Source organism: Lactuca virosa, chromosome 2 (genome assembly GCF_052849685.1).
Source record: "Lactuca virosa cultivar CGN04683 chromosome 2, Lactuca_virosa_CGN04683_v6, whole genome shotgun sequence".
NCBI lineage: Eukaryota > Viridiplantae > Streptophyta > Magnoliopsida > Asterales > Asteraceae > Lactuca > Lactuca virosa.
This window is the reverse complement of record NC_136427.1, coordinates 96,188,071-96,260,159: the sequence shown is the minus strand read 5'-3', so window position 1 is coordinate 96,260,159 and position 72,089 is coordinate 96,188,071. Positions and strand designations below refer to the sequence as shown.

Below are 72,089 nucleotides of genomic sequence, written 5' to 3'. Positions count from 1 at the left end.
CTGGTCTATTCCACGACCCGGGAGCAGCATGAGGAGCATCTGAGGGAGGTATTGGAGACTCTGAGGAGGGAGAGGTTGTATGCAAAGTTTTCCAAGTGTGATTTCTGTTTGCGTGAGGTGCAGTTTCTGGGGCACCTTATCAACCTGAACGGTATTCTGGTCGATCCTGACAAGGTTGAGGCAGTGATGAGGTGGGAAGTTCCGAGGTCTGCATCTGATTTGGAGTTTCCTGGGATTGACACGCTACTATCAGAGATTCATTTGGGATTTCTCCAAGATAGTGGTTCCGTTGGACCGGTTGACGAAGAAAATTGCCACTTTTTGTTGGGGGTCTGAGTAGCAGGTAACTTTTGAGACTCTGAGATAGAGATTGTGTGAGGCGCCGACTCTGACCCTTCCAGAGGGTGTTGAGGATTTTGTGGTGTATTGTGATGCATCAATCACAGGTTTGGGCGCGGTATTGACGCAGTGGGGTCATGTGATCGCTTACAGTTCGAGGAAACTGAAGCCTCATGAGGCGAATTATCCCACACATGATTTGGAGCTAGGAGCGGTGGTTTTCGCCCTCAAGATTTGGCGACATTAACTTTATGGGGTCCGTTGTACTATTTACACGGATCACAAGAGTCTGAGGTATCTAATGGATCAGCCGAATCTGAACATGAGGCAACGTACCTAGTGGGTTCTCATCACCCGGGGAAGGCTAACATAGTTGTTGATGTTCTCAGCCTCAAGACGATTATTACACCAATCACGGATTTGTGTTTGAGGAAGACAGTGATTACCCCACTCTTAAAGCAGATTCGAAAGGCTCAGGTTAAGGCTATGAAGGAAGAGCGCCGGAAGAGTGAGCGCCTAGTGGGTTAGGTGGCTTCCTTTGATTTTGATAGCCGAGGCTTATTGACCATTCATTGTTGGGTGTAGTTTCCATACTGGGGTAGTGCACATCAGGTTTTGACGGAGGAGGCGCACAAGTCGAGATTCTCTATTCATCTTGGGGGGACGAAAATGTATAAAGATCTCCAGATTCATTACTGGTGGCCCTGCATGAAGCAGGATGTGGCTTGGTACGTGGAGAAGTGCTTGACTTGTAAGAAAGTCAAGGTCGAGCATCAGTGACCTCTCGACAAGATGCAGCCGTTGGATATTCCCATGTGGAAAGGTGTCATCCGATTCAGGAAGTCAAGGTCGAGCATCAGATAAGCATCAGTCGGATCTAGAGTTTCAGGTCGGGGATATGGTACTCCTGAAGGTGTCACATTGAAAAGGTGTCATCTGATTCAGGAAGCGGGGCAAGCTAGGCCCCGGGTATATTGGTCCTTTTAGATTTTTAGCCCAGGTGGGTAGGGTTGTGTATCGCTTGGATTTTCCCGAGGAGCTCAGTCAGATCCACAACCCTTTTCATGTCTCTCAGTTGCGGAAATGTTTGGTTGATGATTCCACAATGGTTCATTTATAGGATATTCATGTTGTATTAGGTGTCTAAGCCAATAACTATAATTGGTATATACTTGAATTGATAGTAACACAATCCTTTTGGGTTGCCCTCATAACTAGAAACTAGATAGGATGACTTTTGGAGAGAGGTTGAATTTATTATTTGATTAATAAATTGAAATAAATGATTTATTAATGTAGCATGGAAATAATATATTAATTAGAAATCATATTATTTAATTTATAATTAATCAGAAATTAATTGAATTAATTAAAAGTGCAAGAGATGTTTGGCAATTTATTGATAGTTGAGGAAAGAGGCTCTGGAACCTCCCTAGAAAGATTTGGACGAAAACTTCTAGGAAGGCCCTAGAATTTTCGTCCAAGGGCTCTTGGATAAGGATTCTTGGGCTGCTTTGTCCTTAAGCTAAGGAATTAGGGTTTCCTCCTAAAATTCTAGCTTTGGCTCTAAGCTACCTCACTATATAAGGAGCCTTACCCCTTCTCTTTTTCGCCCACATGTAACCCTAGAAGAGCAACCAAAATTTCAAGCTCCCTCCTCCTATCTCCTCTCTAATCCTCTTGCTTAGTTTGGGTGTGATCTACTAGAGGCGTGACATTTGTGACGCTTGCTCTCAAAGTTCAAGAAGACTTGAATTTTTATTGTTATCACTACATAACAATCAAACGGTATGTTTACTAGCCCTAGTTATGATTTTCAAAAATATTATAGATCTCCTAGGGTTTTCCAGTTGATGTTCAAAAGTTGTATGTTCAATTAAAGAAAACATAGATCCAAGAATTAGGGTTGCATGCACACATAGGATTTTTTGTTTGTTATGCTCAAAACCCATCAGTGGTATCAGATCCTTGGATTGTTTTCTCTTTAATTTGATTGCAATTTTTTGAATTTGATCTATTAGGGTTTATGGCAATTAAACCCTTTGGGCTTACGGTTTTTCGAAATTAGGGTTTCTTAACCTTTGGTTTCGAAAATTTGGAAAAGAGTTTTAACCCTTTCCCTTGTCCTATAAGTTTCGAAAATTAGGGTTTCCAAACCCTCTAGATTTTCGAAATCTGGCAAAGATTGAAATCCATGCCTTCCTCCCTAAGATTTGCCATTTTTGAAAATTAGGGTTTTTGGTAGGATTCTTATTTTTGGTAATTATCTCCTTATTTGATTAACTGAATAATTATTAAATTTGAAGAATCCCTCCCATGATTTTTGAAATTTAGGGGGTGGATTAGGTTAAATTATCTTGATTAATTTAATTGGCTAATCCATATCTGATTTAATAAATTAATTAAATGTTTAATTAAGATAAGTTATTAAATCATATGGTTTAATTTTAAATTTTATTAAAAGTTTTAATTTTCAAAATTTAATAATTAAACCTAGTATTTTGAAAAGTTTAAAATACATCCTTATGGATCTTATTATTAATTTAATTAAATGATTAATTAAAAGATAATCAATAAATTCATAAGATGGTTTAAATTTAATTAAATTAAAAGTTTAATTTATTAAAAGATTAAACCCTTGGAATTTTAAAATGTTTTAAAATACACCTTATACTATATGTAAAATTAAATGCTTAATATTTACTCTATGTATAAGACAAGCCAGTCGAACCGCTAGTATGCCTCATTCATGAAGCCGATCTATAAGGTGAGTTTAAGGAAGCAGACTATAAAATGACCACCATTGGGTATCCATTCTTATCCACCGCTCCCTTGATTGGTGGAGGGTCGTTAGTCGAACGGGTTTGATAGGGCATAACCTCATTAAAAGTATAATAATAAAAAGTAACAAAACTATTTTCTAAAATCCCACTCTTAGTTACTTTAGGAAAAATGTGAATTTGATGCTAATCCATGAAATTGCACATTACACTTTATAAGTCGTTAGTGGAACGTGTGTGGCTAAACGGCACACTAATATGGGACTAATAAAGGGTGGTAATGTGTCTCGTAAATTATCATTAATTAGTGGAGCGCGTGTGGCTAACCGGCATATTAAAATGGGATGATAAACGACATCGAGAGTACCAAGCTAATTTGCATGGTTATTCACATCTCGTTTGTGATCCTCGGCATCCCAGTCACAAACGTGAGAGCATAATTGAGATTAAACATGCCATTAATTAGATTCAATGAATCTCAAATGATCTAGGAGTTTCATGAGATTGAAATTGGTAAATGCTTTACCTACCTAAAACAGATTCGAATTTGATTACGACATCCCTCTTCAAAGTTCGAATCGAAAATATGGATCCTAGCCTTAATTTAAATTTATGGATTAATAATTAAGGATTAAAATCAACTAACTTGAATTCTCTTTTCTCCTATTATAGATGTCGAGTTCAGACAACAATGGTCCCCCTCCTCCTCCTCCTCCAGTGAATCTCCCCAAGTCATGTTTCCTTCAAGCTGAAAAATACAAAGTCACTCAAGCCCTATTGGCATGCAAACATCAAGATGGAAAGTATGTGTGTGTGCATGTTCTGAATATGAAATCATACATTGACAGATTGGGAATGTTTGCTATCATTTTCCCAAGGGAGCTAGCCATTGACTTGGTTCTACTTTTGCTTCCTGAGTCATATAGTCATTTCATTAAAGACTACTATATGACTAACCACGACATGACCCTAATTGATCTGACACATATGTTGATTGTTGCTGAAGCAGAAATGCTTAAGAGAACAAGTGAAGAAAAAGTGTTTGAAGGATCTGTCTCCAAAATTTCCATGGACATTGACAGCAACAATGGTGGTCCAAAAAAGGTTTCTCTTCCCAAAGGAAAGAGATCAGCCAAGGTCAAACCGTTTGACCATATGGAAAAGAGGAAGGCTACTTTTGAGATAGTACTATGTGCTAATCCTAAAAGATCCACATGTTTCTATTGCCAATTGGAGGGGCATTGGTTGCGAAGCTGTCCTGACTACCTGAAAGATCTTAGAGATGGTAAAGTCAATTCGTACGACTCCACTTCAGGTACATCCATTATCTAACTCCATTATTTTAATAAGTTCCTATACGTACATTCTTAATACATGATGTGATGATAACATCTGGTGTTTTGCAGGATCTAAGAGAAAGAAGGAAGCTTGAGAAGATTGAGTTGAATATGATCGTGAGAGATGGATTTCGGTCGCATGGTTCGATGATCATATTTTGGAAGCTACTCGTACGAGTTATCATAATTTAATAGATTGCTTAGGAGATGTTTAGAAACATAATTTTCATATTTTTTCATTGTAAGGACAAAATTTTTCAGCTTATTATCAATAAAAGTAAATTTTTTTTATCTAGTTTACTTTACATTTCCTTCCAATGATATTTATGAAAGTGTTGGTTACATTTCTATTATTAGCAATATTAATCGTGGATTTGATTCTTTTTATATCGTTGTGGTATTGTCATAATTAACCAAGTGAAAAGGAATTCTCATCGCCCAAGTTTCAATTGGATAGAAACTTGGAATCATACAATTCGAATAGTGTGATGTATGAGAATCTTGATCGTTGGAAGATTATGACTAATTCATTGATCACATGTTTACGTGAGTCAAGTGAAGGACTAATGGATCTAGTACACATTGATGTGGACTATTCAGATCTGCCACAAAGGATGATAACTTTATTCGTCATGATTTACTGATGTTTCAGTAAGCATGGTTATGTTTATAAGATTAAACATAATTCTGATACTTTGAAAAGGTTTCAAAGAATGGCAGAACGAATAAGAGAATCTGTTAGGCAGAAAGATAAAGGTTTCTCCAATCTGAAGGGAAAGGAGAATAATTTAGTATCGTGTTTTGTGACCATCTTAATGGAACTATGTCATAATTGATCCTCAAAGAACATCTTAGTGTGACTTTTTTACTAAGAAGAGGAATCGGATATGATAAAATGGTTCAATCATGAGATGAGTCATACTTCGTATCCAATTAAAATTTTCGAGTCGTAATCTAGTAACTACAAATCGTATCTTGAAGCTTGTTTCGTACTAATTAGGTTTATAACACCACATGAAATGTGGAGTAATAATGTTTTATTACTCTAGCACATTTAGAATTAGAGGTTATGATGTTTTGGTTAAAACAAAGGATGAACTAAGGCCAATTCCATGAAGTGTTTCTTGTCAAGAATCTGACAACCCGAAATTTTTTTGTTTTGAAAGCCCAGTCAATCAACTCAAATGAGTGTCAAACTCATTGGTAAATGAGTTCTAGCCTAGTTAAAGGTCATTCTAAGGAGTTTAAGCCTAAGTACACTTAAGGAATTAGTGTTAGAATGTACCTGCTAGAGACACTGTCCAAGAAATCAAACCTTAACCTCATCAAAATGAGTTCACGGCCACAATGCCAATGAGTTTACGGCCGTAAACTCATGTGGCCGTAAACTCAAGGGTATATATATGGCCCTTGGTCATTTCTAGCCATTCTTTCACATTCCACCTCAAGAACACCCCATTTCTCTCTCAAGTATCATCGGATTTTCATCCTTGATCTTCAAAAATCGTAAGTGTTCTTCCTCTAGTTTGTTGTTAATCCTTCTTAACTAGCTTCATCCTCATGATTCATCCATGGAAATCATGTTTTCTTAGATCTTCAAGTTTCACCAAGAACACCAAGAACACACACTAGTGTTCTTGGCCAAAATCAACCATTTCAAGCTTCTAGATCATAAGTACTCTTCCCTATACTTCATATCTAGTTAGAACTCATGCTTAGAGACTTGAAAACATCACAAACACAAGGACAAAAGGAGTTTACGGCCAAGCCATCTCCCAAGGCCGTAAACCCCTTTAAGGGTGCCATTTTAGCCATAGACCCTCCTAGATGCAAAGCTAGTGACCCAGAACCTTTCCTTGATGATTGTAGGACCATAAACCACACTCACTTCATAATGTCCATGAGTTTACGGCCGTAAGCTCCTTGCTTGGCCGTAAACTCATCAAAAGCCTCAATAGAGGTGGTCTTTCTCATACATGTGTAGAGCAAAAGTCCCTAAAGCTTCCCTAGCTTTCAAACCAACATTTGGGCATGTTTGACCATGCGTTTACGGCCGTAAACTCCCTTGGGTCGTAAACCCATGGTAGTAAACTCATGTTAGTGCCATTTCACCTCCTTTGATGAATCACATGTGATTCCAACACTTGGTCAAAGTGTTTCCTAGTCCCGGAAGGTGTTTCCTTTCATATAGTTGCTTATAAACACTATATTCATGCCAATATATGTCATTTACGACTTATTGTGTCTCAGGACTTCATTCGTGGAACTTCTCATCCTTACACACATACCCGTTTGAATCACCCACATCAGGTGAGTTCATACCCCATAATAAATCTTTTAACTGTTTTAAATGCTTTGAAGGGGGGGAATACAAGTTGAACACAATGATAATTGTGTAATTGTTTGTTATAAACATCTTTCAAAATGTTGCTTATGTCTTTTATAAGTGATCAAAACATTTCAAAAACTCTTTTAAAGTTATGTTACTTTATGGTTAATCAAACTCCGTTTTTAAAGGTATCAACATAACTTCGTAGAAAATGAGTCTTTTCAACAACAGTACAAGTAAATTACTAGTAAACTATAAGGGGTATAGTTTAGGGGTTCAGTTCATGCTAGATACAAGAGTAGATACCATTATGAGAAACAAACAATACCATACAGAGAGAATACTATTATGAGAACCAAACAATACCATACAGAGAGAATACTATTATGAGAAACAAACAATACCATACAGAACAAACAAACTAGGTTGCTATAGCATGGGAACATACAGAATCTAATTATACCAATGAAGCACTAACTCATTGTTTTAAACAAAAGGTGATAGTTATATTGGGTATACATGATCATATAATTGAATGTGAATTACACGGCTTGCAAGAATTTGCAGAGGTCGCGTTTGGTTCCCTTAATCTCTAGACAGGGAGAGCGTTTAGTAGGGGTACTAGCCTTCACATTATGACCATAATAAAACAAACATGTTTTTAGGTCATCAGTACATCCGCATGTCATTATAAACGACAACTGTGTACTTACATTTCCCATTACTTTCATAAAGTGACAGTACCACTTGAAGGTCAAATACAAACTATTTTCGAGTTAAGATAGTTATAAACTAGGGAAAACTTACATTTTTACAAACGACAAACAGAACAGTCGAGTCTAGCACATAACAGTAGATGCCTTGGTAGAAGGCTACGTTTAATAGAAAGGACCATAATTCTAACCTTATGATTCCTTAATGTATACATCAAAGGATATATATATACCAATAGGATCCGACAGGTAATAGGATGTGTGCTCTCCGCTTCATTTCTTGTTCCTTGTTTGGTTGTGGGCTTGGAACGAATTCATCCAATCTATTTTCTATTCGATTTTATATATATATGCTTAGTATACATTAAGACATCATAAGGGTACCAGGTATGGGTCAAGTCATAAGACACAGAGTCAATGCACAGTTTTCTAGTACAAAACATACTTTCCAAATCAGAACTTTTGGTATACAAAACTAGAAACTTAACCAGTAAAGGGTTTAATCCATTTTATTAAACCAGTAAAACTTAAAGGACCTTAGGTGATTAACTCTATAATACCTTAGTTTATACACCTTGGTTATATATAATTAATACCCAATAGGTAGTTGGATGTGTGCTTTCCGCCTTACTTCCTGTTCCTTGTTTGGTGGTGGGCTTAGGGCAGATTCACCCAATTAACTTTCTATCCGATATTAGATTATATATATCCAGTATAAACTAAGTTATTATAAAAGTAATCACTGTGGTCATCATTTTATTATAATAAATAAGGGTTTTCTTAAAGGATCTTTTCATCAAATATAAAGGAACCATTACAACTAACTCCATGAGTAACAAGTGAATACACTAGAGCTATATACAACAATGATCTAACAACCAATGGGATGTGTGCTATCCGCCTTAATTCACGTTCCTTGTTTGGTTGTGGGATTGGGGCAGATGCGCACAATCGATTGTTTGTTTACTCTGAGTTTTATATAACTTGTATCCATTTAGTACTCATAGAAAGGGTTGTAGAGTCATTTTTACTTATCATTCATTAAAGTAGGAAATATAGGATTTTCTAGAGGAACAGGCGAACTTTTCTAAACAGAACTTACAACTTACTACATCTTTCCAATACATTTTACAATAATATTTTACAACTTACTCACATCACTAAATTCATATGAACTCACCAGCTTAATTGCTGATCAACTCTTTCAAATAACTTGTATTCTCAAGAGACTAATAGACAGGTACTCGCGCTGGGAATTCAGAAGATGGAGCATAATAGCTTCAAGTCTTGTTTTGTTATTTGTTTATGAATTCTATGTTTTGTGAACACACACATTGTAAACACTTTCTTTCTAATGAAATGGTTGTTCATTACTTGCTAACTATAATGCATATCTTGTGATACTAAACATGACGTCCTCCACCCCCGAACGTTTCCGCCGTTTCAGTTTTGGGGTGTGACAGATTGGTATCAGAGCATTGTTTATAGTGAACTAAGTATATCAACCGATAAAAGATATACAACTATAAATACAATGGGGCTTAAGTGCTCTGGATAATGATATATTTTAAAAGTATAACGATAAGTTATAAAAAAAATATACCTACTTGCTTATACATGTACATACTAGAACAAGTATCACGAGGAGAACAGAACTAAAGTATTTAAAGGTTGAACAGTGTCGTCAACCTGAACAGTTATGTAATCATAGCTAGGATCAATATAGCCTGATCAACTATATTCATTCGAGATGTGACCGACATGTGGTTGGGAATTATGTGGTGTTGCAACAGTCTTAAAACTTACCTGAACACCAATCAAGAGAATACTAGAACAAGTACATTAGAGTTAGAATACTATAGGAGTATTCTATGATACGATAACGCGATAACAAGTTTAAAACATACCAAGTACATTACATTAAAATACTATAGGAGTATTTTAGGCACTATACAAATAACTTATGTGATAACTTAAAAGACCCTTGCGGATAGGTCTATAATTTTACAATGTATACTCCCAAGGTTATATATAATTGAGAATCTATAGACTTAGAATTCGCGATCTACGCTCCACTACCTGTTCCTTGTTTGGTTGTGGTTTTGGAGTAGGATCACTTATTCGAAGGTCTATTTAATCTTAAGTTATATACAACTTGTATACATTGTGCAATTATAGGAGGACTCTATAAGGATCTGTCACACCCCGCTAAAGCGGAAACACGAGGCGTGGCAGTATAAAGGGTTTCATAGCAAAAGTTAAAAGACAACACCAACCATAGTATTAAAAATCATTCATTTTACAATGGGTTTGAACAACTTTTAAAAAAATTACAATGTAAATTGAAATACAACACATGCGAATGCTCCTAAAAGTGAAGTGTCCCTAAGTGCCACTTACTCGATGATTCCTGAAAAAGCATGTAAAACGAGCGTCAACTATAAAAATAGTTGGTGAGTACTCACAGATAAACAAAATAATATTGGTTCCATGAATTGAAATCAAAGTTTTGATAAAAGTTTCCAATAATAAAAGTATATTGTTAAAATGAGTAAATAAGTTTGTAAAAACAAAGTTCTTTGTCATCATGAGAGATAAAGTATGTTGCCCAAATAAGAGTAAACAAGTTTCAAACGAGTAATAGTTGGTGAGTACTCACAGATAAACAAAATAACATTCATATTCTCATGGAAGATAAAGTTCGTTACTCAAACGAGTAAACAAGTTTCATTGCTAAAATGAGCAATCAATTTCGTTGCTACAAGGAGCAAACAATTTCATTGCTAAAACATGTATATAAGTTTTCAGTAATAAAAGTTCGTTGTTGTAATGAGAAACAAAGTTCATTGCTATAATTAATAACAAGTTTATTGCTATAACGAGAAACGAGTTTGTATGTGTATGAGCAAACAATGAGTCTCAACCAAACCTATGACTGAAGCCCTATCAAGATCTATGCTTATCGTTCCATAGATGAATATGGTATCATGCACTCCAGCAATAGGGCGAGTGAGGAGTTGTCAATTCCTAATAGCGCTATCCATAATGACCATTGGCTCAAAGAGTTAATGGTTAGAGATAAGGGAAGGGCCTTAGTACGATAAGTTCTCATGTTCTGTGTTGCATAGACATACATAGAGAGACATAGCAATAAAATAGCAATCATGTTTGATACAAATCAATTTAAATACAACATTCAAATAATAGTTTTTCGGGACATGCTTTTCCACCCCAAAACATAAAAACTGAAAATAGGGGAGTGCGTGAATACTCACAATATGCAAAATATAGTTATCAAGTTTATACGAGTCAACTAAATATAATGAACATAAATAGTTTAGGACATGCTTTTCCACCCCAAAACATAAAAACCGAAAATAGGGGAGTCGTGAATACTCACAATGCATTTAGATGATGCAAATGGTGCCTTGAACTACGTTCCACGTGTACCACTACCGATTCCTACAATAATGGTATTCGCTAGTGAGTCTCTAATCGAAATCTAACACTAGTATACTTACTACTACAATAGAATTATGCCAATAATGTGTCAAAATTTAATATTGATAAGTTACAAACATTTTTTGCTGTGGAAATTAAGTTTCAAAGAATCAATTGTTATATAACAATTTAAGTGGAAAATTTCCATTATTGAAATGTTAATATTTAACATTTTAGAGGTGTTCCAATTATTAAATATTCAAAACTAAATCAATTTAGTTCTAAACTTTCCCAAACTTTGCATTTAAGTTTTAATTGAAGTCAAAGACCTTAAGATAAATTTTCTTGAATTTTTGATTTGTCTGACTATTTTTCACGATTTTAGTTTCTTGAATAACCATAAAATCATGAAAAATCCTAAACAGTTAATAAAAATTACCAAACTTCAGATTTTGGTTCTAAATGTACTAAAAGACGTCTGGATAAATTTTCATGGATTATGAATATGTATAACCATTTTTCACATATTTAATTCTCTAAATAGATACAAATTCATGAAAAATAGAAATCAGTTATGAAAATACCCCAAACTTTTTATAACAATGTCATTACACATACTTAAGCTGGGAAAAATATAAAAAGGGGTTTCTAAACTGTTTAACCCAATTTTATGATTTTTATGCATTTATTCTAATAAAAATGGGGATAAATAGAAAAAAGTTTCCAAAATTGCCCAAAATTTTTGTAACACTTTTATTATACATGTAGAAGTTGTGAAAAATATAAAATATATTTTTCAATTAGTCTTTCTATTTTTCTTTGTTTTATCCTCTTAAATAATCATTAATTGGAGAATAATTATTAAACAGTTAAAGTAAATTACCAAAATTTTTGTACACTTCATTTACAGAGTAAATAATCTGGGAAAAATACCAAATGTGGTTTTTATATACTGAAATCCGATTTTGTGTATTTAAGTGTATTTAATCTTAGAAAATAGGAGAAAATAGTATACAGAAGAGAAAAATCATCAAAATTTTTATGTAGCCTCCTAATGTACTACAAAGTGTTCTGGTAAATTTTCATGGATTTTGGGTGAGCAGAACTAGTTTTCCTGTTTTTAGTCCATAATATACACAAAAATCGGGGAAAATAGGAATACATTATGACAAATTCTGAAAAGATTTTTCTAAGTCTTCCACAGAGAGTATAAGCTGCGAAAATTATTATATAACCTTTTCAAATTATCTAAAGCGGTTTTATGATTTATTGGGGCTAAACAAAAAGAAAATTCAAAACCATATTAAACAGTAACAAAAATCGATGAAACTTAATGAGCGATCATTATTTAGCATAGGGGTCATCCACGAATTTAACTAGGATTTATAGACCCCAGAAAGTATTTTATATGATTTATTGCCCTATTTTCTTGCATTAATTATAGTAATTCGAGATAAATGAATTATCTTCTGGAAATTTACAGAGCATCTTATTTTGTTGATGGGAATCTGGGAAAAATCGGATTTGGTCAGAAAAGGAGTTTTAGATATTTATTTGGAAATAAATCCTTCATGAACATATTTGAAAGCTTTTAACAACATACTTTGATCATCAAGCATCTAAGCTTGAAGATCATCACATGCATATTGGTTTGAAGACCATTCATGAGTTTGAAATGTTCAAAAATCGTTTTTGATAGAAAACTTTGGATGCATGTGGTGTTTTTCACCCAAAACTTGTAGAAAAGGTGCATTATGTTGATTTTGACTTAGGTTTTGGTCCTTGGATTTCACCATTTACAACATGCATGTTGTTTTTGAGTGAAATCCTACCACCATCATCATCAAAACCGTGAGTTTGAGCAAGTGTTCATGATTTTACCATAGAATGGAGTAGAAGAAGGAGAAAGTGTAAGAAAGACCTTCAAAACTAGAGAGAAAAGTGAAGGAAAGTAAAGGATTTTCGTGTCTACCTTTAAGAATAACATCAAATGATGAAGATTTTGTGCTTGAGAAGTGTTCTTGGCTGTATAATTTTCATGAGTTTAGAGAGAGATTTGAGAGAAATGAGTGGAGTGGGTGTTGGAGTGTGAGAGAGAGTGAAGAGGGGAAGATGGAGTGTGAGGGTGAAGTGAATGATTAAAATTTTGGGAAGAGGGTGCCTAGGAAAGAGGGGGGACGAATTTTGATGAGGAGAGAGGTACCCTCACTCTTCCATTTTTATAAAATTCTAATTATTTTATAAAAACACCAAATTTTTATAAAATATGCACCTTAATATAGTTTTTACTCATAAAATATTGATTTTTGACTTATAAATTAAGGGTAAATGTTAGTGACTTAAATTTTTATTTCCTTGAATTTAATTATTTTAAGATAATATTATAAGGTTCATGATTATTTTTATAGAATTTTTAAGGTTAAAGTTTATAAATGTGAGTTTTTAGGGCATTTAGGGTTTTTGAGAGTTTGTAAATCTTTGGATATCAAAATTACTTGAATTTTGAGACTTCAAACTATTTTAGAGTTTCATAACTCTTATTCAAATTAGAAATATTGTTTGTAATTTATTTTTAGCGGTTTATTGGCATTCTATGTAGTGATTCCGAGATTCAAACGAAATTGAGGAATCAAGTATACTAGTCCTACTCTTCAACTTTGACTTAAGTTTCTATGAGACTTTGACCTAATTTCTACTTCTAGGTCAAGTGCATAATGTGTGTATATGATTCATGAAAAGGTGTTCGAGTCAAAGAGTGACCTAAATACGGATATTCACTACAGTTAAGTAGTTGTAGAATTCACATACCAATGTGAAATCCAAGCACATAATCCATTGTTTCTAATTGTTTCCAAGTTTCTAGTAGGTTATAACTTAGCTTCTAGTTACTAAGTCTAGTATGTGTAGTGCCTATATATGCAACTAAGTCTAGTCAAATCTAGAACTGACTCGAATTTTGACGGTTGTCACAGGATCACCCCATAAAGTTACCTTAAATCTCTTAGATTCTTTAGTCACTTCCATTCTCGCACGACAAGCCCAGATAGATGTAACCATTTCCTCATAGTAGACAACAGAAGAGTCCAGGAGGAACAAGAACAAGTTCATGAGAAGTTTTCAAGGACGGATCAACCGAAGTAACCAAAACGTCTTACACGTCACACTAATAAATAATAATCTTGTTAACTTAATGAGCGAGTGGAAACACTGTTCACATTATATGTTAAGATTATTTTCTTACATGCAGCTGGTAACAGTTATTCAGGCAACAGGTATTCATTCGAGGATAACCATTCCAAAATTTATAAAGTTTATTCGGTATAGACTCTTTTATGAATTGTTTCTAGAACCCTGTGGAAGTCAGGACCCGATACACCCAGAACTAGGATAACCTTGTCTTTTCAGCTTTCGGCTTGTGTCCATTGCTTTAGACTTATTTCGTCTCATCTTTGTATTCTTTTAGCAAAGATGCCTCCTCACAGATCAAACAGATGCTATAATATTCACTTGTTCTGATTTTTCCATATACCTTGGGTATTGAGAGGGAAAAGGACTAGAACTTGGTGTGACTAAAGTTGTTAAACAACTATCAAGAACAGTCTGGGGTTTACCTGAAGATTGATTGCTTATGGATATTTTGAAGTATAGTATTAATTTGGATGGACCATATTAACATAACTCTAAGTGGAGGTGACTACTGTTCAGAATTGATGGTCATATGGGAATATGGAAATGTTACCATAATGGGAGATGATTATTAGAATCTACATGTGAGTTAGAAACTTTAATGCAAGGAAGGTGTTCAAGGGGTGTATCTTGAATTTGAAACTTCATTACCATGTAATTGTTTTTACTAACAAAGTTTCAATGAAACATTTTGTAATATCATCGGCAAAGTCTCTGTGACTTTGAGGCCTTGACATCACAAAATGACATTGCATAGAAAGTTGGAATTCTAACACATTCAAGTAGTGACAAGAATTTGGATTTGTGAAATAAGCATCATTGAAATAGTGTCCAATCGATCTGTTCACAAAGGAAGGACCATAGAAAGACATAGTATGCATGTTTATAACATGGCATGACTGATGTTTAATTCAAGTGCTTAGTTGATTACTCGAAACATTATACAACGAATAAAGTCTAATTAATATGGTGATTAAATAATAAGAGTTTTATTTATATTCAATAGCTTTGAGACCATAGTTGGTTAAGTTATATTGTGTTTCACTTTGCATGTTTTACTTCCCGAATAATTGGATTAATCGAAACTCCACAGTCGATCATACTTTTGGAAGTAAGTAGCGAATGAAGACTGTCAAGAATTGAATAGTAGAGTGTCTATAAAGATTAGACATATCAATGGTTTTGCTACAATGTTCATGAGTACTTGGAAAATGGGGATTTTGAGTATTGGATAAACTCACGCTCAGAGAATTACTTCATGGATTATATAACGAGTAATTTTGAGATGATATTATCTTATATTCTTAAAACAGAGATATATGAGTTGTTGTTTACAAGTCAGTTGTGCATTGATAATGTGTAAACGCATCAGTAACTTGATGTTATAAAACATATTGTTGTGCGTGATTTGATGAGTGAATAGTGCAAGCATATAATTCGAAGTTTATATGTTCATTTTTCCCTAACGAGAAAAGCGATATATGTGGGCCCCTCGATGATTTGATGTCGACATCTAAAGAGCTTGGCCAAGCCTAGACTGAATTGATGTGTTCAATTGGTAGTCTAAATCGATCGTCATAAATCTAAAACCGGGAAACAAAACTTGGACAATGAGATTGATTATAATCCATGTCTCATGTCCGTACGATATCTTGTAGAATGGAGGAATATTTGATCACTTATCTTAGGATACGTAACTGACTGGGCCAGAGTTCGTCGGCGACTTTAAGAGCTACAATTTGCTAATCAGTTTTTGAAGTAATACTGGCAACTATAGTTATTAGACTTATCCAAGTGGGATAATGTTGGATTAGGTATCTAAGCCCATAACTATAATTGGTATATACTTGAATTCATAGTAGCATAGTCCTTTTGGGTTGCCCACATAACTAGCAACTAGATAGGATGACTTTTGGAAAGAGGTTGAATTTATTATTTGATTAATAAATTGAAATAAATGATTTATTAATGTATTATGGAAATAATATATTAATTAGAAATCATATTATTTAATGAATAATTAATCAGGAATTAGTTGGAATTAATTGAATTAATTAAAAGTGCAGGCGCTGTTTGGCAATTTATTGATAGTTGAGGAAAGAAGCTCTAGAACCTCCCTAGAAAGGGTTGGACGAAAACTTCTAGGAAGTCCCTAGAATTTTCTTCCAAGGGCTCTTGGATAGGGATTCTTGGGATGCTTGGTCCTTAAGCTAAGGAATTAGGGTTTCATGTTAAAACCCTAGCTTTGGCTCTAAGCTACCTCACTATATAAGGAGCCTTACCCCCTTCTCTTTTTTGACCACATGTAACCCTAGAAGAGCAATAGATAATTTCAAGTTCCCTCTTCCTCTCTCCTCACTCATCCTCTTGCTTAGTTTGGGTGTGATCTACTAGAGGCGTGATATTTATGACGCTTGCTCTCAAGGTTCAACAAAGACTTGGATTTTTATTGTTACTACTACATAACAATCAAAAGGTATGTTTACTAGCCTAGTTATGATTTTCAAAAATATTATACATCTCCTAGGGTTTTCCATTTGATGTTCAAAAGTTTTATGTTCAATTAAAGAAAACAAAGATCCAAGAATTAGGGTTGCATGCACACATAGGATTTTTTGTTTGTTATGCTCAAAACCCATCAATTCTAGTAGATGAGCGCCTAAATTATATAGAGAGATCGGTGACGATCCTTGACCGTAAGACGAAGACCTTGAGGAACAAGGTGGTGGGTTTAGTGAAGGTGCAGTGGCTGCACCGAAATGGTTCAGAGTGGACGTAGGAGCCTGAGGGGGTGATGAGGGAGCATTATCCTGAGTTATTTGTGGCAGTGGACTTCGAGGACGAAGTCTGATTCTAGTGGGGGAGAATTGTAACATACGGATCTTGGAGGTACTTAATTTCTTGAATTTTTAACCTTTTGGAAGAGGGTCACGACGTGAGATATGGTAGTCACGTCGTGAGTGACCATTGACTTGTTGACCCGCGTTTTTGAATCTCACGACGTGAGGTATGAAGCCTCATGACGTGAGAACGACCTGATGATCCAAAACCCTAATGTTCAAGTATTTAATGGAATGAGTGTAACAACCCAAAAATCAAGGGAAAATTTTCATTTTTAATATAGCCAAAACATTGATACCATTTATTTCTAACATTCCAAAACATCGTTAAGTAAAACATTTATCAGAGTTCATCCCAAAATCATTTATTGCGGAAATCATAGGTGTGTGCACTACGATCAATCTGAGCCCTTCTATTCCAAATCGATGATACCTGAAACAAAAACTATAAACCGTAAGCACAAAGCTTAGTGAATTCCCCAGAGCATACCCTACATAATCTACATAACCGCATAAACCATATCAATCACATAGGCCATAACAATCATATAAGGGAGCCATGGAAACCCTCCAAGGTCTTATACACATAAATCATATCAACTACACAAGCCATGTATATAAACATATAAGGAAGCCTTGGAAACCATCCAAGGTCTTACACCAAGTGCCACGGGAAACCCCCACGTGGTCTTTACTAGCCGCCACTGGAACCCCCACGTGGTCTTGGCTAATTGTTGCGGGAAGCTCCACACGGTCTACACTAATCATGGAAATATCATACGAGCTAAACAAGTAAACATACTAGGAAGCCATGGAAACCCTCCAAGGACTTATTCCAAATGCCATAGGAACCTCCTCTTGGTCTTAATATACTGCCACGGGAACCCCCCGAGGACTTCCATACAAATGTCCTAAGGACATATCACATAACCAACTATCAATCCATATAACATTAAATGGGTCGGCCTTGGTGCCTTAGACCCATTGGTATGGTGAGAAGACTCACCTCGAATGCAGACGCTTCCCGAATGAAATCCTTAGCTGCTGTCCTGTCCACTTCCTGGAGCTACCAATATCAGTTATCACTCAATTAGCAATTGATTTCCAATCCATACATATCCCTTCATACCCGGGGTGAAAAGATCATTTTACCCCTAACCTATCCTTGTCCAATACTTTGGCCCAGACTATAATCTGAAAGGCCCAAAGGCCAATTAATCAACCAATGGCCCAATTTTCCAAATTGGGTCCAACCTCTCTAATGGACCTTATCCTAAAGCCCAATAATTTCCTTAGTCCATAAACATGTTCCCAATTAACCAACGAAGGCCCACAACAACCTAGTCAAAGACATGGCCCAAACCAAGGCCCATAATGCGAAGTCTGTTTCCGTATTGGGCCACAAGTCCCATTAGACCCAACTATCGCAAATATTGGCCCAAAAGTACAATTAGGCCCAACTACCAGCAAATCCAGACCCAAAACCATTAGGGCCCAAATGTCCGAAGTCCGCTAAGGGCCAAGTCTTCCTAAGAGCGTAAGCCCAACGTACCTCTTCTGTACGCTTAGCGTACTGGACAAAAGGGATGTACGCGCAGCGTACTACATTGTACGCCCAGCGTACAAACAACTTTTGCACAAAATCTATTAAGTGCTTAATACTTGAAGACTTTATGTCCCAAACTTAGATCTGAGCTCACTAAGACGTCCTAGGGCATAAAGTTGGCAACTTTATGCCCTTGAATGTTATATGGGACTTTAAAACTTCATTCTTCACATTAGGACTTCATTTAAAGCTTCAAACTCATGCATGGAATCAAGATACTCTTCAAGCTAGCACCTTTATGCATCTAACATGCTCACAAGGCTCAGATCTAACCATTTCAGCCTCTGGAGTTGCTCAACTCTCAAAGACGGTCCAAAACCAACTAAAGGGGACAATATAGAAAACCCTAGCTAGATCTAACGAATAAGATGGCAAGATCAAAGCTTTATACCTCCAGAAGCTCTTCAAGGTGAACTAGATGCAGATTCTTGAAGCCCAATGTCATTTCAAGCTTGCTTAGCACATCCTTCTTCTTGAATGAACTCTAAAATGGCCACAATACATTCTCTAAGCTCAAAAACACTCTCACAAGGTATCTCTGGTGAAAAGGGATGAAATGAGGCTCTAGAGGCGGATTAAGGTTTAGTCCTAAAGACTTAAGGATGTTTAAATAGGTGACAAGTCCGGATTTTAGGGTTTTCATTCTGACCCTCGTACGCTCAGCGTACCTTCTCATACGCCCCACGTACGAGGATGCGAACCCCGATCCAATCCTCGCATATATGCTATGTGTTCCTCCAGCTACGCCTCGCGTAGTTCTTTCTCTTCGGTACACCCTCCGTACCATCTTGGTACTCCCCGCGAACTAGGGCTTTTCCCAAAACCCTAATTCTTCCGAAGGCTATAACTTACTCGATACAACTCTGATCCCAACCATTCACATATCCCTAGAAAGGTATCGAGACGCTCAACACTATTATCAATTCTTTCCTGCCATAAAATGTCCCGAACCAAAATCCACTTCCCATAAGACTTGAACTGAAAAATTACCGAAATACCCTTTGATCCAAAATCTCAAACTAAATAGCCGAGCAATCCAAGGCACATTATCCAACTCCAACTATGTCCGAAACCCGACCCCTCAGGTATCCGTAGCATGATAGCACTTAATCCTTGATCACCAATTCAAAATGGGGACAATTTGAAACAGGGTGTTACAATGAGAGGTCTATGGTTGCCCATCCTCAGCCTCCCTCACTCTCTATGTAAGGTCCTAGAAACAGGATCTTAACTAGTGATCAAGCAATCTAACAATCAAACAAGATGAGAATTGAGTAGAAGAAGGATGAATCAAAGCTTGCACACGTTTGTATTAAGAAAACGTCTGGTACAACTCTGACTGGCTGTAAACTCTATCGATCAACAACCACTAACAGACACAGACTAGACCTTTATATAGGAAAGAAGACTTGACCGTAAACTCGACAAGGCCGTAAACAAGTTTACGGTCGTAAACATACCCTTTGTCGTAAACATACCAAAACACTTCTATTGCAATACAAAATGACCTATACATCCAAAGCCTAGACCAAACCATAACTTGGACCCTTCAATCTCCCCCTTGGTTTGGGGCTAGCTGTGACTCAGTCTCTTTCAATTATCAGCACGTCGGACCGTCCCATTGCCCCTTGCCACATCTCCTTTTCAATGATCTCAGCAACCATTGATGTGTACTCTTTAGCAGCAGGCTCGAAAATGTCTTCAGCTACCTTGATCTGATGTAGGGCCAATTGATGAATATCCCACTTCCCAAATTGAAGTAGGTCTTGTTTGTCATATAGGCGAAAGCAGCCATCCTTGAACTTGATGACAGCAGACGCGGTAGTTTCATCAAAGACACAATAATGCATGTTTGCGAGAGATCCATCACTGAAGGTTTGCAGAACAGGAACTTGTCTAAATTGATTTTTTGGCGGCCACATGACAGTCTGAAAGTGCTCATTTGTCTTGGTATCCAACACTTTAGGGAAGCATTTGATGAAAGACTCAGCAGACTTCATACTGGGAAATCCCTTCTTTACTTGATCTTCCAAGAATAACTTGAAGTGATTTGCCTTTGGATCATTTGATGGATTGGAAAAAGGAGCACTGGACAGTTCAGAAAGATCAACTCTTGTCCATGAATTGAAATCGTGGAAGTCTTTGTAGTACTCAATATTTTTGCTTTTGCGTTTCACGATCCATATGTTCAGCCTATCATGATAGCCCCATGATACAATTCCCGTTCTATCACCGTACTTGTGACCAAATTTTTTATGTTGAAGATCAGTGACGGTGATTCGTGGTTGATCTCCAGGGGAATTTTAATCTGATGTCTTCTTGAAGAGAAGTTTCCTTTTCTTGTCAGAAGCAGCTAACTTGGCACGTTTGAGTTCAGTAATGCTTGGCGCCTGAGCTGGTTCTTTTTCAAAGCGATCGACAATTCGATTTCTTCTTTGAGTGGGCAGGTCAACAGGGGGTTCTTGAACTTGTTGAGAAGAAGACTGGCCAGCATTGAGATGTTGAATAGATGAACTGAACTTGTCGCCAAGTTCCTCTGTCAGCTTCTCCTTCAAATCAAAGTAACAAGCCGTCAACTTACCCATGTGAGTTTGCAGATCAGAAATTTGCTGAGATTTCAGAGTTTTATCCGCTTCAAGATCTGCAACCTGAATTTTAAGTTGGGCCTTTTTAGCTTCGAGATGAGCCACCCGAATATCAAGCTCAATGTTCTTCTGATTAAGCACGCTGATTTCTTTTTGAAGTCCAATTATGGTGGGAGCATCCTCTTTTGAGTGGCCTTCCTCAATAAAAATTCCCTTAGCTTGGGAGGAAGTCACTGAGCTTTGTTCATTGGCCAAATGTAGAGTGAGCCTCTCAGAGACAACATCGTGATAGGGCCTAAGAGGAGTGGATCCCGAAGGAACAGACGAACCACCAGCTTCATAAAAGGTTCTCGGTCCTTCATGGGATGTAGTAGGTGAAGCAGCAATAGAAGTAGTTATTGGTGGAGTCGACAGGCCTTGAGATAGTTCTGGCACATAGACACCTGGTCTAGGATCAATTCTTCTCCTCTTCAATGAAGGAGAGGATATATGAGCTGTCAGAGGTTCACTCACTGTTGGCTCAATAATAGGAGGAACATTCTCAGAGGGAGGAATCTCTGGAAATGTCTTCATAGAAGTTGAAGGTTCAGCCAGTTGTTTTGGAGAAGGAGGCGTAGTTTCAAGAACGTCTTCTGACTCCCTTATCTCCGTTGCTGGATGAGCAACATCATAGATATTGTCAAAGAAAGAGTCAAGATCCTCATTTGACAGGAAGTTTGCATTGCCTCCAAGATTCACAGAAATATCATCCTTGTCAAAGCCCGAAAGGTCCAAATCCTCAAAGGAATCAGCATCATCTCCATCGTTCTCTATCGCGTCCTCAGAAGTACCCATGTTGAAAACACTCTCAACATGTACAGAGTGAAGGTCATGCTCTTCAGCTACAATGGCAGCAGGTGTAGCTTCATTATCTTCGTGATCGGAAACCGGAATGACGTCGTCTTCAGAAAAAACATCATCTTCAGAGCTCACACAATCAGATGAAACATGGGACTCAGAAGCCTCACGTGAGTCGGTAAACAAGCCAAACTTCACTAAGGGGAATTTTTTTTTTAATTCTCCCCCTAAATTTGTGCATAGAGGAAAACTATGAACAAATTTAACAAAAACAAAAAAACAATTGGTATCAAAGCTAGTCTAGTGTCAAAATATCTTTCAATCACAGTTTCAGTCAAAGGAGTTCAGTTTCATTGTTTTTAAAGACAACGTTTGGTGTTTTCGTGACATAAGGGGATTAGATCTGCTTGCAATTCAAGTTTTCATCAAGTTCTGGGTGTTTACGGTCAACAGTTTATGACCGTAAACAATCAATCTTCATTGACCGTAAACAGTCAATCTTCATTGACCGTAAATCCCTCTTAGACCGTAAACACAATCCGACCGTAAATCCCTCTTCAACTGTGAACTCAACCGTGAACCTTCAACCGTAAACTCAAACGGGAACTTCCAGCCGTAAACTCCAAGCTGTGAACGTTGACCGTAAACTCGTGTTTACGGCCATAATTGTTTGACCTCAAACTATTTCTTTTGGCATTTTAGTCAATTTTTCCAAGTCATTTTCAAGTAAAAAAAATAAATAAATAAATGGATTCTCAAGGTCAAGTACTTCATCATGAATTGGATTCCATCATGGGAACAACCACTTGCATTCCCCGACTGTTATCTGCAGAAGGGTTCCCAGAATTGAAATACAGAATCGAAAAATACATCAAAATGAAAGATTTCAAGGTTTGGAGAAGCATCCTAAAAGGACCAATCAGAATAACTACGAATCTTCCAGTTGGACAAGTAATTGACAAACCATACGCTGATTACACCGAGGAGGATTTCGAAAAAGTTGAAGAACAAGAAAGAGCACTGGCTACCTTAACTATGGCTCTATCTCCCGATATTGCGCAAGGCTTCAGAGAATACACTTCAGCCAAAGCACTGTGGGAAGCTTTGATAGAGGTTTACGAGGGAAATGAAGATATGAAGGAAAGTCGTCAGGATATGTTAAGGCAAAAGCTCAACATTTTCAATTATGTCGTTGGAGAAACACTGGAAGCTCAGTTGCAGCGATTTACTGCACTTACTACTGAGATGAGTACAGCTGGGATTTACTTGACTAAGTCAGAGATAAACAAGAAATTGCTGAATTCACTTCCAAAGTCGTGGGGCATGAATGTGGCTGTTATCAAAAAGACAAAAAATCTAAATCGTCTTAGTCTTGCTGAAACAATGGCAATCATTAAAGCATGTGATCTTGATGACAAGCAACGAGAGATGAACCATGTGAATTCCTACTCAATTGCGAATCTTGGAATTTCCTCAAATAATGCTTTTTCATCTTATATCTCTTCATCAAGTCAAGCTTTTGCTGTTCAACAGCCTCAAAATCAAACATTTATCACTCCATCAGTCACACCATATGTTGCTCCAGCATCTTTTTCTCATCAACAAAGTCAACCTTTCGTTGCTCCTCAAGTTGTTTCCTCTTCAAGTGCACCAGCTATGGCTCAAGCTCCCCATTCCAAAGAATCTGATGAAAATTTAGCTCTTGCTACTGGACTCGTCAATTGCTACAATGCTTTTGTAGCTGGAGAGCTCCCACCTCAACTCTCATTTGCTGACCTGGATCAAATTCATCCAGAGGATGTGGAGGAAATGGACATCACTTGGCAAATTGCTATGGCTGTTTTCAGGGCTAAGCAATTTGCTAAGAAAACAGGAAAGAACAACTGGGGAATGAATGCGGATAAGAAAGTAGGGTTTAACAAGGGAAAGTTGCGCTGCTACAACTGCCACGAGTCGGGTCATTTTGCTCGTGAGTGTCCCAAACGAGATAGAAGAGTAAACAGTGATCGAAAGATGGGTTCAGTGGGAAACGGTCGCGAAAATGCTACCGTCAACAGTGAGACTGCTAACTTAGCAGTGGTTGCTCAGTCCTTTGACTGGGAGGACCAGATTCAGGCACTGAATATTTCAGGGCCTGAAAATGCTCACTTGGCTCAAATCAATGATATTCCTGTGGAAGAAGCTGAAATTGATCCTGAAGAAGAAATGATGGAATTGCAGTTTGCTTTCATGGTATCCTCCATTTCAGAATCTGAAAAGAATGAGGTAAGTCAGTCCTGTCGTTCTAAAACTTGCATTGATAAAGTTAACAATCTTCTTGAGCATATAGAATTATTACGGAGAGAGAATGAGGACTTGAGATATGAAGTGTATCAACTTAGAAAAGGACAGAAACCCCTGAAGGCTTAATTAGAAACAAAAATTAAGGACTTTAGAAAACTTCAGGAAGAGTATAGCATTAAGAGTACTCATTATAGATACGTAACCGAACAACTCGCTGAGGTAACTGCTGAGCTTGACACATTGAAAAACAAATTTGAAAATGCAAATTTTACTTTTAGAAAATTTGATGTGTCAAGTGAAGTAGTTGCATCAATGATAGAAACCAATTTGAAATTCAAAGAGAATCAGTCAAAGGGTTTGGGATATGACAAAGTGCCTCCTCCTTATAATCATAATTATCAGTTTAAGCCATTGTCTAAAGAAGAGATCGACAGGGAACCATTTCTTAAATATAGATTTGTGTCAGGAGGTATTATTAATGTTGAAAATACTAATGTTTCTACTTCCCATGCAGATCAATCTTTAAGTCAATCAAAGCAAGCAGCTGAAGAGAGTGTGTCTGATAATAAAATTGTGTCAAAGTCTGAAGACTTAAATTTTTTCGATTTCTTAAATATAGATTTGTGTCAGGAGGTATTATTAATGTTGAAAATACTAATGTTTCTACTTCCCATGCAGATCAATCTTTAAGTCAATCAAAGCAAGCAGCTGAAGAGAGTGTGTCTGATAATAAAATTGTGTCAAAGTCTGAAGACTTAAATTTTTTCGATATATTTGATGATATATTTGATAATTCTGATATGGTTGTGCCAGAAAGTGTTGAGCTGAACGATTCTAATGCTTCTACTTCTTGTGCAGGTAAAGTAACGGAAGATGAGAACAAGGAGAAAATTGTTGAACAAACCAATGTCTCCTTGAACTCTGAATCTGTTGCTTTGAACTCAGTTGCTTCTGATCAACCTGTTGTTGAGAAGTACATGCCACCAAATCAAGTTAAACAGAATGCCTGCTGCAACTGTGCGTGTGGGAAAAGCAAGAGACAAGGCAAGGACACGCGACCAGGGACAGGAAGAAACAATTTCCCAGTGAAGAAAAAGACATGTTTTCACTGTGGAACACCTGGACACATTGCCAGAAACTGTCCAAATCGCGCATACGTTCCCTACTATGCACAAGGCTGGCAGAACGCGCCAAGAGGGAGATTTTCCAAAAGAAACCCCTCAAGGTCACGTTCAGACAATGGTGACTGTAACGCGTAGAAGGCCAAGAATCAAAATCCCAAAGTCAAGAAGGGTATGCCGGCCAGGAAGCCAAATCCAAGAGATGCTCAAATGAAACCAAGATCAGTTAGCTCAAAGTCATCTTGAAGATTGGCTTCAAGTTCAAAATCAAGTGCCGAGGCACCCATCGGATCGAAAAAGAAATGGGTTAAACCCAACTACAAATGGGTACCAAAGGTTCACTCTCCCAAATCTTCTAATGATTCTAATATTTCTACATCTTCTGTTTGCGATAAGCAGGATATGTCTTGGGAGAGAGTACCGTGTGTTAATGATAAAGGTCAACCCAGTTTCAAAATGGACTGGGTTCCATAGACCAACTGATCTCGCTCTGTATCGGAGTAGCTACGGAGGCATATCATCAGACTTCGTTTTGTTGATAGTGGCTGCTCCTGGCACATGATAGGAGGCATCTCTCAACTATACAACACTCAGAACATTGTTTGAGAGTATGTGTCCTTTGCGGGAAAGGAAGAAAGGAAGGGATCACTCATGGGGTCAATGCTTAATGACATGAAGAATTTTCGGATCTGTTCTGAGATTATGCGTGCTGTTCTCAGACCTTCTGGATGCAAATTCAATCGGTGACTTACGGTTTGAGTTTTCTTCTCGATTCTCTTGAGTTTATCTTACACTACTTCATTTCAAAGACATTTTTCCTTAATTTTATTATATGTCTTTCTTTAGTAGATTGTTTTGGGAAGTGATATGAAGTATAGTGCTAAAGGGCAATTTATGTTGCGTGTAATGCACTTAAGCCGAATTGTCTAGACTCTGTATTCAATGTTCTGGTAGGTACAAAGGATTCAAATGGACTAGACATTGATTGACCATGAAAGGACTAGACAATATAGACTTAGATAGTTTCATTTGGACTGACCATACGACGCTCGGGTAGATTGAGCAGTGAGATAAACACGGGAACCCACGAGATAAACTAAATCAATATGCATCTAGAACTGTGGCTTAACTCTTCCTTGATGTACGGACTTATGTCCTTAATTCTGGTTCTGATAGGGCGACTGGGGGGTTCTGATAAAGTTGGTCTGTAGGAAATTATTTTCTTGCTTTCTATCTGACAGTCATATGTTGCTTCCACTGCGTGATTGGAAGAGATCCGACCTGGAATGCAACATATGCAACTCTCTTTCTACGCACCTCTCTATTTATACAATTCTTTCTGTCTGTTAGCCATATGTTTTCTCCTCTACGTGATTGAAATATATCCGACCTGGAACACAGCATATGCAACATTCTACCTCTTAATCCCTCTATCTATGTTAGTCATATGTTGTTCCCTCTGTGTGATTGGAAGACATCCGACCTGGGATACAACATATGCACTTCTATATCTGACTTCTTTCTTAATGATTGAATACTCACCTAAAGTAAGGAGTTCTTTGGAAGTTCTTGATTACCGGGGTATATCAGGAAGTGGGAAACACGTTCTAGTACATCTAAAATTGAACCATTTAATAGGTTGTCTGTAGATCTTGCTGCTTAATTTAAGTGGACAACAATATCCTTGGTCGTCGTCAGCTAAATGTCCATTTAGGAATATATATCACAATGACTTGTCACCTATAATCTGTCCAAATTGTCAACATCCTTTGTGTTTAAGTGGACCACAATACCAGTGATTGATCAGATCTAGACATGCAGGCATGTGCTGATAAACGATATTGGATTGTTTGACAACTTTGATCCCAAATATTTTATTGTTTTTGTTAAATTTGTTCATAGTTTTCCTCTATGCACAAATTTAGGGGGAGAATTAAAAAAATTCAAAAATCAAACAAAAATCAGAAAATTCAAAAATCAAACAAAAATCAGAAAATTAAAAATCCAAAAATAGTGTTATTTCTATTTTTATTTTTTTTGTTTAGAAAAATCAAAAAAATCCAAAAATATTTTTGTTTCCGTTTAGTGTGCTAAATTTTGTTTTAGTTTTGTTTTGTCTTAAAAGTGAATTCAGATGTAGATGAAACTCATGGAGTCTGTATCGAAAATTTCTGAGCCAAGACTTCATCTGTGAGTGTCGAAGAATTTTCATTCAAAGAAGCAAGAAATGAAGATTATTCTTTCAACATTCAATCCTTCAACCCCAGAAGCAAGGTCAAGCTGTTTTTGAAGATTATGTGACAGATTGCATTGAAGCCTCCTCAATCAGTTTGCTGCTATCTATGAACCTGCTGAAGTGATCCAGAAGATTAGATTTCTCTGATATTCTCTCTGAAGATTCTCAAGCTGAAAGCGCTATCTTTCAAGAATCTTTTCAAGAAGCCTCCTCACCTGACGAGCGATCAACATCAAATTTTGAAGAAAAGACAAATTTCTCAAGATGAAGTCATTCATTGAAGATTCATCAAGTTCATCTTGAAGCTGTGAAGAAATCGAAGATTAATGTTGAAGTCAAGCTCTCGATGAAGATTGACAAGAAACGCCAGCTACTTTTTAGGGGGAGCTTGTTGGGTCAATTAGAAAAGAAAGCTATAAACCAAGGGGGAGATTGTTGGGTCTAAAATTATGGTTTATACTTTGCTTTTCTAGGCAATTGTATTTTTCTGTAATGTTTTAAGAGTTTACGGTTGTGTTTACGGTCGTGAACAGGTTTACGGCCGTGAACCTGTTCACGACCCATGTCTCATATATATGGTGAGGAGTGCATGTGGGTATAAGGTGGAGAGGAGCTTAAGTGTGTGTATTCTAAGGTGTGAGAGAATATAGAGAGAAGAGCTAGTGTGTGAACTATGTGTATGGAGCATCATTCTATTCATTGAATACATCATAGATTCATCAAAATTAACAAGGGTCCAAGTTATGGTTTGGGCTAGGCTTTGGATGTATAGGTCATTTTGTATTGCAATAGAAGTGTTTTGGTATGTTTACGACCAAGAGTACGTTTACGACCGTAAACAGGTTTACGGCCATAAACCTGTTTACGGCCTTGACGAGTTTACGGTTAAGTCTTCTTTCCTATATAAAGGTCTAGTCTGTGTCTGTTAGTGGTTGTTGATCGATAGAGTTTACAGCCAGTCAGAGTTGTACCAGACGTTTTCTTAATACAAATGTGTGCAAGCTTTGATACATCCTTCTTCTACTCAATTCTCATCTTGTTTGATTGTTAGATTGCTTGATCACTAGTTAAGATCCTGTTTCTAGGACCTTACAATTGGTATCAGAGTTTGGTTTGTATCAGTCTATTTTGTCAGATTTGGAGCTTATTTGATCTTATTTTTGAAGGATTCCTGCGTTTTTGGATAGATCTTGGCAAAATAAGGGGGGTTTGTTCTTTGTGTTTTTCATAAAAACGAGTTTTTGATCGAGTTTTGGAGCAAAAATGGTGAAAACATCGTTTTTTCGCGATCTGAAGGAGTGTTTACGGTCGTCGGAGTTTACAGCCGAAGTATCCGGTCGCCGGAGTTTGCGGCTCGGAACGTCTGCGGCTCGGCTCGGTGGACGGCTTGGTGGCTTACCTGCAGCGTTCATTTAAAAAAGAAGAAGGATTTTGTGGCTGCAAGGAATCGAACTCGAGAACTCTAACTTTTCAAACACGCGCCTTACCAGTTGAACTACCAAGCACCTTGCTTCAAACCTTTCGATTTTAATTTAAAACCACTCCCTTTCGAACCTACTTTCACATTTTTAACACTTTTAACCCCAAAATTTAATTTCTTTTAATTTTAAAATCTATTTTCTTCCAAAAATTTTAGCTTTAATTTTTTAAATTTCTAAATTGACTGTTGACCTCAAATTTTGACTTTGACTTTTAAAGTTTGACATTTGACTTTAAACTTTGACTTTCTCGTTTAACCTTCAAATTTTCAAATTTAGCTTTTCGGTTTGACTTTTAAGTTTGACTTTTTAAAATTTGACTTTTAAGGTTGACTTTTGAGTTTTTAGTCAAAGGGCATATTAAAAAAAAATTGATGAATCTATGATGTATTCAATGAATAGAATGATCTCCTTACACATAGTTCACACACTAGCTCTTCTCTTTATATTCTCTCACACCTTAGAATACACACACTTAAGCTCCTCTCCACCTTATACCCACATGCACTCCTCACCATATATATATGAGACATGGGCCGTGAACAGGTTCACGGCCGTACACCTGTTCACGGCCGTAAACACAGCCGTAAACTCTTAAAACATTACAGAAAAATTGTGACATCCCCTAATTTCTCGGCCAGAAAAGACCGATTTAATTTATGCTTTTTAAAATAAAATCAAAGAAATATATTCAAAAGATGTTGCGGAATTGGTCCCCAAACAACATATGATAAAAGTTTATCAAAACCCTTCTTTAAAAAGGTATATATTTCCCATATATATATCAAAACTCGGGATGTCATGTTCCGATACAGATCAAAAGCATAAACAAGACATTATAAGCCTTTCAACATTTATTTACAACTACTGGCCTATAATCAAAAATCTCTCATCGTCCTCCGACTATGCTTGGGGTCAACATTTATTTACAACTACTGGACTTTAACTTTTACATTATTATTTTTAACAGACCGGGACAGGAAATCCGTTAAAAATTCATAACTTCTTCATCCGACGTCCGTTTTCGTCAGACTTTTTACCGTTGTGCTACTATTTACGAGACCTTCGATTCTTGTTTAGGTTGTGTCGGCTAAAAATCACTCAATCTAAAATTCGAGTTTTTAGCTGTCTACTGCTAAGCTGAAACTTCGAAAAATCATAACTTCGCCATACGAAGTCAGATTTGGGTGTTCTTTTTATACCTACTCTCGGTTTAACGAACACTACGAGTTTCGTTTAGATCACTGAGGCTAAAAAGTAGTTTATCAAAAACTCACTTTTTACGACATTCGGCACCGTGCCGGTTTATCATGAAACTTCGACAGGTCATAACTTCTTCGTTATAACTCGGATTTCGGCATTCTTTATATATCCGTAATCCTTGTCACGCCCACTATAAGTTTCTTAATAGATATCGGCTTTATCTAAAATTTAATTTTTGACGCTCATTTTTATTCTTATTTAATTAACTCCTAGTAATTAAGCATAAAACACATAGAATTCACATAATTCCTTTTTCATTTCTTCAAAATGAGTTACAAAGGTTAACCTAGACTATCACCTTAATATTAATGCCTATGCTAGAAACACGAGTGTTACAATTCTCTCCCCCTTAGGATGATTCCGTCCCCGGAATCACACATCACCAAACAACTGCGGGTAGCGACTCATCATGTCACTCTCCGTTTCCCAGGTGAGATTTGGTCCATTCGTATGTTTCCAGCGCACAAGCACTAAATCAACCATCTTGCGTCGCAACTTCATAGTCTTATGGTCAACTATTGCCTCAGGTTCTTCAATCAACCTTTTGTTTTCATCCACCTTTAACTCAGAAATCGGAATTATGTCGGGCACATCTCCCGTGAATTTCCTCAAATAACACACATGAAATGTGTTATGAATACCCTCCAGTTCTTCCGGTAATTCTAGCTTGTAAGCTTGATTCCCGATCCTCTGAAAAACTTTAAATGGTCCAATAAACCTTGGACTCAACTTTCCCTTTTTTCCAAATCTTATAAGTCCCTTCCACGGCGAGACTTTAAGTAAAATCGAATCTCCAACTTCGAAGGATATCGGTTGTCTTTTCTTGTCAGCATAGCTCTTTTGTCGATCTTGAGCAGCTAACATCCTCTCCCTTATCACTTTCAACTTTTCAGCAGTTTGATGGACTATTTCAGGTCCCATAAACTGCTTTTCCCCAGCTTCCAGCCAACATGATGGCGTTCGACACTTTTCCCCATACAAAGCGTGATAAGGTGCCATCTTAATGCTTGAGTGGAAACTATTATTATAGGAAAATTCTACTAGAGGTAAGTGTTCATCCCAGTTACCTTGGAATTCTAGGGTACATGCTCTCAGCATATCCTCCAATGTTTGAATCGTTCGTTCGCTCTGACCATCGGTTTGTAGATGGTAAGCTGTACTCAAACACAACTTGGTACCCAATTCCTCTTGTAGACTCCTCCAAAACCTTGAGGTAAAGCGGCTGTCACGATCGGATACAATTGTTAACGGAACACCGTGTAGCCTCACAATTTCCTTCACATAAGAATTCGCAAGTTTATCCATTGACCATTTCTCGTTAGCGGATATGAAATGCGCACTCTTAGTGAAGCGATCAACGACCACCCAAATCATGTCGTGACCGTTCCTTGTTCTGGGCAGTTTAGTCATAAAATCCATGGTAATGTCCTCCCATTTACCCATGGGTACTGGTAAAGGTTCTAAACTCCCATACGGTTTCTGATGTTGTGCCTTAACCCTAGCACAAGTTACACACTCAGCCATATACTTAGCAACATCGAGCTTCATCGTCGGCCACCAGTAATAGGGTTTTAGGTCCCTATACATTTTCGTACTGCCGGGATGAATCGAGTACATGGTTTTGTGAGCTTCTTCCATCAGAAGACCTCTTACTCCTCCCATCTTAGGTACCCAAATCCTATCTTTGAATACCTTCAATCCTTGACCATTTGTATCAAACACCAACGTTTTACCCAAACGTTCCTCCTTCCGGTCATTTTTCTCCAAAGCTTCCTCCTGAGCTTTCTTTATACTTTCCACAATTGTATAGACAACTTCAATCTTCAGCGCTCTTGGCCTTCTCTTTTCAAGATTTACCTTCCGACTGAGAGCATCAGCAACAACATTTGCTTTATCAGGATGGTAAAGTATCTCACAGTCGTAGTCCTTGAGTAGTTCCAGCCAGCGCCGCTGCCTCATGTTCAATTCCTTCTGATTAAAGAGATATTGAAGACTCTTATGATCAGTGAAAAGTTTACACTTAGTACCATAAAGATAATGCCTCCATATCTTTAAGGCGAATACTACCGCTGCCAACTCCAGATCATGAGTTGGGTAGTTCTTTTCATGCTCTTTCAACTGCCTCGATGCATACGCTATCACTTTATCCCTTTGGGTCAGAACACATCCTAACCCAACTCCAGAGGCATCACTATAGACTGCAAAGTCATCAGCTCCTTCAGGTAACGAAAGAATCGGTGCTTCACACAAACTCTTCTTTAACTTCTCAAAGGCTTCCTTATGCTTCTCATTCCAAGCATAAGTAGCTCCTTTGTGGGTCAAAGCTGTTAATGGAGTAGCGATCGAAGAAAAGCCTTGGATAAATCGGCGATAATATCCGGCTAATCCTAAAAAGCTTCGAATCTCCGTGGGACTTTTTGGTTGTTCCCACTTCATCACAGCTTCAATCTTTTCTGGGTCAACCATTATCCCTTCTTGGTTAACCACATGACCCAAAAATTGGACTTCTTGAATCCAAAATTCACATTTGGAGAACTTTGCGTACAGCTTCTCCTTTTTCAGAACTTCTAGCACTTCACGCAGATGCTTCTCATGCTCCTGCTTGCTTTTCGAATAGATCAAGATATCGTCTATGAATACTATCACGGATTTATCAAGGTATGGTTTACAAACCCTGTTCATTAAATCCATGAAAGCTGCTGGGGCATTGGTTAATCCGAACGACATAACCAAAAATTCATAGTGTCCATATCTTGTTCTGAACGCGGTCTTCTCGATATCCTGCTCCCTCACCTTTAGTTGATGGTACCCCGACCTAAGATCGATCTTCGAAAAATAGCTCGATCCTTGCAACTGATCGAACAAGTCATCGATCCTCGGCAACGGGTACTTGTTCTTTATCGTCGCTTTATTCAGCTCTCTGTAATCGATGCACATTCTCATGCTCCCGTCTTTCTTCTTTACAAATAATACAGGGGCTCCCCAGGGTGATGAACTAGGTCGAATGAAACCTTTGTCCAATAACTCCTGAAGTTGTGTCATAAGTTCTTTCATTTCGGTTGGCGCTAATCGATAAGGTGCTTTGGCTATTGGCGTCGTTCCTGGTAACAAGTCGATATGGAATTCTACTTGTCGATCAGGGGGCAATCCGGGAAGATCTTCGGGAAAGACTTCCGGATAATCACACACCACTGGAATATTCTGCACCTCCTTCTTTTCCTTCTGAGCATCGATCACGAATGCTAGATATGATGTACACCCCTTGGCCAAACACTTTCTGGCTTTCATTAAGGAAATGATTCCAGAATTTACTCTGCGTTTGTCTCCATACACCATAAACGACTCTTTCCCTGGCGGGTTTACTTTAACTATCTTCTTCCTACACATTATTTCGGCATCATTGGCACTAAGCCAATCCATTCCTAAAACTACGTCGAATCCATTTAACTCGATAGGCAATAATTCCTCGTGGAACTTATTCCCATCCAAGTCAATGATGATGTTTTTCATACGATGGCTAACAGGTACAAACTTGCCACTAGCAATTTCGACTAATAAAGCATTAACTAGTCTATCAACAGGCAAAGCTAGTTTTCTACCAATTCATGCGATATAAAGGAGTAATTTGCTCCAGAATCAAACAAAATTTGGGCAGGTGATTCGTTTACGAGAAAGGTACCTGAAGCGACATCGACTTCTTCTTTCGCAGCTTCGAGTGTCATCTGAAAGGCTCTCGCCTTTGGCTTTGGTGGCAGATTGGGTTTCGCTGCGTCCTTCTTCTTCGGGCAATCCCTCAAAATATGCCCTTCTTCATGGCACCCATGACAGACGTTATTAGTGAAGGTGCAATTATTGGCATAATGCCCTGGCTTTCCACACTTGTAACAAGTGATTTCCACGCTGCACTTCCCAGCATGTTTCTTCTTGCACCTGTCACACCATTTGGCTGCGGCTCCTCCTCCGAATTTTCTCGAACCAGACTTCGAGAATTTGTTCTTTTTATTGGAACCTGACGTTCCTTCAAACTTTCTCTTTTCGCCAACTTCAACCTTGCTGGCGGCTCTCCCCTTGATCATATCTTTAACAGACTTGGCAGCCCAGATAGCTGCCTCCAAAGTAAGTGCCTGACGTACTGGCACCGCATACTCCCATGGAAGTCCCTTTGCGTACCTATCAATTTTCGCCAGCTCATCTGGGACAATACGCAAAGCAAACTCCATTTTGTCTGTGAAGTTATTCGTATACTCGTCAACGGTCATACTCTCCTTCTTCAACATTAGAAATTGGTTTTCTAACTCAAGTACGTTTTGGGCCGAGCAGAACTTGCGCTTAAAGTGCACCAAGAACTCTGCCCAAGTCATTTGCAATGGCTCATTAGGGCTTAGGGTTTTCCCCAATGTGTTCCACCAACGAGCAGCACTACCCCTGAACTGACGTACTGCAAAGGTAGTTTGTAACTTGCCTTGGCAATCACAAGTCATGAAAGCCAACTCCATTTCCGAGATCTAGTCCATAACTCCGACAGGATCTTCTTTTCCAGTGAAGGTCGATGGCTTGCAAGTCATAAAGTCCTTATACTTGCACCCATTTCTCTCCATTCTACCCTCGTGGTTATTCCTCCCAACCACAAGCGGTTCACTATGACCAACCGATCTGCTGTTGTTCCCTTCTTCAGATCGATCGTCATTTAGTTCACGTTGTTCAACAGGAACTGAAGGTTCATCCCTGTTGTTCAGCAACATTTGCCTCAACTCCTCCCTCTGATCAGCCAACATGGTCTGAATCATAGTTCGTACTCCAGCCATAGTGATGGGTTCTGGTGCAGCTCCTACTATAGGCACCTGTTCCACCACTTGGGGTTGAGGTTGTTGGTTTTGCATTCCCCGATCCACTTCGAGTTCTTGCCATTACAATCTATATACCGAATAAGGCGAATTTAGGTCTTTATCCTTGTTAGACATGTCAATTCCCTTATCACTCCGAAACGTTTACATGTTAGTTCTAATCTCGTAGTCATACGCTTAGAATCCTACACACATAAGGTTTCCAGATCCGGTCGGCAACAGACCATAGATCCGAACAAATAATGGCATATATGGCAACATATAGCATTTAACACATAAAGGCATTTTAGGCACCTTTCCTAAAATAAACTAGTGCTCATGTCTAAAATATGGTAGACACTCACCTCACAATCATCACTTAGCATTCTAAGTTCAAGTCTAGAAATCGTAGGATATTTCTTAGTTCGCTTAAACTAATGCTCTGATACCAACTGTGACATCCCCTAATTTCTCGGCCAGAAAAGACCGATTTAATTTATGCTTTTTAAAATAAAATCAGAGAAATCTTTTCAAAAGATGTTGCGGAATTGGTCCCCAAACAACATATGATAAAAGTTTATCAAAACCCTTCTTTAAAAAGGTATATATTTCCCATATATATATCAAAACTCGGGATGTCATGTTCCGATACAGATCAAAAGCATAAACAAGACATTATAAGCCTTTCAACATTTATTTACAACTACTGGCCTATAATCAAAAATCTCTCATCGTCCTCCGACTATGCTCGGGGTCCACTACCTGTAATCATAAAAAGCTGAGTGGGTCAGGCTTGGGAGCCTGGTGAGCATATAGGGTTTTCAACCCACAATAATAATAACATATTAAGTTCACCAATCAACAATAACCCTGATTACCCATTCCCGTTGTCCTCACTTTACGTCCCTAAACACCTAACACAAGGGACTTAGCCTAAGGAATATCATCAGGTTGGACACTACTGCTAAGGGGACTCCTCAGTCATACATGTCCTAAAGGCAACCATGAGGGGGATTAGAGTACACCAATGAACATTTAGTTCATCAACACCTACAAGTTGCGAACTTGCTAGTGTACCACTGGACTGTCTAGAAAGGTCTGTGATCGTCATCTATACTCCGCTAGACGACTACAACGATAACACCAACAACAACACCGACACCGAGACCTCTCATCATTTTTAACACCCACCGACTATTTTGTCTACCCATGTTTTACCCAACATATTTGTAGATAAAATACATATACAGTTTAAAACTTGTATAAAACATCAATTCAACAGTCACCTCAAATAAACAATTAACATATTTACACATAACACGTATTTTAAGGTAAATACTTCATATCTATGTGTAAATTGAAAGTAACTACACACTCACATGATTTGATGATAATCGGGCAGCAATTCGTTTCCTAAAACGTTCGTTTCTAATAAAACCGGGAGTTTTATTGAGAAACCGGGCTCTGCAAAAGTCGGGCTTCGAAACCGAAAAGATAAATTTTTCGGGCTTCACGGGCACTTCGTGGCGTATTCCGAGGCTTATAATTGATACCGGGGCTTCGGGGGATGATAATATGAAAGAAATATGGAGAAAGGGGCTAAAAATGACAAGTTTTCAAAATACCCCCGGGAGGCCTCGTACCCTTGTATTTATAGGGCGAGCCTCCTGATCCAATGGCTGAGAAGTGGCCACGCTCCGCGGATCCGACGGCTCGCAGAGGAGGCTCGCACGAGGGTTGCACGTGGGTCGCACCTGCGAAGGCTCGCTGGCAGTCTCCTATTGGACCGAGGTCTACTGGTCCGAAGCCTAGGCACCGTGGCAGTTAGCGAGGGTTCGGTCTCGTGCTAAGAGGGTACGTGTCGCATGGCTACTGGACCGCTTCGGATAAGGCCATCTGCTCGGATGACTCAGCAACTTCGCCATGTGGCTTCGCATGAGTCACAGATTTCGGACACGTGTCACATGCGAGGCGAGGGTGACGTGGCAACTCGTGACTATGCGAATTTTCTCGGTTTTTGTGCAAAAACTTCTAAAATCCATAACTTTCTTATACGAGCTCCGTTTTTGACGTTCTTTATATGCACGCGTAGGTAAAATTACCATCTACAACTTCCGTTTAGACTTCGTCGGCTAACTTTGACTTTAACTTTTATATTATTATTTTTAACAGACCGGGACAGGAAATCCGTTAAAAATTCATAACTTCTTCATCCGACGTCCGTTTTCGTCAGACTTTTTACCGTTGTGCTACTATTTACGAGACCTTCGATTCTCGTTTAGGTCGTGTCGGCTAAAAATCACTCGATCTAAAATTCGAGTTTTTAGCTGTCTACTGCTAAGCTGAAACTTCGAAAAATCATAACTTCGCCATACGAAGTCAGATTTGGGTGTTCTTTTTATACCTACTCTCAGTTTAACGAACACTACGAGTTTCGTTTAGATCACTGAGGCTAAAAAGTAGTTTATCAAAAACTCACTTTTTACGACATTCGGCACCGTGCCGGTTTATCGTGAAACTTCGACAGGTCATAACTTCTTCGTTATAACTCGGATTTCGGCATTCTTTATATATCTGTAATCCTTGTCACGCCCACTATAAGTTTCTTAATAGATATCGGCTTTATCTAAAATTTAATTTTTGACGGTCATTTTTATTCTTATTTAATTAACTCCTAGTAATTAAGCATAAAACACATAAAACACATAGAATTCACATAATTCCTTTTTCATTTCTTCAAAATGAGTTACAAAGGTTAACCTAGACTATCACCTTAATATTAATGCCTAGGCTAGAAACACGAGTGTTACAAAAATACAATTGCCTAGAAAAGCAAAGTATATACCATAATTTTAGACCCAACACTCTAACCTCCTCAAAACCCTAATCTCGACCTTCTTGAGGTCCTTAGCCATTTTTGGTGACCTTGAAGAACTTATTTGGTGGTATTTTGCTCATTGAAGTGGAAGACGACTTTTGTGGAGCATTCTCTTGGCAATCCAACTTCTACCTCACCTTCTTGCTAAGCTTTTGGACCTTTGTAAGTCATAAAGCTCTGGCCTTTTTACCTCTTGCATGTTAGATCTAGGTTTTAAGCTTTTTTTTGCATGGTTGAGTTGGATAGCATGCATGTGATCCATAAAGTTGTCAACTTTATGGATCATTGAGACGACTCCTATATTATAGGCTTTGGATCTGAGTTTTAGAGTTAGTTTTAGACTCCAAGCACGAGTCTACATCTCATTTTCCCTCTTTTGACCTAGTGAGTGTTTAAGTCATGTATTGTACATGCATGACTAAAATAATATGGTTTTTATTATCCTTTTGGTGAGGGTAGACCCTCTGGAAAGTCCCAAGTAGTGGCTTAAAGGAATAAGAGCTTAATGCTCAAAGTTGGCCAAGGTAGCGCTCACGACGTGAGGATAAGGCTACCACGTCATGAGAATGCATGCCACCCGTGACTGTTTTGTTTGGTTTAGGTCACTACGTAACCCGGGAGTGGCCACGACATGACTATGATTGGAATCGAGACTGGGCGAGTGGATTGGCTGAGTTGACCCGCTGATTTGGGACCGGGTCGAGTTCATACTCACGACGTGACCATGAGCTGGTCACGACGTGAGGGTCAGCTGTTGAAGATTATACCATTGACTTTAGGCCATTTTGGAACATTTGGGCCTATATTGGGCCTTCGGGTTCTCTAGTTGGGTTTGGGTCGTTAGTGGGCCTAGTTTGGGCTTGGGCCATTTATTGGGCCTTATGATTTATGGGCTTAACCTTAGATAGTAACTAAGGTTGGTATTGATTGTGTTCAGTGATAGGAGTCGTTGTGCAGCAGACTCGGATGTGAGATTTTCTATCTTCTGATCGAGGTGAGTCTTCTCACAGTACATACGGGTCGAAGGCACCAATGACGACCCATTGGATTATGTTATAATATACTAGCTGTCTTAGTGACTCTTGCATGTATTATATGTGTTTGTTTATATACAGGACGGGGCCCATTGTTCCGGGCGGGTCCCATTATATGTGAGGTAGGTGGTATTTTGGGGAACTCACTAAGCCTTGAGCTTACGTTTTTCAGTTTATGTTTCAGGTACTTCAGGTTCGAAAGGGAAGAGCTTGGGATGATCGCATCGCACACACCATGATTTTTCCGCTTTATTGACTCTGATGTATATTGGATGATTATTGATATACTGTGACTTTCTTATGGGTTTGATTATCACGTTTGGTTGATGTTTATTTAATATAATACAAAAAATTTTGTTCTGGGTTTTTAGGACGTTACAAATTACCTTTTGAGAGGAAAGAGTTGTATGCGAATCAATAGTGTTTCAATCTTCTGAATCCATTATTGTTCCTAAATCAATTTGCCCTTCCAAAATCAATTGCGTAATCGCCAAAATCGTAGGAATATTGAAGAAAAATCCAATGACGAGATGAAGTAGAAAGAACAGATCAAACTTGGAACGTGAGAGAGGTTGCAACCTTCAATTTAATTCTTCGTTTTTTTTTGTAATTCTCGGGTGTTGGATAACTATCTTTTCTCATCATTTCTTCACAAAAATTAGAGAATTAAATAGGTGGAAATAGAATCAGTGTTTTTCTCATTTTTCAATTGTAAACCAAACAAGAGAAATGGAAATGATTCCAATTCTCTCCCTCCAATTTTCTATACCAAACAACCCCTTAAGGTGGTTGACCTTAATATAGAAATTAAAATTTTACGTGTTTAGGCTTCTAAATTTTTAATTTTGTATTAGAAATGGCATGCAAATTTCTCAAATAATAAGAATGAGGGCTTACCTACACATGATCTCTCATCGGTTGGGAATAAAAACTAAGCATTCCTTATAAGGGGCATATATACTTTCTCTATCACAACGCGTTTTAAATTCATGAGGGCAACGGATTCCATAAGAACTTTACGATTAAGTGTGCCCAGACGAGTTCAATTTCAAGATGGGTAACCCACTGGGAAGTTTACATATTGGGTGACCCAATGTTGACAAATATTGTGATACGTGCCTTAAGCAGGTGTTGCACCAGTCGAATGCTCCTCTAAGGTGGAATATATAGGTCCTCTTGTGGCTAATCTTACCTTGTACCGAAGTCTCGTCGGTGCACTCCGGTATTTGACTTTTACTTTCTGCAACATCACATAGCCAGTGCACTCCTAGTATTTGACTTTTACTATGCATTTATATGCATGATATACGAGAACCAAACTTCTCTACTCTCAAAAGGATTCTTCGTGGCACATTAGACCACAATCAATAGCTCGGTGTGTAATCATATTTAAGTCTGGTACGGTGAAATCATAATCAAATTATACAATTTTCGGGCTACGGTGAAACTCATGTTTCCCAAAACAACAAAAAGCGACTAGTATTGTCGAAGTTTATGCTAAACATTAATAACGTTCGGTTGTTCACCGACACTAAGCTCTTGGTCTATGGCCATAGTTTTTAGAGAAAATAGGAAAAAAGAACGAATGTGGAGAGAAGATTGACAATTTCTTACATTTTCTAAAATTTTCTATTTTACAATTATGTTAATAAAAGACATTGTAGCCTACTGGGATAAGTCATTGTTCATTTTTTGATAATTTTTCAACTCAACTTAGAAACGAATAATAAGAACTGGATCATTTAATTTTGTTTTAAAATGAAAGTCTTTTCGAATCGTTATGAAATGAAATTATTAAATTATTCCTCTTTTTATCATTTCTTTTTTTATTGTATCGAATAAATTTTATATTTTAGAGCGAACAATAATCTTATAAAACTTTTACTTTGATTTTAACTAATTAGATTTCATAATAGGTTCACTTATATAATATCTTGAATGAATGAGAACAGAAAGTTATCACATGATCACTCGAAAAAAAAATATGTGTTTTGGTTCAACTATATTGCAGTGTTTTAAAAACCGGTTCGAACCGGCCGGTTGAACCGGTCGAACCGGGAACCGGAGGTGAGGACGGTTCGATTTGGACCGGTTTTATAATGATTTTCTGACCAGATTGCACCGGCCGGTTTTGGTAAAAAACCGGTTCAATCGGCTGAATTGAACCGGAATGGACCGGGTTGAACCGGACAGTCTTGAATTTTTGTGTTTGTTTTGGGCTTCTTTGTTTCATTTTGGCTTCTATAATAATTGTTTTTATATGGTACATTCTATTTACGTTTGTAATACGAAAAAGATGACAAGTTTTGTAATCAATGTATGTAGGATAATTAAAAACATATAAAAATATAGAACTGGTTTGACCATCCGGTTGAACCGGAAAACGTCACCCGACCGGTTCAATTAAAAAACTGGTTTTTAAAACATTGCTCTATTGTAAGATTAGTCATTTATATTCTATTTTGCTTTAGAAGTTCTATTGTGTATCTTTACATAAGTCTGGAGACCGGAGGTGGAGGGTTCGATCCTTTATCTTTCATTTTTTATGCTCTTTTCGGATATGCGGCCTTCCCCTTCAAACTCATGTTTTATGCAACTTTTACCTAGATTTCAATTGTTTTTATAAATTTTTATATAAAACATTTAGGACAAATTGCAATAAATTCACTAAGTTAATCAAAAAATTTGATTTTGACACCGTATTTGTTTCTCTCAATTAAGTCACTATATTTAAAATTTTGTTGCATTATCAACCAAATGACCGGATTCTCCATGTTCTCCCGGTAACCACTTTTCCAAAATTGCAATAAAATCACCAAGTTTACCAAATTTCGATTTTGACACCGTGTTTTGTTTTTCTCAATTATGTCATTACATTTACAATTTTGTTGCAATGTCAAAAAAATTAACCAGTTACCATCGATTTAGTAGGTTACCAAATAAATGACATGACAATATTTTGATACGGAAGTCACATCGGATCTTATGTGGTAGAATTAAGTTTAAAATATAGGGTTTGCATTGAACCCAATATCACATATATTCTTCTCTACTTCTCATCTTCTCGTCAGAGTATTTCTTCACAAATGACGTTTGAAATTTGATCTAGTGAACTGACTTAAAAATCAACGAAAAGGACGTACTCACCCTTTACAAGTAATTTTTTGTTTGACATTTTCGTTTTAACTGTGGCTATTTAAACATTTTTCTGTTTTTACAAAGTAACACGCCACTTTTCCCATTTATTATCACATAGGAAAAAAGTTAAAAATTCCACCGCAACTCGTCGGATTACCGGTAAATGAAGACAATCAATCAATTCAACTAATCACTAATCTTATACATTCTTAGGTGGCCATTTCAATCTATATAAATCATATATCCATCATTCCCATCAACTTCTATCTTTTACTTTCTTAGATTTCCAATTAATTAAACAAACTAACATATTTCAATATCACATATCAACCATCTAAACATATATCCCACATCCTATTGTGTCAATACCATGCTTAGTCACTTTCATTTATGCATGTTTTGGCTTTATAAAAGGAAATATAGTTTTAAAGAGCAAAAGTTTTTTTTTTTCATTTCATTTATAGAGAAAGAGGTAATCGAAAAGCCAAAACTAAATTGGCCGATTTATGACAACAACAACAACAATCTACGAATTTCTATGCTACAAACTTTGTAATGATCATGAGGTAGTGAAAGGTGATGGAATTGGAGCACGTGTGGATGGTGTCCATGCATAAATCAACATGCCCATCACAAGGACAACTGCACCTCCTATAAACCCCGGTGGGAGGGAAGACGCCACCCCCAAATATGGTAATGGCAACGTGAACAAAAACACAGATATTGGAACTGCAATCAACATTTCAAAGACGTGTTAAGGTGTCCTAATAAGTAATATAAAAAGAAAAAAGGTTGAAAATACAATGTTGTAACATACCCGAAACTGTTGAGGCAAGAGAAGATACAACTGCAGATGAGATTTTTATTAGATGCAACAATGATATGTTGTACCCCATATTCACTATACAAAACAGCAATGGTAGTAGTGGAGCTCCCTCACATCCTGTTACCAGTCAATTTCCAATCATTTCAGTAATCTACTTTTCTTTTTACTCATAATAGCAACATACTTGTAAATTTTTTACCTATTATAGCAATATATAAACTAAAGCTTGTAAAATTCTCATAAGTTTTTATGTTTTTATTGTAAAGAGATGTAATTAGTTTCTTTCATCTCAATTCTCAAAAGTTGAAAAGAGAAAGAAACTAATTTTTCTTACCACTTGATACTGTGCCAATGTTTAGAAAACAAGCTGCTCCATCTGAAAGATAGTTTGGGAGTTGATGAAAAGGAATACCCCATAACCTTGACAACAATGGTAGGAGAAGGCAAATAAAAAGCGCCTGAAAAAAAGAAACACAAGCCCTTTCATTAATCTAAGGGTAAATTACATTTTTCGTCCCTATGGTTTGTTGATTTTTACGGATATGGTCTGATAGTTTCGTTTTTATCATCTTGATCAATTGATTTTGTTAACAAAAAGAGATTTTGGGGAAATTTTCAAAATGTCAATGAGGAAAAAAAAAAAAAACTATATCTTTTAGGCCCAGTTTTTCCCCATGATAAATTTGTTTAAATATATTTATGGTAAAATGGTGACACACATGGAGAAATGGAAAGAAGAAATAAAGGGTTAAGTGCCAAAAAGTAGCAAAACATAGTTCCATTAATCTGTTTATTATAAAAATTCAACTTTTAATCTTTTATTTCTTCCTATTACAGCATTGTACTTTGAAATATCTACCCAGTCATTGCGATGTCATTCAAATACAAAGCAATTTTCAATGGGTAGATGCTTCAAAGTATAACATCTTAATAAGAAAAAAAAAAAAAAAAAAGAGTAAATTATACGAATGGTCCCTATGGTTTGGGGTAATTTGCACGTTTGGTTCCTAACTTATTTTTTTAACTTGGAAAGTCCCTACAGTTTGTTTTTGTTGCACGCCTAGTCTCTGTCTTACCTAAAAAGACTATTTTGCTCTTGATTTTTTAACTTATTTAAATAAGGTGGGGTAGGTAAGGTAAGGTAAGGTGAGGTGGAAGTGGGGTTGGGGGTGTGGGTGTGCTTATTTAAATAAATTAAAAAATCAAGGGCGAAATAGTCTTTTTAGGTAAGACAGGACCAAGCACACAACAAAAACAAACAGTAGGGACCTTCCGAGTTAAAAAAATAGGTTAGGGACCAAACGTGCAAATTACCCCAAACCATAGGGACCATTCGTGTAATTTACTCAAAAAAAAACCTGAAAGTACAATGCTATAACTGGATAGATTTTCTAAAGTGTTAATAAAATAAAAATGAAAATACAACATCGCAATAGAAAAGTTGGACATAATGGGGAAAGCCTAATTAACATGACTTTCTCTGTTAATTTGTTCTTTCTGAATTAAGTAAAAAAGAAACATCCATATATAGCTAACATGATTAAGTTGTGTCCCATTAAGTCTATTTAGTCAAATAGAATTAAACTTTTAAAAATAGACATAACATACCTGGAATGCAGATCCATATGAATTTAAAACAAATAGATCCACAGAGCCTCCCTATTGATCAATTTGTAAAACATAACCATGTTATCATCAGAAGCTAAGTTTATATGAGAAAAATTCTAGATGTTTATACTTTATACTTTATAGTTATACACACCTTTAACTTTTTAGTCGCATCCAAGAAAATGACTTCCTACAATAAGGGAACACATGAAGATGATTACATTAAATTTAAAAAATTAGAAGAAATAAATTTCATAAAAGAAATTACGGACCTTTAGAATGGTGTCACCAGCTTGAAATAAAAAGGAAACAATCATTAAAAGACTCCAAAATATACCAGCTTCCATTAATGAACCAGCACTAGATCCACTGTAAAATTCCAGTAGTAGAGGAAAATTACAAAAACACCCTTCGAAATATATTATTCATCTATGGTGTTGATATTATTGATGGAAAAATACCTGGCAACTGTAATAACGACACCAAGGGCAACAAGAAAGCATCCAAATAACTGATTGAATTTATATCTCCTTTTAAGAAAAATACATGACAAGATGATTTGCCAAACGAGAAAGCTCTGAAAATATTAAGCATCTAATCCAGTCAACAATATTTACAATTTCATGACAAGAAAAAAAATAAAAATTACAGTAAAAAGTTACGCCCAAGTTACCTGTGACAAAATTGGAATCGCTGCTCCTGAAAGAACGGCTGTTGAAATAAAGATGAATATGTTAAAAAAAACATCTTTATTTCAATATTTTAATTGTAAAAATAGAAAATTGAAGTACAAAAGTCTAAATAATGAACATGGTAGAACGTTATTAGTAAACTAAGAGCATGAATTTATAGGCTATGTTTGACAAACTAGTTGAAAAGCTAGTTGCTAATTAAGAAGCTAGTTGCTAATTGAAAAGCTAGCAGATAGAAAATGACGTTTGGTAAAACTAGCTGATAAGCTAGCTGAAATATATAAAATGACATAAAAGAGCATGTAGACGGTTGAATTTTTATAATTAATAAATGAAATATTTGGGAGAATTTAAAAAGAAAAAAACCTAATAAGCTCATTGAACACTAGTCTAAGGTTATGTTTGGCGTACTAACTGAAAAGCTAACTGTTAGTTGATAGCTAAAAAGCTAGCTGTTAAATAAAAAGCTAGCTGATAAAAAAACGTTTGGTAAAACTAGCTAAAAAGCTAGCTTAAAGATATAAAATGACATAAAAGAATGTGTTTCTATAATTAATTAAGGGGTATATTTGGAAAATTTTAAAAAAGCTCATAAAAAGCCAAGGCTGCGTTTGGCGCACCACAGCTAGCTTATTTTTCGAGCTTTTTTATGTTGTCGTGTTTGGTAAGCCAAAAAGTAGCTTATAAGCTAGTTTTTTGAAAAGCTACTTAGACTAGCTTTTTAGGAGCTTTTTAAAAAAATTTCAAATACACCCCTTAATTAATTATAGAAACACATACTATTACATATCCTTTTATGTAATTTTATATATTTCAGCTAGCTTTTTAGCTAGTTTTACCAAACGTTATTTTTTATCAGCTAACTTTTCCGTTATCAGCTAGCTTTTTATTTAACAGCTAGCTTTTCAGCAAACAGCTAGTACACCAAACATAGCCTAAGTCTAAGTAGCTTTTTAAAAAGCTAGCTTATAAGCTACTTTTTGGTTTGCCAAACATGACAACCTAAAAAAACTCGAAAATAAAGCTAGTTGAGGCGTGCCAAACAAAGCCATAGACTAATTTCTAGGGCTATTTTGATAACAAGGATAAAAAGGGCATTTACGTCTTTTGCACATAAAGATGAATGAATTGGATTATTACCTCCGGCTGCCATTCCACAAACAGCACCAAGAGCTTCTAAGAGACCAACAACAAGAAGTGGAGCTTTTGGCATGGAAAGCATTTCATCTGTAACAATGCCAGCTCGGTATCGGAAATGTAAGATGGAGAAGTACACTGCCACATATCTGAAAAATCTCCATTCAAATGTTATATTAGCAGGATGAGAAGGGCATTTATGTCTTTTTCACAAAAGTAAGTATCAGTCCACCTTTTTTGAAAACCGTGAAATTCTAATCTTTTGTCACACAAAAGTAAGTACCAATTTGGATCCAAAAAATTCTTTTATTTTATTATTTCCATTTCGACAAATAAATCATGGGTGTTTCAAATATTACAATTTTCATGAAAATGAACCAGAAAAGCATAACTGGCATCTTTAAAGAGTGAAGTACATGGAATGATGCAAAAAAAATGTATTAACCAATCAAACATTAAATGAGAATAAATATTTGAAAAAGGGCAATATAGATTCCACTAGAAGTTCTAAAAAGTTACCAAACAAAACACAAAAAGCAAAAAGGATTGATACATATTAACTCAATCTTTCATCACGTCTATCCCTTCCATCTTTTTTAAAAAAATATCATTATAGGTTGTACTCAATCGATCGAGGACCATTATAATTTTATTAAGTGACATTCTCACTTTATATATATATATTAATTATTAAAGATCTTGATTTCGAACTTCATATTGCATTTTTTTAATATGACAATATGCAACAAAAGTTTAACCCTAGTGTGGTTTTCCATGTCTTTTGTGATACCATTAGTACTAAATACTAAAAACAAATTTTAGCAAACTGCAAGTTGTTAAAAGAATAATAAAAGTTGTTAAAAAAATAGCAAAATATACACCCACCCTTGAAAAACTTTTTTAATTGGACAGATTAAAGGTAAGTCCTTTAGAATCTAAAACACAAAGGATTACAAGTATGTTAAGTTTTTTATTTTTTATTTTCAATTTGCTGATACCAATTGTGCAATTATGCAATGACGTTTTGATTAGTTAAAAAGGTTATAGGTAAAATGTGATTATTTTTAATTTGGATATTTCATCTAATAAAAAATTTGTTGTATAAACCAGAAAAAAAAATGTATATTAGGGAAATTGAGTAATCTAACCACAATTTAATTTTTTTTTCTCAATTTGCAGATAGGTTTTTACTTTTTATAAGAAACATGCTATCATTTTTTATTTAAATCTAACATCTAACAACAAGTTAATTAAAGATAGTAGATGTTTTATTGAAAAACAGTGACATTAAACACTTGGAAATAGAAATTTCGGACATAAGTGGGGATATTTTTTTTAACAAAATGGAAAAAAAAAAAAACCAAAAAACAACTCCGGAATTTGAAGATCAAACCGAGAATAAAGCATTCTTTGAAGAAAAAAAAAATAAGAACTCAGGAATATAAACAATAGTCCGATACAGGCATTCAGAAAAAAGTGATTACTTTAAATAAACTAAAAAAATATGGTTATTTTATTTAAAAAACTCATTTATTATATAGGTTAGATTACTTAATTTCCCTATATATTACAAGTTGGAACATCATTAGTTCATTACAAAAATAACAATTAATCCATACATAAAATAACTTTTATCATATATATATATATATATATATATATATATATATATATATATATATATATATATATATATATATATAGTAGTCCTCAATGAAGAATTAAAGAGGTCAAACAAACTTTTTTGTATTGCTTTAGGTAAGAGTGACACGTTAATAGACGTGCAGAATTTTGGGTTTACCGAGATGGTCCTTTCTGCTTTAAGCAATGAGCAATGAATGAATGAAGGGTAATTGCGGAATGATTCGAACGTCTCTTTCTTTGTAAAACAAATGGATTATATAAAATTTTATTAAAATATTAAACAAAACAAACGATGGTAAATAGAACTCGGAATGTTCACCATCTTTGTGATTAACCCAAATAAAATTATACCTTTACTAATATAAATATAAATAAGTCATACTATATTTTTTAGTCCATTCCATGATTAACAAAAGAGATCTAATAAAAGATAACAATATATGAAGAAACGTATTTTCTTAAAGACTGATATTTCTTCCCAACAAACAATTCATTTTGGTTCCCATAAAATAAACCACTCCGATTTATCTTTTTGGTTCCCGAACAACTCGCTATTTAATATTTATTGCACATTCCATCTAACCAGATAGATATTTTCATATGGACCTACTAATTAAAACATCATTTCATTTTACACCCTTTACTTTTATTTAATAGACATCTATTCACCTCCACTATTTCATCTCTCTCCACTCAAATCTGCAAATAATGCGTTCATGTGTGTGGTGGTAGTGAAGGTCACTTATGGTGGTGGAAGGGGATTAGGGGAATAGTGCAGTGGATCCTAGCATTCTAAATCTAATAATAGGTCAAAAATCAAATATCCAACACAATCAAAACAATACTAATTTAAAAATATTAAAAAAATTAGAAAATCACAGTGACGCGAAGCCATGTTCAAAGATACCGTTTTCAATTTTTTATTGTGTGTGTGTGTGAGAGAGAGAGAAAGAGGAATTGGTTTATGGTACCCGAAAGTGGCGAGCTGAGCTAAGAAGAACGGGTACTTCTTCAATGGAACCAAAGCGAGCTTATACAGGACTCGATTCCCTACTCCTAGCGCCATTGTAACAACCGCCGCCACAGCAACCTCCGTCCTCCTCCGCCTCCAATCTCGATCTACGTTTTCGACAGCCTCCGCATCCTCATCTCCGACAACGTCCTGTTTGTCCTGTAAAGCGTACGAGCAAACAGTACTTGTTAATTTCCTCTTCTCCTCTCCTCCGTCGTCTTCCAATCGTTCCACCGGCAGAACCGCTTCAATCACCCACCGTCGCCTACTCGTTGTCAGAACGATACCGCCTCTTTGCCATTGATTTGGAGTAGAGAGGAATTGTGATTCAGAGGATAGTCGTCGGTTCCGCTTCATTTGTATATGCAAATTTGCATCAGCTGATAAGGCGTTGCCGGTGGAGATTCGGTGGCAGGATGCCGCCATGTCGACGAATTGTGAAAAAAAAGAAAACAAATGGAAGGAACAGAGATCGGAAGCGGCCGAGGGTAATGTATATGGCAAATGAGTATCTGACGTGGGTCAAGGAAGAGCGTCGCCGTCTCTCAACTTTTTTCCTTTTCTTTGAGATAAATAATAAAAACAATAATGTACTTTTTATTAATTTATTGATTGAATCTCTTAATTTTATTGGTGATTAATTTTTGGGATATTGATTAAATAAAGGTTATAACTTGATGTAAATTTAAATTTACAAAATTGCAAAATTGGTTCATGTGGTTGACAAAAAAAAAATGTGGTTTTGGTTCAAAATTTTTTGGTGGTGAACCAATGGTCCAAAACTGAATCTTTTTATTGGTTTTGGTTCCTATCTACTTAAAAACTAATATATTTTTTATATTTGTATTTTTAATTTTTTTAATATTTGTTAATGCTTTTACTGAATTAAAAATAAAAAAGGGCCCACCCCTCTTTTTCTCTCTCTCTCTCACATCTGGAAACTCGAGATACACAATCAAGCACTTATATACACACAATCAAGAACATAAACTCCCGTTCTTTGTTCTTCCTTCCTGCAACCCAATCCCACCACCCCACAATTTCAGTTTCCCTTCTCCCTTTTTTGAATCCATAGAAGAAAGAGCAATGGAAAAAGATGAAGCTGGTGGGGAACAACATCATTCTTTGTTGGTGTTCTGATGAACTTTCACCTTCCCCTCCAAATCCAAAAAATTGGAAATCAATATCGAGCAGCAGATATAAGCAAACATGATTGGGGCGAGTATTGTTCATCATCGATCAAAAGGTTCAGAGATTAATCCTTCGCCTCTATCTAGCTCTGATACCTCTTACCGGTCCTAACCTCCCTCCTACCTCCAGTGTTAGTTAGAGTCATGGAAACGAAGAAATTGTAAGTCGATGCCATCTCACACAAACTACCACCATACACTACCTTTCAGCCACCATACACTAGATTTTTGTGTATGTGTTTTCATCCCTGTACACATAGTGGCAGTGGAGTCTTTTTCAGATTCATCCCTGTAAACATAGTGGCGAAATCCTAATTGAAGATGGTTGAGGGTGACGATCCTTCTTCTCCGGCGTCGATGTATGATTTGAGAAAACAGGGTTGGCGACATAGATCTGAGAAATGGCGACGGCATATGAGAGAGGGCCGGAGATAGCCATAACACAAACCCTAAATCGTAGGTAGACCTGTCAATGGGGCGGGTTTTGACCCTGATTCGCTCCAAACCCGTAAGAATTTAACGGATTTGGATTTTAATTTTTGATTCGTTTACCCGTTTACAATCCATACTCGTTTACCCTTTTACTAAATGGGTCGGGTATGGATCATTGTTGGTCCGCTCCACTTATGACCCGCCCCACTTATATATATATATATATATATATATATATATATATATATATATATATATATATAACTCGATGTCTAAGTAAAATGTGATTTTTATTGTATTGGGCTTTGAGTATAAATTAATGTACATCTTGTTTAAGTAGACATTTTATCTTTTTGAGAAATATTACTTTGTGGAACACATAAAAATTATGAAAATTTAATATTATAAAAGGGTCGGGTTAATGGGTCGGGTATTCGTTGATTCGGTGGATACGGGTATGCATTCGACTAATCAAGACCCTGAGGGTTATTGCAGCGGGGCGGGTCATGTTTTTATTTTTTAAATGGGTTTGGATCAAGGGTGATTCGCTCTAAACCCGCCCCATTGACAGGTCTAATCGTAGGTAAGGAAGCAGTGAGGTATAGAGATTTGGATATTGGCGATTGGGGTTTTATAGGTGCAAAAGAAGGCGAATCTTCGGTTGAGGATTTGTTTGTCTTCGACGGAAACGAAAATATGGTGTTACGATGACGCTACCGGAGAAGACGAATGAGCAGTGGGAGGTGGGTCACATCGTTGGAGTTTGCGTCTGGGTCGCAAGCCATCATCACCGGAGTTTGCTAGGGGGAGGTGTTACACAAGCAGGGGCGGCAGCGGTGGTGTAGGTGGTGGTTTCCGAGCACCGGTAGAAGAAAAGGAGAGGATAGACCGATTATGTTGAGAGAGAGAGAGAGAGAGAGAGAGAAAGAGCGTAGGGCGTGGTGTAGGGGGTGGGGGTGGGGTGGTGATTTCCTTTTCTTTTTCTTTTTTTTAATTGAAATAATAATAAATAAAATAAAAGAAATTAAAAAAGAAATATGTAAAGGTATATTGGTCATTTTAGGTGAGGTATGGACCAAAACTATACAAAAATGTTAACCATAGGGACCAAAACCACACAAAGTATCCCCATTGATGCACCACCAAACTTTTTTGGACTAAAACTACATAATTTTGTCAACCACAGGGACCATTTTTGCAATTTTGTCTTTAAAGAAAATAATTTGTTTATTTAAAAAAATAATAATAACTAATAGGTGTGGAATCGAGCATTTTGAACCGACAAAAAGTATTTTCTGATAAAAATATACATTTCCTACAATTTCATATTCCAGACCAAAATTCGAAGTCCTGAAAAAGAAATTGGGAAATTCAAAAACAAGTTTGAAATCCGATAAATGATTCTAAAATTTTCAAAAATAATATTTTATTTTATTAAAATCTAACAAAAGGTTACACTAACATAGTAAATGAAAATTATATACGATAGATATTTGGTTGAAACCGATCATATTAGACACTTCGAAAACATTTTGGACATAAAAGAGAGATTTCTTTAGGAAAAAATGTATAAATAATAATAACTTTGAAATTTTAAGAACAAATATGTGGTTTCGGGAAAACATGGTTGTTTTCAATAATAGAAAAAAGAACATTTTTATTATTTATCATAAATAAGTAAATAACTACCAAACAATGTCAAAGTGTATATCTTTGATCTTAATCAAAACTTTTTTTTAAAAAACATGATTTTATGAAGCAACATGCTACAAATTGTCGTTTTTAACGGAGTTTAGTATTACGTTAAAATAGTGTTGATGGGTTTTTGGTTAAATCTATCGCTAAAACTGCTGAATATTTATTTTAGTTCATATTGTTGTTGGTCAGATTCTTTTGACACTTTGTTGTTGTAATGAAAATGCTAAATACACTTATATATATATATATATATATATATATATATATATATATATATATATATATATATATAATTTTTGCAGGTTTTCAGGACTTTTTCGTTCAAAAAAAAAATCTTGGGACTAAAATGTAACTTTTCCGAAAATATTGGGACTTTTCTGAAGATTTCCATATATATATATATATATATATATAGGGAAATCTTTAGAAAAGTCTCAATATTTTCGGAAAAGTTACACTTTAGTCCCAAGATTTTTTTTTTGAACGAAAAAGTCCTGAAAACCGGCAAAAATTTGCAGTTTGACCCTTTTTGACCGGTTGAAACCGGTACCAAATTAATTTGGGACTATTTCGTAAACTAACCTAAAATATTTGGACTTTTTTGTAAACAAAAAATATTATGATTTTTCTGTAAACAAAAATATTTTGACTTTTCTACAAACAAAACCCTTATTATTATTATTATTATTATTATTATTATTATTATTAAAAATATAAATAAGAATACTATTTTGTGAACTTGTTATTATTAATATTGTTACTAATACACATAAATGCATTTAAATAAAAAAATAATATTAATGTTATTGTTTAAGTGTGGAGGTGGAGGAGATGATGATTCTTTTAGCATTGAAATCGTGAATGTCTTGTATATTTTTACTTGGATATGGTCATTTCACATTTGTTATTATTGTTTTCAATTCAGAATATTAATACTTAACAATTTAAAAGATGTTGCATATTTGTAAAATTGTTTATAAATAGTTTAAGGTAGAAGGGTTTCTCACTTTGTATATAAAATTGTTTAAGGTAGAAGAATTACTTTCTAAATCCAACAAATCCACTACAAACATCTACATAGGTAACTCATATCAAAATTCAAAAGTATTAATTACAATATCTTGTTTAATAAAAAGTAATAGGAATAATTCAAAAGTATTAATCAAAATTCAAAAGTATTAATCCAAAAAACATATCATATTAATTTTTATCAAGCAAGATATTGTAATTAATATTTTTGAATTTTGATATGGGCAACCTATGTAGATGTTTGTAGTGGATCTGTTGGATTTGGAAAGTAATCCTTCTACCTTAAACATTTTTATATACAAAGTGAGAAATCATTCTACCTTAAACTATTTATAAACAATTTTACAAATATGCAACTTCTTTTAAATTGTTAAGTATTATTATTCTGAATTGAAAACAATAATAACAAAAGTGAAATGATCATATACAAAGTAAAAATATACAAGTAAACATTCATTATTTCAATGCTAAAAGCATCACCATCTCCTCCACCTCCACCCTTAAATAATGTCATTAATATTTTTTTTTCATTTAAATGCATTTATATGTATTAGTAACAATATTAATAATAATAAGTTCAAAAAATAGAATTCTTATTTATATTTATAATAATAATAATAATAATAATAGTAATAATAATAATAAGAGTTTTGTTTGTAGAAAAGTCCTAATATTTTTGTTTACAGAAAAATCATAATATTTTTTGTTTACAGAAAAGTCCTAATATTTTGGGTTAGTTTACGAAATAGTCCCAGATTTATATGGTACCGGTTTCAACCGGTCAAAAATGGTCAAACTGCAAATTTTTGCCGGTTTTCAGGACTTTTTCGTTCAAAAAAAAATCTTGAGACTAACGTGTAACTTTTCCAAAAATATTGGGACTTTTCTGAAGATTTCCCTATTTTATATATATATATATATATATATATATATATATATATATATATATATATATATATATATATATTGTTTTAAATTGTATGGATCATGTAACACTTGTCTCAACTAGACCCGTGTTTATAATGTTTATTTGGTGGATTTCGGGTATTTTAAAATTGTAATATTGCGACCTATGTGTCGTTTTAATTATTTATTTTGTAATGTAAAATTTCCTGTTAATTGTATTGTAATAGATTAGTTAGGATATTTGTACTAGATTAGAAAATATAGTAAAAAAAAAAAAAAGATTAAAGATCACCAAACGAAATCATAGAGATTGGAGTCTCAAGTAGGGGTGCAAACGAGCCGAGCAGAGCCCGAGCCTGGCCAAGCTCGGCTCGGGCTCGTTTAAGTTATATGAGGCTCGAGCTCGAGCTCGGCTCGATTCAAGCTTTCTTTTACTGAGCTCGGCTCGAGCTCGTAAAGAGTTATACAAGCTCAGCTCGGGCTCGGGCTCGACTCGTTTTTATCAGGCGTGCCTAAATAAGCTTAAGCTCGGCTCGAGCTCGTTAAAAAGCTCGTTTACTAATACCCGAAATTCATAATTCCCCTAATATGTTTTTATTTTAATATATATAAATAATAATAAATAATATTATATAAAGGCTCGTTTAGGCTCGTGAGCCTAATCGAGCTTTGTGACATAGGCTTGAGCTCGAGCTCGTTTAATAAACAAGCTTAATATTAAGCTCGAGCTCGGCTCGGGCTCGTTTAAAATCGGTTTCGAGTCGAGCTTTTAACGATCCGATCTCGAGTAGCTCGCAAGTAGCTTGGCTCGTTTGCACCCCTAGTCTCAAGGAGTTTATCTAAACATGAAAACTTGATGATGAAGCAAGTAGGAGTCAGCGTTCATGTGGTTGTTTTGGACTTAGAAATGACCATGTTTTCATGCGTATTGTCTCACGGGAAAATGCATAGGAATGAGATAAATGTCGCATTTAATTGTTTGCATGCATGGTGTGTTTGTTTTATGTTTTGCATGGTTATTTAAAAAATAAATTTGAGAAACACAAAAATAATTGATAAAAGTTAACAAAATAATTTGCAAACAATATTGAAAATTGTAAAATTGTAGCACCTGGTTCTTGGTATGTATTTTTATTTAAGTATTTTACATTTTTGGCATTGGACTCGGCGAGTTGAAGGACCGACTCGTCGAGTAGAAGCGGGATGAGGCGCGGGATTTAAGTGATGGACTCGTCGAGTCGGGTCCCGGACTCGACGAGTAGGCTCTGACTGGACAAAACCCTAATATGAGGGTTTGTACCCTATTTAAACAACCTTATGCAGCCTCCATCGTCCCTTTATGCTCCCAGAAACCCTCCATAGCAAACCCTAAGTGTTTTGGTGCAAGATCTAAGGCTTTTGAGTGATTTTTTGTGGGTTTTGACCTCAAGGAAGAAGGAAGAGCATAGAATGATCAAGAGGAGACTGAAGGATTCGAGTTTGGTTCATCATTTGCAGTCTTTGAGAGGTATAAAGTCTGTACCTTGCTCTTTCATTTGATAGATCCCTTTTTGGGGAGATTTAGGGCTTTTATAAGCCATTTTTGGTAACCAACCATGATTGCAAACATGGTTGGGGGTTGAGGCTTTGGAATCAGGTCTTTATAGGGGTCACAAGGCAGATTTGGGTTGCTTTTGCACCCAAGGAAGGCCCCATGCAACACTAGAGCTTATTTTATGTCCTTTTGAGCTCAAAGTCCCATGCATGCACGTAAAGTTTGTAACTTTACGTGCTAGAACGATTGAAGGAGCTTAGATCTATCTTTTGGTCAAGTGTTGTACATCAGAAATCGAGGATTTAGGGTGTAGATATTATCAACTCGGCGAGTCCGTTCTTGGGACTCGATGAGTCCAAGGCTTTGAGTCCCATATCTGTTGAGGGTCAGAAGGACTCAGTTGGGTGTTAGAAGGGTTGTAGCAGGACAGAAAGAGTAACCCAACGCATTGGACTTAATTTTAGACTTGGAGTTCATGGGACTCGACGAGTGCTAGAACAGACTCGGCGAGTCCAAGGCAATCTCCTTATGTTTGGAGATGAACTCGACGAGTTGTTCATACAACTCGGCGAGTCAAGGTCAGGACTTGTTCATCAGTTGAAGGTGAACTCGGCGAGTGTTCATCCGACTCGGCGAGTCGGATGAAGGTTCATTGATTTTCGTAAGGAAGGGGAACTCGTCGAGTCGTTGCCAAACTCGACGAGTCGAGTCGTGGATAAGGACGAGTAAAGGGAAGGGACTCGACGAGTTGACGGCCCAACTCGGCGAGTCGGGTCAACTGGAAGTTGACTTTGGCTTGGACTTGGTTAGGGGTAAAATGGTCATTTTACCCTAAGAGTAGATATCAGTTTCTAACTGAGTGTTTTGTGGGGATTGTAGCCGGAGGATTTCCGGAGCAGCAGCGGACGGAAGTTTCCCGCACAGCTTATCAGCAGTTTCTCGTACGAGGTGAGTTACCTTCCAGTAGGGGTGGGTCTAAGGCCACAATGCCGGCCCACCAAAGAGGAGTATTTAGAAGATGGTTGTCTTTGTGATAACTATCTTGGTCTGGTTACATGCTTTGGTCATGAGTTTTATCTGTATGATATGTTACGTGTATGTTAGGGATTGGTTTCCCTGATAGCGGTCCTTTGGACCGAAGGGTGGGTCAGTACCCGGATATGCCTGACTGTATGTTTATATCTTGTTGTTGTATGCTAGTGGTAGGGGGTGGAATAGTTCCCAGTTACCGGTTGAAAGATACCGATGACAGTTACCGGTTGAAAGATACCGACGATGATTACCGGTTGAAAGATACCGAGGATATTGTATGGTATGTGATGATTATCGGTTGAAAGATACCGATGAGGATTACCGGTTGAAAGATACCGACGATGATTATCGGTTGAAAGATACCGAGGATATTGTATGGTATGTGGTATGATGGGGGAACTCACTAAGCTTTGTGCTTACGGTTTCGGTTTTGGTTTCAGGTACCTCTTCGTCTAAGGGAAAGGAGCAGGCGGCGTAGCATCGCATCACACACACACATGATTTCCGCATGGAGTTTTCTGGGATTGTACTCTGATATGTTATTATTTTATGACTTGGGTTTTTAGACATGATACATTGTTTTATGAGATGATGTGTTTTCACAGTATTTTCTTATGAATGTTTTATGAGTCAATTTATTAAAAAGAAATTTTTGGACTTGAAAATTGGGTCGTTACAAAAATGTTTTATAAAACAAATTTTAGAAGGGTTTAAAAATTATCAATTTCCAAAAAGATTAGTTAAAATGTTTTAACTAAACAAAACAAAAGCCCGTTTTATAAAATACAAATGGGATGCTACCCATGAAAAATCACACACATACATAATAGTCTTTTGGTGTGGGAAGTGTTGCGGACAACGCATTGTTTAAGCTTTAGCCAAATTGATGTGATAGTCTCGATAACTCGAGAATATTGGGTAGTGTGTCACATGGCTTTTGCATGGCCAATTTACCATCCAAGATTTTGATCCATGACATACCTAGCATGAGTAAAATTAAACATGTCACTGACTATAAATCATTGAATCATGATAGATTTAAGAGTTTCATAAAGATTGAAATTTACAAACAATATTGCTTACCTAAATAGCTTCTTGGTGTAATTAAGACATTGTAACACCCAAAAATTTTCAACGAATTTAAACTTTTAAAACATTTCAAACCATTAAAAATCATTACAAGTTTGTTTTCAAAATGTATAATATCAGAGTTTTCCCAGAAACATAGACAAAACATGAGGAGCTGTACGATCACGCCTTCGCCTTGCCGCGATCCCCTGATGTACCTGAAACAATAAACTGAAACTGTAAGCCCGAGAGCTTAGTGAGTTCCCCTAAAATACCCATACCTGCAGCAATACACATAGAATCATAACAGCATACTATGGGTCCAATCAACCATCGGGTTGGAATACCCCAGGCCCACAACCAACAGGTTGGATTGCCAACACACTATGGGTCCAATCAACCATCAGGTTGGAATACCCCAGGCCCACAACCAACAGGTTGGAATGCCCACATACTCTGAGTCCAATCATCCTCGGGATGGAATACTCACGGCCCACAACCTACAGGTTGGAATGCCCAGGTCTATTGGCCTTCGCACCAAGCAGATAAGCCTCAACCGCCAAACAAACATGTGCACATATAATAGATAATCACATAACAGTCTATAGACAATACTTGATCTAACGGATCTTACCACATAGCACATAACACCATCCTATCTACCAGGATGCCAATCTAACAGATCATACCACATATCATATAATATTATCCTACCCTCTACGATACTGATCTAACAGATCATACTAGCATAACATAACCATATAATAATCCAAAGGGCCGGCCTTGGTGTCTTAGACCCTTAAGTATAGTGAGGAAAACTCACCTCGCAACTGTCGTCTGAAACTAGAAGCTCAACTCCCGGATCACCAACACGAACTCCACCACCTATCGTTACCATAAAACCCTTTATTGTAAATCTCCAAATTACCAGAATACTCTCAGAAGTCAACTGGTCAACTCTTGGTCAAAGTCAAAGTCCCCAATCATAGTCAACAGTCCATGTTGACTCGACTCATCGAGTGCAGACCATCGACTCGTCGAGTCCTTCCTGAATTCGAGAAGTCGTGAAATCCTTGATTAGCTCGTCGAATTCCCCTTTAGCTCGCCGAGTTCATACGTGTCCAAGAATTGGGAGAAACCCTAGCCGGCTCGCCGAGTCTTCGAACAACTCGTCGAGTTCAAGGCAATCTTCAACGGACTCGCCGAGTTCACGACCATCTTCATATGACTCGCCGAGTTGACTATGCAACTCGCCGAGTCCTTGCAGACCTTCATCCATGCAGACACTTTTTAAGCCATGCCAAGGTTCCAGATTACAGATCCAAGCTTCTAAGGCATGTTTATCACGTAAGGTTGCAAACTTTACACATATGCAAGGCCCTAAAGGCTCTAAATGATCAATCTAAGCTTCTAATGGAGCTTTACACCTTGGGAGAGTCTCATCCTTGCAAGAGCTGGAAACTTTATGGACTTAGGACTCAAAAGAGGTTCAGATCTGAAGTTTCAACTTCAGATCTAGCTCCCATACCAAAATCCCTTCATGAATAACTAAATAAAGCCCTAGTTTTCACATATGAATGATTCTTAGAAGAAAAAGAGGTTAAGGTAACAGCTGGTTACCTCCAAAACGTGCCCAACTGAAGTAGACTCTGGATCCACACAGGAATCTTGATGCTAGCCTCTTGATCTACAAATTTCCTTCACAAAAGTCACTCCCCAAAGCTCCAAAACACTCTCCAAGCTCTCACTCACGGCAATTATGGTTTCTGGGTCTCAAGAGGGTGATAGAGAACAGTGGGAGGCGCTAATGGTCCAATATATAGGGTGCAAAACCCTAAAGATTAGGGTTTCCACTGCCAGCTCCTACTCGTCGAGTCCCCCATGCCGACTCGACGAGTCACTCATTAATTGACGTGTCCTGGCCCGCTGCTACTCGACGAGTCATAGCGCCAACTCGTCGAGTAGACCTTAAACATGAAGTCAAAAAATAAAAATTAATAATACCTGACGGTTGGGATGTTACAATTCTCCCCCACTTGACTTAAACTTCGTCCTCGAAGTCAGCTGTAGCGAATAACTTCGGGTAATGCTCCCTCATCTCAGCCTCCGACTCCCATGTCCACTCGGATCCCCTCCGATGCTCCCATTGTATATTTACCAACGGAACCTCCTTGTAGCGCAGGACTTTCACTTTCCTTTCCAAAACGGCAATCGGCCTCTCAATATAATTCAGGCGCTCATCAACCTGAATGTCATCCAGTGGCACCACTGCCTCCGGGTCCACAATGCACTTTCGCAACTGCGAAACGTGGAAAGTACTGTGGATCCGACTAAGCTCCTCCGGGTCTGAATGGTCCGCTCGCTCTGACACACGCCCTCAACATATCGGGTCTGAATGGTCTGCTCGATCCGACTAAGGGAGATTTCGGAACCTCCCATTGCATAACCGCCTCGATTTTGGCCGGATCGACAAATATCCCCTCTTGGCTAACGAGATGTCCGAGGAACTGGACCTCTTGTAGCCAAAACTCACACTTCGAGAACTTGGCGTACAACCATTCTCGTCTCAGAACTCCCAACAACTCCCGTAGATGCTCCTCATGCTGTTCTCGGGTCTTGAAATACACCAAGATATCATCTATAAACATTATGACCGAGCGATCGAGCATCGGTCTACAGACCCAATTCATCAGGTCCATGAACACCGCTGGCGCGTTGGTGAGCCCAAACGGCATCACCACGAACTCGTAATGTCCATAAGGAGTTCGGAACGCGGTCTTCTCCACGTTCTCCTCTATGACCCTGACCTGATGATACCCAGACCTCAAGTCTATCTTGGAAAACCAAGATGCACCCTGCAACTGATCGGAGAGATCGTCTATCCTCGGGAGTGGGTAACGGTTCTTCACCGTTAATTTATTCAACTCCCGGTAGTCAATGCACATCCGGTGCGAACCGTCCTTCTTCCAGACAAAAAGAATCGGTGCTCCCCATGGAGAACTGCTCGGACGAATGAACTTCTTGCCTAGCAGTTCCTGTAGCTGTGACGACAGCTCCTGCATCTCTGGCGGTGCCAATCGATACGGCGCCTTAGCGATAGGTGCCGCACCTGGCACCAGGTCGATCCTGAACTCGACCTGCCTCTCCGGAGGCATCCCCGGCAACTCCTCCGGAAACACATCTGCAAACTCCCTGACCACCGGTACATCGGAAACCGAAATCTGATCCCTGACCCGTGTATCTACCACATACGCTAGATAAACCGCACACCCGTGCTGAATGTATTGTCGAGCCCTAGCAGCTGAACAAAACCCTGATCCCACTCTGGTGCCCTCACCATATACAGTCATTTCTCCCCCACTTGGGGTTCGAACTACCACTCGCTGGCCCTCGCAATCAATCATAGCAACGAACCGACTGAGCCAATCCTTGCCTACAATCACGCACACCTCCCTCATGGGAATCGGAATCAAATCTATCGGGAAGGACACCCCGAAAATCTCCAAATCACACCCTCGATAAACCGAAGAAGCAGAAACCCCGTGTTCGTTGGCGATAGACACTCGCAACGGACACTCTAACTCACCCACTGGCACACTGAACTCCCTACTAAATGACTGAGATACGAAAGACCGACTCGCCCCCGAGTCAAATAAAACCAAAGCAGGCAAAGAGTTCACTAAAAACGTACCTAATCACAGGTACAACAGATAAGCATAACACAATTATAATAAATGAGATAGAGGGGATAAACATACTGACAACCACATGTGGCGCTGCCCTGGCCTCCTCTGCGGTTAACTGGAAAACACGACCCTGAGCCTTCGGAGGCTCTGCCCTGACTGGTCTCCCATCCGTGATCCTCAAGGTAGTCGGCGCTGGAGCCTGCGCCGGCTTGGCGGCTAGTAGAGGACACTGGGCCTTCGTATGGCCCACCTGCTCACAATGATAGCAAAGCCTGACTCCGGAAGTCGGAGTCGGCTGCCTGCAATCCCTGGCCAAATGGCCCTGCTTGCCACATCGGTGGCACCCACTCCCTGTCCGGCACATCCCTGAATGAGCCTTCCCGCACTTCCCACAAGTGCGGCCTGGCTGTCCCCCAGTCCTCGTATCAACGGTCTTGGACCACTTTGGCGCCGGCTGTGACTGTGTCGGGGCCTGCCGCTGCTCCCTCAACTGCAGCTCAATCTCCAACTCACGCCGTCTAGCGGCCTCCTGCAACTCCAGAAGTGTATCACATCGATGGGTAGACACAAACTGACGGATGTCAGTCTTGAGCATGCTCAGATAACGGGTCATCTGAGCTTGCTTGGAAGCAAACTCCAGGCAAAACATCGCCCTCTCAGTGAACATACGGGTGATCTCCGTCACCGACTCCCCATCCTATCTCAAACTCAAAAACTCATGTGCTAAACGCTCCCGCTCGACCCGCAGAATGTAACGGGCGCGGAACATGTCTCTGAACTGCTCCCAAGTAACAGCAACTCTCTGGTCATCAGTGTACGACCCAGTCGCAAGCCTCCACTAGTCCTTGGCCCCGGACCTTAGCAGGTTCAGAGCACACCTGACCTTCTGGTCAGTAGGACACGCGCAGGTGAAGAAACACCCCTCCACATCCGAGATCCACCTCATAGCCTTGATGGGATCCTGTGTCCCATCAAAAGTAGGGGGCTTCGTGTTATCGAAGTCCCTGTACTGAAAAACTCGCCCCGATCCCCCTCCCGCCGCTGTTACAGCCGCGGTGGCTGCAGCGGCAGCTGTCTCAGCGAGGTCTGCATATCTGTCGTCGAAATACTCCATCATAGCAGACTTAATAGTCCCGAACAACTCCAAAATCTGACCCCGGACAATCTCGACCACCTCCTCGCGGATGATTTCCCTGACCCGATCCTCTGTCAACATTGGCCCCTCCTGGCCGATAACCTCAGGTGCCACTGGGGCCTCCTGATCACCCTTCCTGATATTGATCCGGACCCCGACGTGAAACGCCTCGTAACTGCCATTCTGAAACATAACAGGAAGATATCAGAGAATCCGCATAAGTAACTGGGAACCAACTCCCGACTAATCCCTAGGGGTTGTGACTTCCTTGCTACGCGTATAGGTCCTATGCTTTCAGTAGTATGGGCCCATACTACCTTCCACACCTACCCATATTTGTCTCAAGTATCACCACAACACCCTAACAACATACATATCATAGAGAACACTCAATCCTCACTCCTAGAGGAAGGCTAACCGTCTCACAACTGACCTACCGGTCCCCTACAACTCACCCATCCATGAAACTTCCATCAACCCCTGCAGCCCTAGTGTATGCTAGTCATACATAACACTAGACCCTATAGCGTTTCGAATATCCAATCCTACCCTAAGCTCCCAATCAAACAAGAACATAACATAAGGCTAAATCAAACATTCTTAGGCTATAAGATCTTAATTATGTACGGCCGTGATGCGTAGACTAAGCAACTACAGTAATGATGTCAATTTCATATAAGGGAAACCCTAGGCTATCAGGCATCATACAATCAGGCAATTCTATCATGCAATTCCTGAAGACCCCTAGCCTAGCACTAGCATGCTGTTCTAACATATCACATAATCAAATAACTGTATGGTATTTTGGGGCTACTTACTGGCTCCGGCTGATCATACATCATGTATCCTCATTTACTTATTTTGAAAACCATTTTAGAAATCATTTTGAAAACCTTTCCTTGATTTTAGACTGGATTCACACGCATGTTCCTCCAATTCACTCAAACCAAGGCTCTGATACCAACTTGTAACACCCAAAAATTTTCAACCAATTTAAACTTTTAAAACATTTCAAACCATTAAAAATCATTACAACTTTGTTTTCAAAATGTATACTATCAGAGTTTTCCCAGAAACATAGACAAAACATGAGGAGTTGTACGATCACGCCTTCGCCTTGCCGTGATCCCCTGATGTACCTGAAACAATAAACTGAAACTGTAAGTCCGAGGGCTTAGTGAGTTCCCCCAAAATACCCATACCCGCAACAATACACATAGAATCATAACAGCATACTATGGGTCCAATCAACCATCGGGTTGGAATACCCCAGGCCCACAACCAACAGGTTGGATTGCCAACACACTATGGGTCCAATCAACCATCAGGTTGGAATACCCCAGGCCCACAACCAACAGGTTGGAATGCCCACATACTCTGAGTCCAATTATCCTCGGGATGGAATACTCACGGCCCACAACCTACAGGTTGGAATGCCCAGGTCTATTGGCCTTCGCACCAAGCAGATAAGCCTCAACCGCCAAACAAACATGTGCACATATAATAGATAATCACATAACAGTCTATAGACAATACTTGATCTAACGGATCTTACCACATAGCACATAACACCATCCTATCTACCAGGATGCCAATCTAACAGATCATACCACATATCATATAATATTATCCTACCCTCTACGATACTGATCTAACAGATCATACTAGCATAACATAACCATATAATAATCCAAAGGGCCGGCCTTGGTGTCTTAGACCCTTGAGTATAGTGAGGAAAACTCACCTCGCAACTGTCGTCTGAAACTAGAAGCTCAACTCCCAGATCACCAACACGAACTCCACCACCTATCGTTACCATAAAACCCTTTATTGTAAATCTCCAAATTACCAGAATACTCTCAGAAGTCAACTGGTTAACTCTTGGTCAAAGTCAAAGTCCCCAGTCATAGTCAACAGTCCATGTTGACTCGACTCGTCGAGTGCAGACCATCGACTCGTCGAGTCCTTCCTGAACTCGAGAAGTCGTGAAATCCTTGATTAGCTCGTCGAGTTCCCCTTTAGCTCGCCGAGTTCATACGTGTCCAAGAATTGGGAGAAACCCTAGCCGACTCACCGAGTCTTCGAACGACTCGCCGAGTTCAAGGCAATCTTCAACGGACTCGACGAGTTTGTTCATCAACTCGACGAGTTCAAGACCATCTTCATATGACTCGCTGAGTTGACTATGCAACTCGCCGAGTCCTTGCAGACCTTCATCCATGCAGACACTTTTTAAGCCATGCCAAGGTTCCAGATTACAGATCCAAGCTTCTAAGGCATGTTTATCACGTAAAGTTGCAAACTTTACACATATGCAAGGCCCTAAAGGCTCTAAATGACCAATCTAAGCTTCTAATGGAGCTTTACACCTTGGGAGAGTCTCATCCTTGCAAGAGCTGGAAACTTTATGGACTTAGGACTCAAAAAAGGTTCAGATCTGAAGTTTCAACTTCAGATCTAGCTCCCATACCAAAATCCCTTCATGAATAACTAAAGTAGTTTTCACATATGAATGATTCTTAGAAGAAAAAGAGGTTAAGGTAACAGCTAGTTACCTCCAAAACGTGCCCAAACTGAAGTAGACTCTGGATCCACACAGAAATCTTGATGCTAGCCTCTTGATCTACAAATTTCCTTCACAAAAGTCACTCCCCAAAGCTCCAAAACACTCTCCAAGCTCTCACTCACGACAATTAGGGTTTATGGGAGAGTTTTTTTGACCTCTAAGTTTAGCTATAATTGTGGTCCATAAAAAAATGAACTGATTATTTAAATCAATTTGGGCTTGGATTTTTTCTAATTTTTCTATTTTCTGTCTCAAGAGTGTGATAGAGGATAGTGGGAGGCGCTAATGAACCAATATATAGGGTGCAAAACCCTGAAAATTAGGGTTTCCACTGCCAGCTCCTACTCGTCGTGTCCCCCATGCCGACTCGACGAGTCACTCATTAATTGACGTGTCCTGGCCCGATGCTACTTGACGAGTCATAGCGCCAACTCGTCGAGTAGACCTTAAAAATGAAGTCTAAAAGGAAAAATTAATAATACCTGACGGTTGGGATGTTACAGACATACCTCTTCACATCTAGAAGTGGAATATGGGTCCTAACCTTTATTAAATATTTTGAATTGGGTAATTATTTTTGTAAGGATTAATCAGACTAACTAAACTCTCTTTTTTTAGATATCTCCAAACAAAAATTTGTCTACAACTTCTCACTACTACAATCCTCTCAAGAGAGAAGCTGACAGGGTCAAACTATCTTGATGTTGGATCTATATGCTCAATAATCATCTTGGGATAATATTGTCAATTGACATACGATCCTAAAGGTCACACCTTTAGCAAGTAGTCACTTATTGAATATTTATTAGAATTTGATTATTAATAAATATTATCAATTCTTCTATTTAAATTGGAAAAATTATTATCTTTTGAAAATAATATTATATGTAGAGTGTGTCAAAAGTATTAACTCATAAGGTGTGAATTAATATGTCATGTACAAAGTTTTGGATCCCTTTGCATTCATTAAATTAAAACACGTACATGTGGGAAATGTGATGGAGTGTAAACCACTACACCATTCTCATTCTCTTGTTTTCAGTCGAACCCACCCAAGTATGGATGGGCATTTCCTATTTATCTAACTCTTACACACACCATGCTTCTTAAAAGCCTTACCTTAGACCATGATGAAGGTATAGCCCTTAGATTGTGTGTGTGTGTGTGTGTATATATATATATATATATATATATATATATAAATAAGAGAAATAAAGGCTTTCTTTTGATGGGCTTTTTCTTCTTTTTCCCCTTGGCTAAAAATACACTCTCCTATCTCCTATTTCTCTCTTAAGAAGACTAGTGAAAGTGTTGGTGATTTGAGTGTTTCTCCTTTAAAACTAAATTGTGTTTTGTTCTTAAAGGATTAAGAAGTTATAAATACAAGTGAGAACTAGCATTCTTAGTGGCTTGAACTTGTTGGTGAATACCAATAGAGAATATCACACTCTTTGTATTTCCCGTCGTCTTAAACTCCCTATTCCGAGTGGTATCAAAGGTTTCAAAGCTTGTTACCCTTAAACACCTTATGGTTGTTTTATAATCTTTTTAACTCGTGTAATATATAAATGATTCGATTGAGGTGGCTTGTATCATGCTTGCCTCTATGTTCCCGAAGATTCAAAAGACTTTTGAATTCCACAAAGCATTCGATATAATCCAACAACTAAAACTCGTGTTTCGGGTTCAAAAAAAGTAGGAACGCTTTGAAACCTTGACTAAATTTATCGGTTGCAAAATGGATAAGGGTTCTTCTATGAATGCTCATGTGCTCAAGATGAAACTGATGAGTTTGAGCACTATAACAATCCTATGGTGCACATACAACCCTAGATGCTTTGGATCTAAGTTTTCTCAAGTTATACATGCAATTTCATTTTTCCAAAGCATGGAGCCTAACTAGCATACAACTTTGATAATTGATACATAAAACCAAGTAAGATGATTACCTTTTTGTTGTAGCTTGTAGAACTTGGTCTTACACGAGCTTAGCACCTCAAATGTGATGCCTCAAATTAGTCACAAACACCAAGAACAATGGAGGACAATGAGAGAGAGCTTGGAGGCACCAAAATCGGCTAGCTTCTTCTTAGAATACTTGTGTATCCGATTTTAGGGCTTAGGGGTTACATTTATAGTGTAGAATTCCAAGGGTCACTTGTAAACCCTAATTCATTCACTTAGGCTTTTAATCCAATAACTCATTTGGACTAACACTTCACGGACTCTCACATAAGCTTATTCCATTACTAATCAATCATGGATCATTAGCCCAAACTATATGTATCACTGATTTACATAATCAGTCCCCGTTAATTAAATTAGTCTCTTTTGATCACTAAATTAATTCCAAATTAATTCTTGATCAATACCAATTAAATAATATGATTTCTCAATTAATATATTATACTTATAATATATTAATAAATCACAAATAACCTCTTTCTCAAATATCCATCCTATCAAATTGCTCCGGTGAAGGCAACCCAAATGGACCATGCTACTATCGAGTCAAGTACATACCAATTATAGTTATGGGCTTAGACACCTAATCCAACAGTCTCCCAGTTGGATAAGTCTGATAACTATAATTGCAAGTACGACTTCAAAATCCGATTAGCAATCGTAGCTCTCAAAAGCCGTCGTTGAACTCTGATCTAGTCAATGACGCATCCTTTAGATAAGTGATCATATAATCCTTTGTTCTTCAAGATATCGTGTGGACAAAGACATGGAATAAAGTCATACTCATTGTCCAACTATTTTTTTCCCGATTTCTGATTTGTTTGACATAGAACTTAATTGAACACATCAATTTAGTCCTGACCGGGCCCGACACATAAGTCAAAACAAACTCATCAAGGGGCCCAAGATATCGCTTTTAATCCTCCTAGGATAAAAGGAACAGATAAACTTAGACTTATATACTTGTACTAATTACTTTCTAAATTATACACAACAGCACGTTTTATAACATCAAGTTACTGATGCGTTTTCGTAATCAACAACTCATATATCTTGATTTGAAGACTATACGATATTATCGTCTCACTATCACTCGTGATAAATTCCATGAAGTGATTCATTTGAGTGTGGGTTTAATCCAATACTCAAATTCTTATTTCAAGAGCACTCATGAATGTTGTAACAAACATTTTCTATGTCTAAACACCTTAGACAATCTACAAGCCAATTCATGACAGTCTAACTTCATAACCTACTTCCAAAGTATGATCGGCTGTGAATAGTTTGAATAATCATATTATTCTGGAAGTCAAAACATGCAAAAATGAAACATAAAATAAACAATTGACAAAAGATAGTAACTTTACTTATAAATAAAACTTTATTATTTATTCAACAAATGTCAATTACATTTATTTATTACAAGTTTCTCACTGTCTATCTAATTACTAAAACTAATATCATCCCTTGGGCCAATTCTCTTAGCATGCTGCAAATGCTTAACCCTACTCGGTGCCTTCGTAAGGGGATCTGCTGAGTTCTCCTCTAACGATACCCTCTTTACATCGAGGAGTCCTTCTTTAACTCGATGTCTTATGAAGTGATATTTTATGTCAATGTGCCTGGATCTGCCATGATCCCTCGGTTCCTTGGTTAAGGCGACCGCACCCTCGTTGTCACAGAAAATCTCCATAGGCTCCTTTACAGCTGGTACAACTCCAAGTTCTCAGATGAAGTTCTTCAGCCATATTGCCTCCTTCGACGCTTCACTTGCTGCTATGAACTCTGATCTGCACGTTGAATTAGCTACAGTCTCCTGTTTGGAACTTTTCCATGTTACTGCTCCTCCATTTAGGGTAAATACCCAGCCCGACTGAGAGCGGAAATTATCTCTGTTGGTCTGAAAGCTGGCGTCACTATACCCTGTAACTCTCAAGTCATCACTCCCACCGAGGGTAAGGACCCAGTCCTTAGTCCTCCGCAGGTACTTAAGAATGCTCTTTAACGCAGTCCAGTGAGCTCTACCAAGATTCCCTTGATATCTGTTGACCATGCTCTAAGAAAAGGCCACATCAGGGCGAGTACATCTCATAGCATACATGATCGAGCCAACTGCAGAAGCATATGGTACTCGACTCATTTCTGCTATTTCGGTATCGGTACTCGGGCTATGAGTCTTACTCAGTTTGGTATTGCTCTGGATAGACAATTCTCCTTTCTTGGAATTCTCCATGTTGAAACGTTTCAACACCTTGTCCAAGTAGGTACTTTGACTAAGTCCTATTAGTCTTTTACTCCTATTTTGTAACATCCCATTTTTCAAGTCCAAAAATTTCATTTTAATTAATTGATTATAAAAACATTCATAAGAAAATATCATGAAGTCATATCATTTCGTAAAAACCATAATCTCATGTCTGAAAATCATATCGTAAAAGTAGTAACAATGTCAGAGTACAATCCCAAGAAATCTCATAATGCGGAATCCAATGTGTGTATGATGTGCAGCTACCACGCCGAATCCTTCCCCTTCGCTGAAGAGGTACCTGAAACAAAACTGAAAACTATAAGCACGAAGCTTAGTGAGTTCCCCCAATCGTACCACATACCATACAATCATATAGCATACATACTGCCGGGGAATTCAGGGGTGCCCGACCTACCCGATACGGCCATTCTGGGGTGCCGACCTACCCGGTACGACCATTCTGGGGTGCCAACCTACCCGTGTCAAGCCATTCTGGGGTGCTGACCTACCCGTCGGTCCTAACAACCGACCCTCGGGGACTATTCCACACCCTACTGCTACTATCACATATATCATAACATAAATATACTATCAGACATATCTGGGGTGTCCGAACTACCCATCGGTCCTAACAACCGAACTTGGGGACTATTCCCCTCCTACTACCACTATCACATATAACATATCATGCCAGCATATAAACATATCATCACATACTGTCAGACATATCTAGGGTGCCTGACCTACCCTTCGGTCCTAACAACCGAACTCTACTACTATCACATATAACATATCATGCCAGCATACAACATATCAGGTAGTAGCAAACCTAGATGATATCACAAAGACGATCATCCAACATACAACTCCTACTGGTGGGCCGACATTGTGGCCGTAGACCCACCGCTACTGGAAGGTAACTCACCTCGTACGAGTAGCTGCTGAAATCTGTGCGGGAAACCTCTGTCTGCTGCTGCTCCGGAAATCCTTCGGCTATAATCCCGACAAAACACTCAGTTAGAATCTGATATCTACTCTTAGGGTAAAATGACTATTTTACCCCTGACCAAGTCCAAGTCAAAGTCAAAGTCAAAGTCAAAGTCAACTTCCAGTTGACCTGACTCGCCGAGTTGGGCCGCTAACTCGTCGAGTCCCTAACCTTTTAACTGTCCTCATCCACGTCTCTACTCGTCGAGTTTAGAAAAGACTCGACGAGTTCTCCTTCTATACGAGCATCGAATGAACCTTCATCCGACTCGTCGAGTTGTATGAACAACTCGTCGAGTTCATCCTCATCCTAAGAACCAGTCATGTACTCGACTCGCCGAGTTGTATGAACAACTCGTCGAGTTCATCTTCAAGAGTTGGGAAATTGCCTTGGACTCGCCGAGTCTGTTCATGCACTCGCCGAGTCCTATGAACTCCAGGACTATGGCTTAGCCCAATACGTTGGGTCACTCCCCTGGACCCTCTAAAACCTTTACAGCACCCCACTGGGTCTCTTTGACCCATAATAGAAAAGGGGAGTCTAACCTCGGACTCGTCGAGTCCCAAGAACGACTCGCCGAGTCGATATTGTCCAAGTCTATTTCTTCGATTTCTGGCGTACAACTCTTGTCTAAATGATAGATCTACGTCCCTAAACTCGATCTAGCACGTAAAGTTACGAACTTTACGTGCATGCATGGGACTTTGAGCCTAAAAGGCTCTAAAAGAGACTCTTAAGTTGCATGGGGGCTTCCATGGGTGCAAAAGCAGCGCTTTTCTGCCTTGTAACTCCTTCATGGACCTAGATCTGAAGCCTCAACCCCCAACCATGCTTGCAATCATGGTTGGTCACCAAGACTGGCTTATAAAAGCCCTAAATCTCCCCAAAAAGGGATCTAGCAAATGAACAAGCAAGGTACCGACTTTATACCTTCTGGGAACTGCAAATGATGCACAAACTTGAACTCCCTTGGTCTTCTCTTGATCCCTCTAGGCCCTTCCTTCTTCCTTGTGATCAAAATCACCAAAAATCACCACAAATGCCTTTAGATCTTCACACACACAGTTAGGGTTTGCTATGGGGGGTTTCTGGAAGCAATAGGGACGAAGGGTGGCTGAATGAGATGCTTAAATAGGGTGCAAACCCTTAGATTAGGGTTTTGTCATGTCAGAGTCTACTCGTCGAGTTTGGAAGCCGACTCGACGAGTCCGTTATTTAAATCCCGTATCCAATCCGCTTCTACTCGACGAGTTGGGCCTTCAACTCGCCGAGTCCCAGGCCAAAAATGCACAATGCTTAAATAAAATACATACCAGGAACCAGGTGCTACAAATCTCCCCCACTTATTTTAGACTTCGTCCTCGAAGTCTGCTGCTCGGTCCTAGAACAACTCTGGGTAATGCTCCATCATCTCATCCACCAGCTCCCAAGTCCATTCTGAGCCCT

The 72,089-nt window shown here is 37.9% G+C and overlaps 1 protein-coding gene across 1 annotated transcript; it reads right to left on the bottom strand.

Moving 5' to 3' along the window:
• Nucleotides 1-42,667: 42,667 nt before the first annotated feature.
• Nucleotides 42,668-49,705, bottom strand: LOC145159309 (protein CLT1, chloroplastic-like). Its single transcript, XM_079078249.1, has 10 exons — nucleotides 49,126-49,705; nucleotides 46,514-46,659; nucleotides 45,355-45,392; nucleotides 45,143-45,258; nucleotides 44,954-45,050; nucleotides 44,836-44,871; nucleotides 44,682-44,732; nucleotides 43,408-43,531; nucleotides 43,065-43,190; nucleotides 42,668-42,976 (listed from the first exon to the last, which is right to left on the bottom strand). The coding sequence occupies exons 1-10, from the start codon at nucleotides 49,590-49,592 to the stop codon at nucleotides 42,807-42,809; spliced, it is 1,371 nt and encodes a 456-aa protein (XP_078934375.1). The 5' UTR covers nucleotides 49,593-49,705; the 3' UTR covers nucleotides 42,668-42,806.
• Nucleotides 49,706-72,089: the final 22,384 nt, after the last annotated feature.

Coding starts and splice junctions, on each gene's coding strand:
- LOC145159309 (XM_079078249.1), bottom strand. CDS start 49,592: ATGGCGGCATCCTGCCACCGAATCTCCACCGGCAACGCCTTATCAGCT. Junction 45,393..46,513: donor TTGTGGAATGGCAGCCGGAG/GTAATAATCCAA, acceptor TTATTTCAACAG/CCGTTCTTTCAGGAGCAGCG. Junction 44,733..44,835: donor ATGCGACTAAAAAGTTAAAG/GTGTGTATAACT, acceptor ATTGATCAATAG/GGAGGCTCTGTGGATCTATT.